The following is a 72,089-nucleotide window of genomic DNA, read 5'->3' as shown; positions in this document are numbered from 1 at the left end:
TATTGGGACTTCTGCTTGCTCTATTGATGGTCAAGTTATCTACTGCTGCTTAAAAATTCCCCCCAAACTTAGTGGCTTAAAACAATTATAATTTTATTATATTGGATGATTTTTATAATCATAAATTCAAGTAGGGATTGGCTAGGAGACTTGTCTGCTCCATATAGCTTTGACCAGGCAGCCATTTGGTGGTAGTCAGCTGATTGTTGAGCGGAGTTGGAGAGTCAAAGACAGTGTAACTCACTCGTTTTGTCTTAATGTGGATGTCTAGAAGTCTAGGCTTAGGTGAATCCTTTCCCATGTAGTTTCTCCTGCAGAGTAACCAAACTTATTACATGGCTGTTCAGGAGGCCCAGACAGAAAGAAGCCCCTGAGCTTTTAATGACTTAGCCTCAGAAGTTCTAGAAGGTCACTTCTACCATATCCCATTGATTAAGGAAGTCACTAAGTCCACTGATTCAAGAAGTGAGCAGTTCAACTCCACCTCTCAAAGACAGGAATGTCAAAGAATTTGCAGCCATCGTCAATCCACCATGGGTGAGTTCCGCTTGCTATGTCAACTGACGACCCTGTCTAACTCACACTAACCTCTAGAATTTAGTTTCCCCAAAAATCATGTGTGGCTAGATATCTTTTTGAGTTTCAGTTTCCTAATTTTTGCTGTAAACATTTTTAAAACTTAATCACCTGAACTGGGAAAATAGGATTCTGAACTTCCTACCCAGGTTGCAGTTAATCTCTTAGTAAATGATGACTTAATTTAATTTCATACTCCATCACTACCCCCAATCTGGCTTGCACTGATTTATTTAAATTTTGCTTTTTATCGGCCTCTCCAGTCACAATTTAAAAATCATTGTATTGGGGTGCCTGGGTGGCTCAGTTGGTTAAGCGACTGCCTTCGGCTCAGGTCATGATCCTGGAGTCCTGGGATCGAGTCCTGCATCGGGCTCCCTGCTCAGCAGGGAGTCTGCTTCTCCCTCTGACCCTCCCCACTCTCATGCTCTCTCTATCTCATTCTCTCTCTCAAATAAATAAATAAAATCTTTAAAAAAAAAATCATTGTATTACATCCTTTATTGGGAAAGGTCAGAGGTTGCGATCCCAGAGTGTCAGTGCCAGGTATACGAGAAGACATCAGCAGACATGCAGGGAGAGGACTGGAGGCACAGGACCTACTAACCAGCAGAAGACTCCTATTCCCCAAACAGGCAGCAGAGCTGCTGGATCTAAAGGATGGGTCATGGGCTGGGCAGTGGTTATTTCAGTAGTAAACAGAATGAGCCAATAACTTAAATCTAGTTTTCTGGAAGGGTCTCTGTGGTAGTAGCTTTTGTACAATTCTGGGGGGAGAAAGTTTGGGGGCCCAATAATGATTGAGAATGAATTACTCTCCAGATTTGTTAATTTGAGGCTCAGAGTTAAATTTAAATTGGCTTAAAAAAATAGTGTGGTATTTTCTGCAGACCTGAGTTAGTGGATAAAGATTCACACTGGCCTCAGCTAGAGTGCTAATAGTAATTGCCAACTGCCAATCCTTTTACTATTCCTTGGTGAAAATTCCCTCTCTCACTCCACCTACCATCTCAAGTAGCTATCATAAACTTCTGCCATTCTCCTCAGGGCCAACTCTGACATTCTCAACCGATGGCCTTGTTTCCTTCTTCACAGATTTCTTGTTCATGTGTCTCCGAAACTGTGCCAAATGCATTCTTCCCTCCAGCGTCAGAGGAAGAAGTGTTCCTATGTTAGGAGGAGTAAGCTACTCTTCTTTAAAGGTAATTACCCTTCTGCCTTCTTTAGCACCTACACTATCTGTACTGTCAATTTCTCTGACATGTTAGCTTCACCTATAAACTGGTGAAATCTTTTCTAGTCTTAATAAAAATTGTTCAGTCCTAAGTTCCCCTCTAGCTAGTCTGCTTCACCTCTCTCGTTTTCATTGTCAAGTTTCCAAAAATACTTCTAAACTATTCCACATCTTTAATGTAGTCTCCAGCCCACTGTAACCTGGCTTTGACTCCCGTACTCATGCTAAAATTTCTCTTGCAAAGATAGCAAAGGCCCAGGCCCCAACTTTGGATTCCTTTTAACAGTTTTCAGCATTGCTTTCTACACTGTAAACTATACCTTCCTTAAAGATCTCCCCTTCCTCACCTGTCTTAAGGAATTCCTCTCTCTCTGACCATTCATTGTCCAGTTCCATCACTGAATTCTCTCCCTGGAAATAATTCTTGTATGTTCTCCTGGGTTCTGATCTTGGCCAACACTGTTTCCACTTATCCAACACTGACTGTTTCCTTGGGCCATCTTATATGCCACCATATACTTAAATCCTAATTAGCATATGCCTTCTCCTTTGAGGCCCAGATCAATATATTCAAGTTAAACTCCGCAAGAGGCTCGGATAAGCATAATGGGAGGACGACAACCTACCTTAAATCATGAAGTCAGGGAAGACTTCTTTAGAGAAGTGTAAGTTGCAACCTGAAAAAATTAAGAGCTAGGCAACTCTGCTGCCTGTTTGGGGAATAGGAGTCTTCTGCTGGTTAGTAGGTCCTGTGCCTCCAGTCCTGTCTCCCTGCATGTCTGCTGATGTCTTCTCGTATACCTGGCACTGACACTCTGGGATCTGGCAACCTCTGACCTTTCCCAATAAAGGATGTAATACAATGATTTTTAAATTGTGACTGGAGAGGCCAATAAAAAGCAAGATTTAAATAAATCAGTACAAACCAGATTGGGGGTAGTGATGGAGTATGAAATTAAATTAAATTAATTAAACTAATTAATTAAATAAAATTAAATATTATTTTATTAAATAAAATTAAATTTTATTTTATTAAATAAAATAAAAAGAAGAGCAGGGGAAAAAAAAAAAAAGTGAACCAGGCAAAGAAAGGCCAAGAGCAGGAAGGTACCAAGAGTTGGGTTGTTCTAGGAAATCAAAGACCTGTATGGCTGAAACAGTATGGGCAAAAGAGAAAACAGAAATGAGCTCCCTCATACTGAACCCACTCACCCAGCACAGCACAGCGCTGGGCCAGACCAGGCCTCTTCCTTCTTTGTACAGGGCAGAGCCTGCCTGTAGAGGGGCACAGGGGAACATGGGCTCTTTGTAGGCAGGTTTGTCACGCAGGAGACGAGGGAAGAGTTGAGCTGAGCGTGTCCTGTATATTCTTCACAAATTTTCCAATCAGACAAGTTTCTCTACCTCTCCAGGCACAGTGAATGAAGAAGCAAAGATAGGTATTATCAAAGGAACCATCATAATAATCGCCCATAGAATTTAAGCCAGATAAAAAGGTAGAGGGAAGAGGGGATTGAATGATAATGAAAATGGGTGGGGTCAGGGTACTGGGAGTCTCAATTGAACTGACACATTGTGGCTGTGGGAGTTCTACAGAAAGAGTGGAAAGGATAAAAGGATAATGGCCCAAAGCCAGATAGATATCTGCAGCCCAGATTTCAGTAGTACCAAACTTTGGTTCTGACAGATTCGAGAAATGGCGGGCTTGTGCAGCTGCGATAGAATGGAGGAACGGGTGTTGGAGGTGAGAAGATCCAGGAATGGGGAAAGCAGGTGGAGAGCGAATTACCCACATAAATGACACAGTTCTAAGGATGACATAGAAGGAGGTGAAGAGAGAGACCCAACCAAAAGCTAAAGTCTTCAGTGGTTGAGATGGGAAGGAGGACATGAAACACTGGTGATGAGGGGAAGAAGTGGGGATGAGTTTTGAAGAAAGAGAAGAAGGGCGTGAAGTGGTCGGAAAGAAGCTATAGATGCAAAGCCACCTACTCTACCTCTTAGCCCCGAGGTGCTTTGGGTGTGACAGAAAAACAAAAAAAAAACCCAGCTTCCCACATGGGTGGGCTGCAAGAACAGCAAGGACATCAGAGCTGAGGCAGCTTTCAGTTAACGCAAGGAACCATTCAAACAAGAGGTTGAGGCGTTGCTGATCACACAGTAAGACATGCTGGAGGGCGTTTCAAAGATCACAGCGAAAGGATTTGGGAATTAAGGAAGGGGTGAGCAAGGCATCATTCACCTTGTACCCTATGTTCTATTCGTACAGAATACAATGTAAATTGTACTCCCAGAGTTTTGCATCCTGAGAGGCCTGGAGATAGTAACTGGAGCAATATGAGGGTGGGCATTTGGGGGAAGCTTGGCTCAAATAGAGATAAACAGAGGTAAACAGGGATGTGAGACATAATAGAACTATTTTTTGTAGTCTACCTTCCCCCCTCCCCAAAGATTCTATTTATTTATTTGGGACACAGAGAGAAAGAGAGAGCATGAGTGGGGGCGGGGGGGGTGCAGAAGGAGAAGCAAAAGCAGACTCTCAGCTAGGCAGGGAGTCCGACTCGGGGCTTGATCCCAAGACCCCAAGATCATGACCTGAGCTGAAGGCAGACGCTTAACCGACTGAGCCACCTAGGTGCCCCGAGTATATTTAGGTTTTAATTATTCATCCACGATATCACCACCTTGACTCTGCTGCTCCTTGTAGACACTTTATTGTTTTCTGTCAGATTTTCCCACTAATGTGAGTTGCAAAAGCATCTCTTTATTTTTCTGCTTGTCCAGCTGCAGCTGTCAAGACTGCGCATACAACAAAAACAAAAAAATACAACCCTAAGGAAGAAAGGAAGTATTTTCCCAATATTTCATAATTTGTCAAGGCTAATGTGTGAAAGAGAAGCCTAATTTTAGAAATAACTACTTGTTTCGGCCGATTTGACATTTTAGATAAAGGCCACCTTCTTTGTCAGGCTGTGACCTGTAGGTGGTGTCTTTGTTCCTCCAGGCACATATATTAAGTCCAGAAGGATAGAGAGTTCTAATCTTTGAATGATGACACTTGGCGAATCTGATGAAAGGTATATACACCGCCCGCCCCCCCCCCCAGGAAAAACAAACGCACATTGTCATTTTTTGCTTTAGTGTCAGAGGTTCACAGATCTTCTGAAGCCCAACCATGGACCACGTTTTGAAATTCCACTTTAAAATAGCAGTTATTAGAGATAGTTTAAAGGTTTCCTTTTTGGGGGCGCCTGGGTGGCTCAGTCGTTAAGTGTCTGCCTTCGGCTCGGGTCATGATCTCAGGGTCCTGGGATCGAGCCCCGCGTTAGGCTCGCTGCTCTGCGGGAAGCCTGCTTCTCCCTCTCCCACTCCCCCTGCTTGTGTTCCCTCTCTCCCTATGTCTCTCTCTGTCAAATAAATAAATAAAATCTTTAAAAAAAAAAAGGTTTCCTTTTTTGATCTTCATTTTCTAACTTTCCTAAAATTGAAAATGGGTTATTTGTGTTAAAATAAATGTTTTCTAAAAAAACTACCCCATGCTACAGGTATACTTAAAAGATCTTGCAAAATAAATTCATTATACAATGAACTTGTCCAAGACTGACAGACTTTGAGTTCTAAGTGGCTGCCATAGGAGGCACTCAGTTTTCCCATCTGTAAAATGGAGTAATTAATATTAATCAGTCATTATGTTGCATAGATTAATACTTGCAAAATCCTAATGACTGTGATTTTTTCTAAGCTCCCTCTGGGTCATCTGTTATTTAGGTTGTACTTTTCTTCTCTAGACTGAAGCAGATATAATGCCACAGCTGCTTCTTCAGCTATTCTGTTTTGTTGTTGTTGCTTTTTTTTTTTTGTGAAGGAACACCTGCCTAGAATGTACCTAAGGAGTTATTTCTTTGTTTTTTGATAATTAAAGCACTGCTATGGTGATGGCTGACATCTGGATTCACTTTTAAAGACTTCACTCTGTTTTTCTGGCTCCTGGGAGATTCATGAACTATAATGCATTAGATGGAAATGTGGTGATGTGCTTCCTTTTGCAACAGCAATTTTACTCTTGCTTTGTTATTTCCCCACTGCAATGAGTAAGAGCTGCCACTCTTGTTACTGCTGCTAAGAGATTAAGGGAACTGAGATGAGCTCCAGAAATTTAATATGCCATATAATGCCTGATTTATTTTGATTCTGGCTTTGACTTGAATTGATAAACTCACTTGGGACTGCTCTGCAGAATCAACACCTAGGGATTAAATTTTTTTTTTTTTATAAACTGGTTCTGAAATAATTTCTTTTTGGGGGGGGTGAGCATGAAAATCTAGTTCTCTTACCTATTTCCAATAGTAACAGGGAAAGTAAAACTTGGCAAAAGTATTCTAATATTATGATTTCCCCAAAAGTTATATTCCTCCATCTCCACTCAATTATAGCTCATGAAATTTTTCTAAGATCTGCTTTCCAGAACTATGTACTTTTGTTTAAGGCGATTATAAATTACACCATTAACTGTCTCTACCTTGACCCTCTTCTTGGCCGGTCCCTCACAGGTAGTCACACCAGTGGAGACATGTAGATCGGTCGGGGCTCCCAGTTGCAGAGGACGTAAGCCAATTCTGGCTGAATGAGCAGAAAAGAAGTTTAAGAGGAGATGGAAAGACTCAGAGAACCGCTGGGAGGCCGAAGGACCGGGAGCAACGCGGACAAGCCCCCGGGGGCAGGGGCCCTACAAGGTCACGCCCACTACTAACTGCCGCCCCCACAAACACTAAAGGCGACCGCTGCCAATTCCACTGCCCAGCCCGGCCGCTTCTGCGCTCACAATTTAACCTTGCAAGCACTTCTCCCACCAAATGTCAGGTGCCTTTGCCAGCAAATTGGTTTCCAAGCAGAATCTTTCCTTCCTCAAGCTCCTCACTTCCAGTCAAAGTCTTAACGCAGGTGGGCTGAATGTGGAAGGCCAGGTCCTATGTCTGCCGCCTAGCTGGGAGAGTCTGGAAATCTCCTTTTCAGAGCTCACCTAGGGGAAGCAGTACTTAACTTAAGATTGGGAAATCCCTAAACGTAGCAAGTATATTCAAAACAACCTGGGCAGCCAGAAAATTTGAGAATGATTTCTACAGGAGATAATTAATATTTTGAGGATATATGCTAAGGGCCAGGTGCTTTAAATAGATTACATTATTTAATCTTCAACAAAGTAGATATTTTAAGCCTGTTTTATTTTTTACTTTTTAATTTTTTAAAAGACTTTAGTTATTTATTATGTCAGAGAGAGAGAGAGCACAAGCAGGGGGAGCGGCAGGCAGAGCGAGAAGCAGGCTCCCTGCTGAGCAAGGAGCCCCATGCAGGACTCTATTCCAGGACCCTGAGATCATGACCTGAGCCGAAGGCAGACACTTAACTGACTGAGCCACCAGGTGTCCCTTTAACCGTATTTTAATGATGGGAACACTGAGGCTCAGAGAAGTTATTATTAGCTCGAGGTCATTTTGTTGGCAAAATGGAGAACATAGATTCATGTCTAGGCTTTTTTCCTTCAGAACTTTTCTTGTCTTACAACATACCTCTAATTTCCATTTCCCAACTGCTGACTCATATATAACAGCAGTGGGCCAACCAGTGGGGCAGAAGGGAGCCTGGAGCTCTAGGAGCAGGCAAGGAGGGGTGCATTAATTGCAAGAAAATTTAAAGACAATAATAAAACAGACTAAAAATAGGTCTACTTTATTATTATTATTATTGAAGATTTTATTTATTTATTTGAGAGAGAGCGAGAGAGCAAGAGAGTGAGAGAGAGGGAGAGGGAGAAGCAGACTCCCCACTGAGCAGGGAGCCCAATGTGGGACTTGATCCTGGGATCAGGACCTGAGCCAAAGGCAGACACTTAACCGACTGAGCCACCCAGGTGCCCTACTTTATTATTATCATCATGTAACAGCAAGTCCAAAAAATGTCAGCAATAAAATATTCCTTCTTGCTGAGGTGAACTCTTCCCTACTCCTTGGTACACCAGTATATATAAAAAGCCCCCAACTTAATTTCCAAGGTTTAAAAAAAGAAGGTTGTTTAGAAATTGTCATTGAAGTGCCTTAAACAGCTATATCTTCCTAGAATAGACCATAAAGAAAAAAAAAATAGACCATTTAACACATGACATACCTGAGTACCTATCTTTTAATGTTATTTCTAAGAAAAAATGAGTTCTAATTTTCATTTTAGAAGTACATCTCTCCTCCCTTACTCCCTCCCACCAAAAAAGAAGTACATCTCTCTCAAGTTTGGCAGTGTGAGCAGAGGCTCTTTTACCTTCTAGTAGCACCAGAAGCTCTGATAATAAGGCAGAGCCTCCTTGGAGAGCCCCTTTGGTAGCTGTCTTGGCAAGGTGGTTTCTTGGTGGTAAGAAAGGAAGAAGGAGAGGCATCCCAGTAATTTATACAATGGAATCAGAAGAAGTGCCTCTTGAAGTTGGCATGAGGAAGACGTTGTTTAAATGAATCCCCAGGTACAGAGAATTTGAGATCTTAAAAGAATTACTTTACCCCATCACCAAGTCTTATAAATTCTGTCTCTTAAATATCGCTCAAATAAGTTCTCTCTTCACCTTGGCCTATTCAGATGCTGATATTATTTGATCTAGACTACTGCAGCGTTCTGCTAGCTGCTCTTCCTTCCTGTCATTAGTCTCAGCTCATTCCAATCTATTATCCACATAACTGTCAGAGTGATCCATCTAAGCATGAGTGAGATCACAAAATTTCCTTGTTTAAAACCTTTCCATGACTTCCATGTCCTTCAGGAGATGCCACACACACTCCTTTGCAAGACTCAGAAATGTATTTAAGATAGAGCCCTTCCTTGCTTGCTTGGCTTCATCCTTTGTCGTTCTTTAACTCAAACGCTGTAGTACAGCTAATCCGCACTGCCTGCACTCTAAGTGTGATGCTGTCTTAGGCCTCCTGCTTTGGCATATGTTGTTCATTCAGCAGCCTACCTCCTCCTGTTCGTTGACCTCCGGTAAGTCTTCTCTCTCTTTTCCAGATTCCAACTATGTTCAGTACTCCATACTCTGTGCTCCATCCCGCAGTACTGGAGGTTTACTTTCATATTAGAATGTAAATTACAGAAAAATAATTGCATTCTGATCTGGCTTCTCCTACTAGACTCTACTTTTTTTTTTTTTTAAAGCAGTGGCTATGTCTTTTATCTTTGCCACCCCCCTGTTTAGTGAAGTTTTTGGTACAGATACTATATACTCAATAAAATTTTTAAAAAATACATGCCAGCTACCCAGTATGCAAGCTGTCAAGGTGGTGGCAGTCTAGTAGTTAGGACAGGTCAAATTCATATAACTAAAACACAAGGCAGATGTGCCACAACCGAAGTTTAAATGAAATGCTTTGGTTACTTTAAGGAGAGAGCGAGCTCCCAGTTCCAGTTTTGGGGTGAGGTGGGGGTACAACAGAATTGAGAAGGATCAGGGGAGGAGATGGCATTTGAGATGGACTCTGACGAGGAATTTTAATACTTGGAGCTGCAGCAAGTATAAGGAATAGGTTAGGTCACATACTGATATAGTAAAGCAGAGGGTGTAACACAAGATCATAGAGTAGTCCCACTGAGCATGTAAGAGAATATGGGAAAAAAGCTGGAGAAGTAGTTTAGGCTTTAAATGCTGGCTAAGGAGTCACCTTTTAATTTAGAAGGCAACCGTAGTGTAATTAAAGGCAGTAATTAGCAGAAGAAAACTATTAGAGCAACTGTAATAGTCTGATGAGGAGTTACAAGGTCATCTTTGACAGGTAGTATAGTATAGACAAGCAGACAGACCTGGGTCACTTATTGGTGACATGATCTTGAACGTGTTATTTAAATTCACAAACCCCAAATTTCCTCATTTATTTCAAAAGAATGTTGTGATTAAATTTATGTAAAGAGATTAGCATAGTGCTTGGCATGTACCAAGTGCTTGAATTAATCAGTGATAGTTCAGCTGCAACTGATAAAAATTCAACTCAAATCAGCACAAGCAAATAAGGGAAATTATTAAAAGGCTACTGACAAGATCAATGGAACAGAATAGAGAGCTCAGAAACAGAACCACACGTAGATAATCAAATGATCTTTGATGAAGGAGCAAAGGCAATACAATGGAGCAAAGATAGTCTTTTCAACAAAAGGTGCTGGAACAAGTGTACATCCATATGCAAAAAAAGAAAAAGAAAAAGAAATGTAGACATAGATTTTATACCCTACACAAAAATTAACTCAAAACGTAGCATAGACCTAAAAGTAAAATGCAAAACTAAAAAACTTCTAGAAGATAACATATGAGAAAATCTAGGTGGCTTTGGGTTTGGTGATGACTTTGTAGATCCAATACCCAAAGCTCAATCCATGAAAGAAAAAATTGAAAAGTGGGATGTCATAAATATTAGAAATTTCTGCTTTGTGAAAAACACTGTTAAGAGAATGAAAAGACAACCCACAGGCTGGGAGAAAATCTTTGCAAAACACTTACCTGGTAAAGGATTGGTATCTGAAATCTGTATAGAACTCTTAAAACTCAGCAATAAGAAAGCAAACAGTCTAATTGGAAAAGGAAAAAGATTTGAGCAGACACCTCACCAGAAATGACAAATAAACATATGAAAAAATACTCAACATCACATGTCATCAGAAAATTACAGAATAAAACAATGAGATACCATTGCGCCTCTCTTAGAATGGCTGAAAGCCGAAACACTGACAACACCAAGTGCTGGCAAGGATATGGGGCAGCGAGAACTCTCATTTGTTGCTAGTAGGAATGCAAAATGGTACAGCCACTTTGGAAGACAGTTTGGCATTTTCTTACCAAACTGAACATCCTCTTACCATACGATCCAGGAATTACACTTCTTACTATTCACCTAAATGACCTGAAAACTTACGTTCACATACAAAAACCAGCGCACAAGTGTTTATAGCTTTATTTATGATTGCCAAAACTTGGAAGCCACCAAGATGTCCTTCAATAGGTGAAAGGATAAACAAACTGTGGTACATGGATACAATGGAACATAATTCAGCAGTAAAGAGAAATGAGCTTTTATATCATGAAAAGACATGAAGGAAACTCAAGGGCATACTGCTAAGTGAAAGAGGTCAATCTGAAGAGCCTATATGCTGTATGATTTCAACTATATGACCTCTGAAAAAGGCAAAACTCGAGATAGTAAAAAGACTGGAGATTGCTAGGGGTTCAGTGGGAGGAAAGGGGGAGGGATGAATAAGTGGAGCCCAGGAGATATTTAGGGCAGGGCAACCATTCAGTATGATACTGTAATGGTTAATATATGACATTATACAGTTGATAAAATCCATAAAATGTAAAACACAAAAAATGAGTCCTAATGTAAATAAGCTATAAACTGTAGTTAATAATAATGTAAGAATACTGACTTTTAATTGTAACAAAAGTACCACACTAATGGAAGATGTTAGGAGCAGGGAAACTAAGGTGGGGAGATAGAAGGAATATGGGAATTCTTTGTACTTTCCATTCAATTTTTTCTATAAACCTGAAACTCCTCTGAAAATAAAGTTATAAATTTAAAAATTCACTAAGCAATATATATAAAATTCATGCACTTTAACAAAAAATGAAAAAGTTGTGCTTTAAAAAAAAATGCTACTCAGGTAATTCCCAGAAACAAAGACAGCCCAGAGCTTTAGGGACTAAATCTGGGAATTTGATTTCTCTTTTCTTTTGTTTTCATTCTCTGATAGGTAAGCAGGTTTTCTTTACCTGCTTTAGGTATAGCTTTAGGAATAATGATGTTCCCCACTCCCTCCACCCAGAAAGCCTTAGACTGATATCTGAGGCTGGTGACAGTGTGGGGAATCTGGGATACTAAGTCAACTGAGAAATCATAGTGAAGCCTTGAACAATGGTGACCTGTGTAACATGATAGCAAACAACGGGCACTACTGTTGCCTACAGTAAGAAGATGAAAAAGGAGCCTAATGAAATTTTTAAAAACTGAGTTTAGGGGAGCCTGGGTGGCTCAATCAGTTAAGTGTCTGCCTTCGGCTTCAGTCGTGATCCCAGGGTCCCAGGATCAAGTACCACATTGGGCTCCCTGCTCAGCAGGGAGCCTGCTTCTCCCTTTCTCACTCCCTCTGCTTGTGCTCTCTCTCTCTCTCTCTCAAATAAATAAATAAAATCTTAAAAAAAACAAAAAACAAAAACCTGAACTTATTTTCAAATTATAGATTCATGTGACTTTATTCCTGAGATATTTTCACTGGGTATAGGATTCTGGGTTGACAGTTCTTTTCTTTCAATACTTGAAAAACATTGTTATTTCCTTCTGACCTCCACGTTTCTGAGAAATTTGAAATTTGCTGTCATTTCCATTGTTTTTTTCCTATAGGTGAAGTGTGTTGATGTCAAATGAACAAACCTTTTAGAATCTCTAGAAGTAAGAGAGTTTTATTTGAGCCCAAGTTAGGACTGCTGTGGGGGATACACAAACTTCACAAAGAAGAGAGTGTTCCTGCAAAGGAACATTTGGTGTAGGGTTATATACATTTATTTTTTTACATTAAAAAGTTACAAATTATTAGACAAAGGACATTTCAGAAAGTTGCAGACCTTATCTTAAGTTTCTAGTATATGCAGGGCTGTATGACTTTATGGGAATCAGGGAAGTTTCTTTCTTTTTCTTATCTTTTGTGTTCAGAATGCTCCTTTTCGGTTATTTTAACAAAGCAGATGTACAATGTGTGCTTGGAGCAGAAACAGACCCCATGCTTTGAGGTTTTGTCAAGTTACTTTGACCTTGGGAGCCCAGCAGCAGGGTCCACAAACATTAAAAGTTGAAAATTTCCTTTATCAGGTGTCAGTTCTTTCTGGATGCTGTCAAGATTTTTCCTTTGTCTTCAGTTTCCACAAGTTTAACTATGATGTAAATTGGCATAGATTCTTTTTATTTTATCCTGTTTGGGGTTCATTCAGATTCTTAAGTCTATACGTTATGCCTCTTGAAATTTGGGAAATTTTTAGCCATTATTTCTTTAAGTACTTTTTCAACCCTACTCTCTTTCTCCTCTCCCCCCAAACTCTAATGACACGAATGTTAGATCTTTTGTGAAAGTCTCACAATCCCCTATGGCTGTTTATTTTTTTTATTTTTTTTTTTTTAAAAGATTTTATTTGTTTGACAGAGAGAGACTCAGTGAGAGAGGGAACACAAGCAGGGGGAGTGGGAGAGGGAGAAGCAGGCTTCCCACCAAGCAGGGAGCCCGATGCGGGGCTCGATCCCAGGACCCTGGGATCATGACCTGAGCCGAAGGCAGACGCTTAATGACTGAGCCACCCAGGCGCCCCTGGCTGTTTATTTTTTTAATATTTTTTCAGTCTATTTTCTCTTTGTTGTTCAGATTGGGTAATTTCTATCACTTTATCTCCAGGTTCACTGACTCTTTCCTCTATTTCCTACACTGCTTTTGAGCCCACCCACTATGGTTGTTATGTAGGTTCTTTTTTTTTTTAATTGCATTTCTATTGCATTGTTGAGACTTTCTCTTTGTTGACGCTTTCTATTTTTAAATTTTTTTTCAAGTGTGTTTGTAATTGCTTGGTGCAGCATTTTTATCATTGCTGCTTTAAAATCTTCACCAGAGAATTCTAACACCTCTGACATTTCACTGTTGGTATCTATTATTTGTCTTCTTTCATTCAGTTTGAGATTTACCTCATTCTTGGTATGGCAAGTGGTTTTCAAACGAAACCTGGAATTTTTCATATTATATGATTCTGTATCTTATTTAAACCCTTGGTTTTAAATGTTGTCTAACACCCCTCCAGCAGGGGAGAAGGGTTGTTACCCTGTTACTGCCATGTAGTGGTAGAAATCCAGATTCCCTGCTTGGCCTGCTCTGACAATCAATGGGAGGGAAGAACTCCTCATTACTACTGGGTATAGACAGATGTTCCAGCTTTCCACATGGTCTGTAATGACACTGTGATAGGTTTGGACTCATTATTGCTGGGCAATGGTGAAAGTCCTCCATATGGTTTCCACTGACAATGTGGGGGAAGGAGAAGGCTTGTTACTGGTGATGGAAATGAAAGTCCAGGCTCTCTACGTGGGCTTCTCTGATACCACCCAAGCAGGGGTGTCGAGGCACCTCCTTCAACCTGAGGGTAGAAGTCTAGGCTCCCCACTCAGCCTTTGCTTCTTGGGTGGCCCACAGCTTTTTCTGAGATATTTTGCTGGAGGAGAGCAGTTATTTTCTCAAAGTTTTTGATCTTGCCAGGCTTCCCCTTCCCTCCTGCTTTGTCTAGCAACAAAAGCCTTTTCTTGAAATGTTTGTTGTTTGTGCCTATCGGAGTTTCTGAGTTGCTAGATTCTTTAACTGTAATTCTGTAATATATGAGGCAAAAAGAAAATCCGGTGTACTTACCGTCTTGTTATTCCTTGAGTCCCAAGGTCCCTATCCTGTCTGCCTTTTTTTTTTTATCTTTCAGAGTCATCTTATATTTGATAGATAATGGCTTAGCCAAGTCTTCTTCACCTTTTATTTTATTCCCTTTGTGCTTAAGTTCAAAGATCTCTGAATCCTAATATACCTAGAGTAGAATCTGGGTATGGTTGTTTTAAAATATGTCCACGAGACTTCATGATGTATCACAAAGCTGTAATCATCAACACGATATGGTACTGGCACAAAAACAGACACATAGGTCAGTGGAACAAAATAGAGGACCCAGAAATGGACCTTAAACTCTATGGTCAACAAATCTTCAACAAAGTAGGAAAGAATATCCAATGGAAAAAAGACAGTCTCTTCAACAAAGAGTGTTGGGAAAATTAGACAGCCATAGGCAGAAGAATGAAACTGGACCACTTTCTTACACCATACACAAAAATAAACTCAAAATGGATGAAAGACCTAAATGTGGGACAGGAATCCATCAAAATCCTAGAGGAGAACAAAGGCAGCAATCTCTTTGACCTCAGCCGCAGCTACTTCTTGCTAGGCATGTCTCCAAAGGCAAGAGAAACAAAAGCAAAAATGAACTATTGGGACTTCATCAAGATAAAAAGCTTTTGCACAACAAAGGAAACAGTCAACAAAACTAAAAGGTAACCTACGGAATGGGAGAAGATAGTTGCAAATGTCTTATCAAATAAAGGGCCAGTATCCAAAATCTATAAAGAACATATCAAACTCTACACCTGGGGTGCCTGGGTGGCTCAGTTGGTTAGGTGTCTGCCTTTGACTCAGTCATGATCCCAGGGAACTGGGATTGAGCCCCATGGTTGGCTCCCTGCTCAGCAGGGAGTCTGCTTCTCCCTCTTCCTCTACCCCTCCCCCCACCCCGCTCATGCATGCCCTCTCTCTTTCTCAAATAAAAAATTAAAAAAAAAAAAAACCCAAAACAAAAAAACTCAACACCCAAAAAACAAAAAATCCAGTCAAGAAATGGGCAGAAGACATGAACAGACATTTCTGCAAAGAAGACGTGCAAATGGCCAACAGACACATGAAAAAATGCTCAACATCACTCAGCATCAGGGAAATACAAATCAAAACCACAATAAGATACCATCTCACACTGGTCAGAATGGCTCAATTACCAACTCAGGAAACAACAGATGTTGGTGAGGATGTGGAGAAAGGGGAACCCTCTTACACTGTTGGTGGGAATGCAAACTGGTGCAGCCCCTCTGGAAAACAGTATGGAGGTTCTTCAAAAAGTTAAAAATAGAACTACCCTACAATCCAGCAATTGCACTACTAGGTATTTATCCAAAGGAAAAAACATAGTGATTTGAAGGGGCACATGCACCCCAATGTTTATAACAGCAATGTCCACAATAGCCAAACTATTGAAAGAGCCCAGATGTCCATTGACAGATGAATGGATAAAGATGTGGTATATATACAATGGAATATTACTCAGCCATCAAAAAGAATGAATTCTTTCCACTTGCAAGGACGTGGATGGAACTAGAGGGTATTATGATAAGTGAAATAAGTCAGAGAAAGACAAATACTGTATAATTTCACTCATATTTGGAATTTTAGAAACAAAACAGTTGGACATAAGGGAAAGGAAGGGAAAATAAAATAAGATGAAAACAGAGAGGGAGGCAAACCATATCTCTTAACTCCAGGAAACTGAGGGTTGCTGGAGGAGAGGTTGGTGGGGGGCACGGGGTAACTGGGTGATGGGCATTAAGGAGGGCATGTGATATAATGAGCAATGGGTGTTATATGCAACTGATGAATCACTGGATCCTACCCTAAAACTAATAATACAGTATATGTTACCTAAATTGAATTTTTTAAAAAATTAAATAAATAAATAAATAAATAAATAAATAAATAAATAAAATATGTCCACAAGAGTTTTGACACTCTTCCCTTCAAGAAATAGAGCCTAATTCTCCTTCCCTTAATTGTGGGCTAGACTTAGTGAGTAGTTTTTAACTAGTCTCCCTCCTCCCCAGCTCTATGCAATCACTAATCTAATTCTGTGCTATAGATGTGCTATTTCCAGACACCTCATATAAATGGACTCATACAATATTTGGTCTTTTGTAACTAGCATTTGCCACTTAGCATAATGTTGTCAAGTTTAATCGATGTTGTAGCGTGTATCAGCACTTCATTCCTTTTTATTACTGAATAGTATTTCATTGTACGGATATATCATGTTTTTTATTCATTCATCAGTTAATGGACATTTTGGTGTTTCCATTTTTTAGCTGTTATGGGTAATGCTACTATGGACATTTGTAAACAAGTTACTATGAGGATATGTTTTCATTTCTCTTGAGGATACCTAGGAGTGAAATTTCTGGGCCACATGGCAAATCTATGTTTAACATTTTGAAAAACTGTCAAACTGTTTTCTAAAGCAGCTTCACCATTTCTACAGCAATGCATGACAGTTCCAACTTGTCCCCATCAGTACCAACACTAGTTATTATCTGTATTTTTTATTATAGCCATCCTGGTGGGTGTAAAGTGCTATCTCTTGTGCTTTTGATCTGCATTTCCCTCATGGCTAATTATGTTGAGTATTTTTCATGTCCTTATTGCCCATTTGTATATCTTCTATGAAATATCTATTCAGATCCTTTGCCCATTTAAAAAATTGGGTTATTTGTCTTTTATTTTTAAAGACTTTATTTATTTATTTGAGAGAAAGAGAAAGAGAGAGAATAAGGGGGGAAGGGGCAGAGGGAGAGGGAGTAACAGACTCCCTGCTGAGCAGGAAGCCCGATACGGGTCCTGATCCTAGGACCCCGAGATCATGACCTGAGATGAAGGCAGATGCTTAACTGACTGAGCCACCCAGGTGCCCCATTATTTGTCTTTTTATTGCTAAGTGGTAAATATTCTTTATATGTTATTATTTATTTCTTTATATTTTATTTTAAAGATTTTATTTGTCAGAGAGAGAACACAAGCAGGGGGAGCCACTGGCAGAGGGAGAAGCAGGCTCCCCACTGAGCAAGGAGCCCCATGTGGGACTCGATCCCAGGACCCTGGGATCATGACCCAAGCCATAGGCAGACGCTTAACCTACTGAGCCACCCAGACATCCTATTATTCTTTATATTTTAGATGCAAGATGCAAGTTCCTTATCAGGTATATGATTTCCAAATATTTTCTCACATTCTGTGGGTTGTTTTTTCACTTTCTCCTGGTATCCTTTGAGCCACCGAAAGTTTTTTATTTACATGAAGTTCAACTTATCTATTTTTTTTACTCTGGTGCTTTTGATGTCCTATCTAAGAAGGCTTTGGCTAATAAAAGGTCATGATTTACTCCTATTTTTTCTCCTAAGAGTTTTATAGTCTCAGTGCATACATTTAGGTCTATGATCCATTTTCAGTTAGTTTTTATGTGTGGTGTAAGAAAGGGGACCAGTTTCATTATTTTGCATGTGGCTGTCCAGTTGCCCCAGCACCACCTGCTGAAAGATTTCTTTCTCCATTGAATTTTCTTGGCACCCTTCTTGAAAATCAATTAACTATAAAATTAAGGTTTATTTCTGGACTGTCAATTCTATTCCATTGGTCCATATATCTATTCTTATGCCAGTACAACATTGTCTTGATTATTGTGCCTTTGTAGGAAGTTTTGAAATGGGGGAATTATGAGCTTTCCAACTTTGATCATCTTTTTTCAAGACTGTTTTGGCTATTCTGGGTCCCTTGCATTTTCATATGCATTTTAGGATCAGCTTGTACATTTATGCAAAAAAAAAATGCAGCTGGGATTTTGATAGGGATTACACTGAATCTGTAAATCAACTTTGAGAGAATTGCCATCTTAACAAGATTTTCTGATCCACCAACATGAGATGTCTTTCCATTTATTTAGGTCTTCTTTAATTTCTTTCGATAATGTTTTGTAGCTTTTAGTATATAAGTTCTTCATCTTTTTCATTAAATTTATTCCTAAGTATTTATTCTTTTTGATGCTATTGTAAATGGAATTTTCTTAATTTCACTTTTAGATTGGTCATTGCTAGTGTACAGAAGTACAATTGATTGTTGTATATTGGTCTTGTATCCTACAACCTTGTTGAACTTGTTTATTATTTCTAATAGTTTTTAGTGGATTCCTTAGGATTTTCTATATACAAGATCATGTCATCTGCATGGTTTTACTCCTTCCTTTCCAATCTGGATGTTTTTTATTTCTTTTTCTTGCCTAACTGCCCTGGCTAGAACCTCCAGTACAGTGTTGATTGGAAGTGGCAAGAATAGACATCTTTATCTTGTTCCTGTTCTTAGGGAGCAAACATTCAGTCTTTCACCACTAATAATGTTAGCTGTGGGCTTTTCATAGATGTCCTTTATTAGGTTGATTTGGATTACAGATTTTGCTGAAACATGTATTTAAATCATATGCTACAAGAGCAGTGTAGAGTGTCACTTAACTAGTGATACTAGCCAAAAAATAAGCTTTCAAATCCCCACATACCTTTATTTTCTAATCTTATTTTATTAGGCATTTTGGGGGCAAAATTATATGATAGAGTTACATACCTCATCTGAAGCCTGGTCCTTTCAGTATCCAAGTTTGGTACAGAGGCTTATGAAAACACATAAAATATCTGTCCAAAGCCAAGAAAAATTGAAAAGAATTAAAACATCATTGGAATCTCTCAAAGAATATCAAATGGGATCCAATTCAAATTCTAAGAAAAAACTTTAAAAATCTCTCTTTATTCATTCCTTTCCCATTCAGTCTCCCACAGGAACCCACAATCAAGATCTCCTTCCCCCCGGCCATTCTCTGCTTTTCTGTATCTATTTATTATACCTTTAAGAGAGAAATTGCACATTTGCGACCCATACGCCAAATTTAGTCTATGCCTGCATTTAATTTGATAAAACATTTTAAACATAAATTTAATTACTTGGTAAGATTTATAAATTAGGAAATGACACATAAAAATCAATGTATCTGATTGACCTTGAAAAACTTGAGTTTGGGAAAAAAAAAGAAAAAGAAAAATTTTAATTTGGCAAAATGTGGCCTGCATTGTACTACTGACGGGTAGTGAATCGTGACTGCTTCCTTCAAATATGACACGTCCTCTAATTTGCTGCAGTCTTTACTACTCCCTATTGTATTACAAATGGCCAATTTTACTATTTATGATACAGGCTTAGCCTCTGTAGGGATTGGAATTTATGACCTTTTAACGATATCCTTTCCAATGTATATTAATTACACTCTCTCAGATTCCTTCCAACTTTGCAACTTTTTCTATTTATTATACTGGATAGTATAACAAAATTTCTGAAAGTCCCACAGGATCCTTTGAGCATTGTCTAAAGTCCAGGGATAAGCTGTGGCCTTTTGGGCCCTGTAAGCATATTAAAATTCCTGTGGAGACCTTTACCTGATAGAAAGGAGGGGTAAACTCAAACAACTTGTTACACTAACTTTGCATATGTGAGACCTCTTTCAGGGAAGAAAAGCCCATCTCAGAGAGAGAATAAAGGGGGAAAGAGCTGGGCAGTCTGTGCCTATGATTATTTGAAAAGTAGTGATTTACAATATTGGTCTTTCTGGAAAAAGGAAGAGGGGATGGAGAAAGAAAACAGCTATTACAGTAACATCAATAGGACCTATGAAAAGCAATTACAATGGCAATGACTTAACATAAATGACATACATACTTCAACTGATGAATTAAGAGCTATTATTTTTTCTGGAAGTGGCTACTGTTGGTTTATGTAAATCCTTGACTGTGGGGGGAAAAAAACCTTGTGCTTACTTCAATCTGTTTCTTTACTCTGCCCTTTAAATCTTTATTTCTATTTCTTAAAGACCTCAATTATCTTAGAACAACTGGGACAACTTTGTAGTATTTAATGTTTACTACAATTAATCTTTTTTCTAAAATACAAGAACTCCCCAATATCTTCAATAGTGACAGATTCCATTAAAAGGTCAACCTAAAAACAAGACTACAAAAATCAAAAGCTGCATTTGGGGGGCGCCTGGGTGGCTCAGTTGGTTAAGCGACTGCCTTCGGCTCAGGTCATGATCCTGGAGTCCCTGGATCGAGTCCCTGGATCGAGTCCCTGGATCGAGTCCCGCATTGGGCTCCCTGCTTGGCAGGGAGCCTGCTTCTCCCTCTGACCCTCCGCTCTGATGTGCTCTCTCTCCCTCTCTCATTCTGTCTCAAATAAGTAAATAAAATCTTAAAAAAAAAAAAGCTGCATTTGGAATACACGTATATGTTTGGGTTTTTGGATTACATTTCAGTAATCCTCTACCTAACAAGAGAATGTAACAATATGTATATGATTGATTCACAAAATAGAGTGAGAGCTGGTTTCCTAAATGTGGTTATATATTCATTATTATATAATTGGCCTCGGTTTCTTTTAACCAGTAATTGTTAAAAAGCAGATCTATTTAGTAATAGTAATTAATTTTTAATTGGTTACACTATTATGATGTCAGATGGAACCCAATAATTTGGACCACAGTAGGTTTAGTATATTATACCTCTACGAATTCACTAAATATATATAAGAAAATTATATTTTATCATTTGTTCATTTGTGTTCTTACTTCAAGACTACTTGCTGTTGTTTTTTTAAGATTATTTATTTATTTATTTGAGAGAGAAAGAGAGAGAAGTACAAATGGCAGAGGCAGAGGGACAAGCAGACTCCTGGATGAACGCAGAGCTCGACATGGGGCTTGATTCCAGGATCCCAGATCATGACCTGAGCCGAAATCAGATGCTTAACCAATTGAGCCACCCAGGCACTCCCAAGCTTATTTGTTAGTATTTGATATGTGGAGCAAAGAAAACTGTGTGTGTACTTAAACACATACATATATAGATTCAGAACAGTTAATAATGTGAAGTGCTTAGTTTGTCAACACAAAATGAATAGTCTTTTAGAATTTCTTTAAGAAAGAAAGAGTTTTATTCCATCCCAAATTAGGACAGCTGCCCAGATGCACAATCATCATAAAGAGAGTGCTCCAGGGAAAGAACATTTGGTGTAGGATTATATACATTGTTTACATAAAAAATTACAAATCATTAGATAAAAGACAATGCAGAAAGAAACAGACTTTATCTTAAGCTTAGTACATGTAGGGCGCATGACCTTAATCTTATAGGAATCAGGGAGGTGTTTTGTTTTTGTGTTCTTTTAACTCTTTTCTTTATGTATGAAAAGCTCTTTTTTAGGTTATTTATAAACAAAGCAGATGTACAATATGTGCTCAGGGCAGAAATAGAGCCCATGCTTTGAGATTTTTGCTGACTCGTAAATGTTAATGCATGCTTTCCCTGAGAGCTCATAAGCCTCTTTATTAGGCATAAGCAGGCCCACAAACATTAAAAGTTGAAAATTCCTTTTCTTTATGGAGTTCAATTCCTGATCTATATAGTAAGGCATCAATAAATGTTGGCCATAATATTTTTTTCTTAAAGATTTATTTATTTGACAGAGAGACACAGCGAGAGAGGGAACAAGCAGGGGGAGTGGGAGAGGGAGAAGCAGGCTTCCCGTGGAGCAGGGAGCCCGATGCGGGGCTCGATCCTAGGACCCTGGGATCATGACCTGAGCCGAAGGCAGACGCTTAACGACTGAGCCAGGCAGATGCTTAACGACTGAGCCAGCCAGGCGCCCCAATGTTGGCCATAATTTTTATAATTCTCACTAATATTGTCTCCTATAAGACTCCTTATAGTGCCTTGCCTCACAAACAGCTTGAGATTTAGAATACTGAACCCTTCCTCCCCCCTCCCTGTCTTTAGCATACATTTGGCTAAATCTTACTCCTACACAACTGGCCACCAACACTGGTTTTTGAAAACCCTAAAATAGCAAATCCCGTTGGCTGCAAACACCAGGGACAACAAATGTGTAACAGGTAATGCCTTGCCCCATTTTTCCTGTCCCAGTCCATGTGCCCTGTTCCCCACGACCAATCAGAGGTGCATCAGGTTTCGTATCTAACAATAAATTCCCATGAACCTAGAAATCCTCTATATCTACAAAGAAAACTCCAGCTTGTGAGAAAAGGGAGACTCCTTTCATTCAGGGCTCAAAGAACTATAAAAAGTCTCACCTGAATGGTGAGCCTACCGAAACGGGAGCATAGTATACTCAAAACTCTACCCAGTCACCGGACAACGACCTTCGGGCCACTCCTGCTGCTGTGCTTATGCTACAACTGCCGCCCTTCTTTCGGAGTCCTTAGCTCATTCCCTCTTTCTTTGCTCTCCCCCAGCTCTTTACCAGACTTCCGTTCGAACTTCCCGCGCAGCAGAACCCACCAATCACAAACGTCTTTCCTCGGGCCACGCCCCCATCTCCAGCTCCGGGAGCCGAGTCCAATTTCGCGCACACCCCGCCCTTCCTTTACGCACGCTGCGCACCGACGTCGGCCTCTGACGCCGTCATCGCCCCCTCGCCGAGTCCCGCCCGTGCCGCTCCCGTGGACCGTTGGGCGGCGGGCCGAAGTCCCTCCCTCAGGACCTCCCCCCACCCCTGAACCGCTCTCGCGGCAGCGACCCATGTGGGAGTTCAGGCTCCTCCGGTCGCCGCCGCCGCTGCTGCTCCTCCTGCCGCAGCTCAGCCTCGGAATCGCCGCGTCCCGCTCGCAGGCCGAAACCATGAACCGGGGCGGCGGCAGCGGTGCGCGGTGCTCCCCCTTGGCGGAGGGGCGCCGGCCGCAGTGCCTGCAGCTGTCCACGGTGCCGGGAGCTGACCCGCAGCGCAGCAACGAGTTGCTCCTGCTGGTGGCGGAGACGGCGGGGGAGGGACCGGAACGGCGGGCCCTCTCTGGGGACCGGGCGAAGGAGGAGCCGCAGTCAGCGCCCCAGCATCACGTTCTCTATTTCCCTGGGGATGTGCAGGTAACCTGGGGCCTGCCTGGACACCTGTTCCTTCCTCGTGTGCATGTGCGAATTCCCTCAATTTCCCCCTCGTACTAGTGCCGGGTTCCTTGCTTCTCCGGAACACACCCACACATGCACTCGCGGCGTGGCTCTTGCGTTACTCCACGAAATCCAAAACCGCCCCTGCCACACACCTGACCGCCTGCTTTTGGAGCCCCAGAGGGAAGGTGTCCTTGGAGGGTTACGACCGACTCGGAAGAGCCAGCTGTTAGTCCAGGCTTCGAGGGGGTGGATTTTGAGACAGAAGGAATGAGGCACATAATGTATATTCATTCTAACTTGGTTTTTCAGAGGTGCGCGCGCGCGCGTGTGTGTGTTAGGAGACAGGGATGGCTTTTAAATTAACTTAGCACCTAGTGTTCCGAAAACGCTGGCAGTAATTAAAAAGAAAACAATTAAAAAAAATTATAAGGGCATGACATTTTTAGTTACCCTAGAAAAGGAGGGTAGGTGGAAGAAAAGGGACAGTAATTGCTAAGCATGTCAGTATTTTGTGCTCACCTAAATTCTCTACTTTTGTATGAGATTTTATCTTTATTATTAATTTTTTTAAGATTTTATTTATTTATTCATAAGAGACAGACAGAGAGAGGCAGAGGGAAAGCAGGCTCCCCGCTGAGCGGGAAGCCCGATGTGGGACTCAATCCCAGGACCCTGGGATCATGACCTGAGCCGAAGGCAGACGCTTAACCATCTGAGCCACCCAGGAGCCCTATCTTTATTACTCATTTTATATCTTCAGACAAATATTCGTGGATGTATTGTCCTGGAAAGCTGGGTCTTAATTGGATCTTACTCCAGAACTATGTTGTCTTATACGGTAGCCATTAGTTGTATGTGGCTATTTAATTTAAATTAAATAAAAAATCCAGTTCCTCAGTCGCACTAGGTGCATTTCAAGTGCTCAGGAGCACCTAAGGTCTGTGTGTACCCTAATGGACAGCGCAAATACAGGGTATGTCCACGGACCATTTCCGTCATCACGGAAAGTTCTGTTGGGTAGTGCTGGTGTAGACAGGTAAAGCTAAAATATGGCTAGATGTGTTTCTTATACCATGAAACAGTATTATTGATTGTTTTTGAAATGGATGCTTTAAAATGATATAGTTACAAACTTTGTGCCCTGTGTCAAATTATGATTAAGATATATGTAGTTTTTTTCTCTTGTTCTTAAAATAATTAACTGGTCTAATTAACTGCTAATAACAACTATGAAAAAACTAGTATTTAGATTTAAGAGAAGATACTCGGTTAATGCTCTGTTGCTCAGTTTGGGAAAACAGCATGACATTACTGATAGCGACTTGCAGAGATTTAAGGAAAAGCTACTGTGTGCATCTATAATGATGATGATGATGATGATAGTAATGATAATGAACCTTTATTGAGCACCTACTAAATGTTTATAAAGTGTGACAGCCAGAATACAATACAGGTCTAAAAAGTGCTAAAAACACTTGGAGTAATACCTCCTTTTGTTTTGACATCATCCATTTCCTTATGTAGCCTGAAATTCCATTAGCTTTTTGGACAGTGATATAGTGTTGATTTATGCAGAGCATGAAGTGCTTTAAAAACCCAGGTCCTTGGGGTGCCTGGGTGGCTCAGTCGTTAAGCGCCTGCCTTCGGCTCAGGTCATGATCCCAGCGTCCTGGGATTGAGCCCTGCATGGGGCTCCTTGCTTAGCAGGAAGCCTGCTTCTCCCTCTCCCACTCCCCCTGCTTGTGTTCCTGCTCTCGCTCTCTCTCTTTTTCTCTCTCTGTCAAATAAATAAATAAAATCTTAAAAAAAAACCAAAAAAACAAAACCCAGGTCCCTTAGAGAAGAAGATAATGCATCAAAAGGCTTTGAGGCCAGATTGCCTAGGTTTGAACCCTGATTCTGCACTTTTAACCATGAAATTTCTGGCCAATTGCGGTTACCTCAACTATAAAATAGGAATAATAATTTATAGGATACCAGTGAGGACTAAATACGCGAATACCTAATGAGTAACAGTTCCTTCTCATCTTTCTGATGACCTTTTTTATTATTGGGCTCAGTTTGTGGACTTTTCTCCTCTACCTTTACTCACTCCCTTAGTGATCTCTTTGAGTCTTGTAGTTTTACATTCTACCTGTACTCTGATGACCTTCAACATTTGTGTATCTAGCCTAATAGATTCCCGGAACTTTAGACTTACCTATTACATGAACACTATTTTCTTTTGGATATTTAATAGATATCTCAAACATAAAATCTCTGAATCTTTCATTTTAAATCTGTTTTTCCTTCAGTCTTCCTCTTCTTAGTTAATGGAAATCCTTTTTTAGTTGCTCAAGTTAGAAATCTTGAAGTTATCTTTTAGTAACCTCTCTTTCACACCTCATACCTCCATCAACAGATAAAGTTGCTTCCCCTTCTAAATCTTTCTGGAGGCGATCAGATGGATCAGTTTAAAAGTAAGTCCAGTTATGCCACACCGCTGCTCAAAACTCTCCAGTAGCTTCCCATGTCACTCAGAGTAGAAACCAGAGAATTCTTGATGGTTTGAAGGGCTCTTCACTATCTTCACCTTTTCCCACTCTGTTGCTTTTCTGACTGTCTCCTTTTTCTGTTTTACTCTGCCCTAGCAGTGTTCTTCATATTTCTCATGGTAGACACACTTAACCTCAGAAGTTTTGCGCATACCGCTTGGAACAATCTTCCTGCAGATGTCTATGGGATTCATTACCTCACCTGTTTTGAGTCTGCTCAAAAGTTGCCTTCACAGTGAGGCCTTTTCTGACCAACCTATTTAGTAATCACATGTATCCACAGGATCCCTGTTAGCTTTTCTCTTCTTTTTACCCATTTTACTGTATTATTCATTTGGTTTTTTGTCTGTCTTCCAGCACTACAATGTAAGCTTCATATCTGTTTTTTTCACTAATATATCTATGACGCTTAGTGACTGGCATGTAATAGGTGTTCAGTAGGTAACTTGTTGAGTGAATGAATGAGTATATGTAAGTTGCTTTGAGCAGTGCACGAAGTGCTTGATAAATCTTGGCTATTAGTTATTTTTTTTTTTTTTAAAGATTTTGTTTATTTATTTGACAGAGAGAGATACACAGCGAGAGAGAGAACACAAGCAGGGGGAGTGGGAGAGGGAGAAGCAGGCTTCCCACAGAGCAGGGAGCCCGATGTGGGGCTCGATCCCAGGACCCTGGGATCATGACCTGAGCCGAAGGCAGACGCCTAACGACTGAGCCACCCAGGCGCCACCAATCTTGGCTATTATTATATGAAATACTTTTGGCTCAGATTTCTTCATCTCTATCTTTGTACTTGATTTTTATGAGCCTCGTGTTTATCCATGTGAAATTTACCCTGTTAAATACAGCTCATCTTATTCATGTATCAGTTCTTTTATAGAACCATTATTCGGGTTTATATCATATATAGATTAAATAAGCATACTTTCTATATCTTTATTCTTAATTTGGATAAATACTGAACAGAATTGGGCCAACAACTTTGTAAGGTACCATTAGAAGCTTTACCTCATGTTAACACTGAATTAACTGGTATCAATTAGATCTGGTTGTCCATGTAATTTTAAATTTTAATTACCATTACTTTCTTGATGTTCCTTTTGCAATCATTTTGTTGTTGTTGTGTATCCTTTTTTTATTCTATATTGTTATTTTCTCATTTGAATTAATAGGCGAGCTGAGAACATAGTAATATTTCTTTAGGTACTTTGATGTTTTTTTAATCCATCAGTAATGATTTTGGAGAGGGGAATCAGGATTGGTTTTAAATAGGCGCTTTCCAATTTTCTTGAGTTATCTTGCTTTTAAAAGCCTCAGGTTATAAAATTATACTTATTTCTCTTTTTTTAAAGTATAAGCTTACAATCTGATGAATTTTGACAAATGTTACAATTATGTAACCAATGCCACAATCATGTTATACAACATCTCCATCACCCTAAAAAGTACCCTTGTGCCCCACTTCTGTCAGTCTCTTTTCTCAGCCCCAGGCAACCACTGATCTGCTTCTTTTCACTGTAGTTTTACTGTTTCTAGATTTTCATTAATTTGGAATCGTAGTATGTAGTCTTGTGTCCGGCTTCTTTCACTTAGTATATAATGCTTTTGAAATTCATTCTTACTGTTGCCTGTGTCAATAGTATGTTCCTTTTTATTACTGAGTAGTTTTCTGTATATGGATATACAATTTGTTTACTCATTTAGCACTTGGTGAACATTTGGGTCATTTCCAATTTTACCGTTAAAAAAATTTTGTTTTCCTAAAGGCTAGGATATATAGATGACTGTGCCCTAAGTGTATGTCCTGGTGAGTAAAGACTCACTTCTCCTGTGTCATGCCTTTAATACTCACAGTACTGCCATACTCACAACACTCCTGAAACCTGATATGTGGGTTTTTTCCCTATACCAGGTGATGCTGTGCAACACCAGCTGGGTATCCTAGCACTCAATTCTGCCAGTATCTACTTGGGGTTATTGTCACATTTTACAAGTTAAGGGCTCAGTCCCACAAGACTGCACCCCCCACTTCAGATGCCAATCGCAAGTCCCAGGTTGTCACTTGTGCTGCTGCTGACTGGCTATAAATTGGGGTTGCCATGATACCCTCCTTAGGTTCAGTTAATCTGCAAGAGTGGCTCATAGAACTTAGGGAAACGGTGTACTTACTGTTTTCCTGCTTATTATGAAAAGATATGATAAAGGATTCAGATGAACATCTAGATGGAAGAGATGCATAGGGTATGTGGGAAGAGGTGTGGAGCTTCCAAAGCCCTCTCACAATACACCACTCCCCTAGCACCTCCATGTGTTCACCAACCTAGAAGTTACCTGAACCCATACTTTGGGGATGTTTTATGGAGGCTTCATTGCATAGTCAACGATCAATCATTAGCTTCCATTTCCAGCCTCTCTTTGGAGAATGGAGAGTGGGACCGAAAATTTCAAACTTCTGATCATGTCTTGGTCTTTCTGGTTGACGAGTTCCTATCCAGGAGCCCACCAAGAGTCACCTCATTAGAACAAAGATGTTTTTGTCAACCAAGGAAATTCCAAGGGTTTTAGGAGCTCTGTGTCAGGAACCAGGGGCAGATACAAATATATGTATTCTATTATTTCACACTTGATCTTGTGCCCTGGGGCTTCCTATGCTCTTGTCAGGCAGCCTTCTTAGGCTAGATGCTGTTATGGTCCTTGTAGCTTGCTTACTTGGGATGTCTACTTTATGCTCAGCAAAGATGCCCCCTTCCCCCCCGTTTTTGATGGAAGTACAGCTCATATCCAATATAGTTATCCTTGCTCTGCTGTAAGACTAATCCGCCTAGCTTGAAACTTAATCATGAATGTCTCCAAACTGGTGGAGAACAGATGTCAAGTTTTCCTAAGAATCTTTTGTACCTTTACTTTAGTAGCAGTATGGGGTGGGCCTGTAAGTTTTTGCAGGCCAGCAAGCATCTACCTGTGGAATAAGCACCCCTTAATCTCTCCAAGAGATTCTTTTGCTATTTGCCTCACTGGTGATGAGGAGAAGCATCATGCCCCCTACAAGCATTCCCCCTACAAGGCAAATAAGTGGGTTACATTCCCAATTGGGATGAAAATTCTCAAAAGAAAACACTCTCTTTTTATAGTCTTCCCCATTTCTGTAGATTGGCCCTGGGTAATAGCCGGAGTTGCAGAACCAGTTTTGGCTACATGTTATCAAGTCCTATGGGGATGTCTTGTGTCTTTTTTTAGAATATGGGAATATTTATCCACTGTTTTGAGAACTGGGTTTTGATACAACAGTAATAATACTATTTTTATATTTTAGTGCACACAGTTCCTTAGTATAAGCATTTTTCCCTTCTGATCATGTAACCTGGGGCTCATCAAAGAAAATACCAAGTTTTTAGATTACCTCCTATGTGGTAGAAACTAAACTGAGAATTGTAGAATCTTGAATTCATTTTGGCTCATTAACCAAATAACTGTAATAGAAATAATACTTAGTTTCTAGGACCTCAGTTTCCTTAGCTATAAAAAGGATTTAGATGAGCGCTTTGAGATCTAAGTTCCTATTTTATTTTATATCACAAATCTGAATGTGCAAAGGGCAGTAGCAGAATCCATAAAAGTTAAATGATAGCCTTCTGGGAATAAATATTTTTTAACATATATGACACTGTTAACATTAATGAGATTATGAACTGTTAAGAAGGACTTGAGTATCCAGTTGGGAAAATTATTAAAGGACATGAACAGAGAATTAACAAAAGGAAAAAATGAGAATTGTTAATAAACAGAAAAATATTCAACCAGCTTAGGAATCAAAACATGCAAATTAAATCAGAAGTGAGGTGTTTTATCATAGTAGTGAAGATTTTTTAAAAAATCAATGCTAATAGCCGGTGTGGGTAATGTGGGTAAATTCTTGTATACTTCCAGTGAGAGTGGAAATTGATATTAATCTTTTTGATGGAAAGTCTAAAAATTAAGATGCAAATCTATATTTACTGATATGGAACCATGCCTGTAATATATTATTAAGTGAAAACTGTATGTATAAGCTTGTTGAGGGAGAGGTAAGAATGCTGTCTTCTATACATGTTTACAAATGTGTATGTATACTAAAGAAAACTAGAATGCTAGACTCCAAAATTTTAGTAATGATTATTTCTAATTGGTGGTTTTATGGATGGTTTTTCTGTCTTCCTTATACCTTTGTATATAGACTAAATTTTTGTAGTATTACTTTTATTAGTTTTAGATTTTCAATAGAAAAATATGTGTGTATTGTTAAAAATTGTTTATTTAAGGTTCTACATTGAAAAGTAAGTCTCCTTTTCATCCCAACCTCTCCAGTCTCCTATTTCTCTTCCCAAGGCTACCACTGTTGCTGATTTATGTGTTCTTCCAGAGACATTCTATGCTGATGAAAACTTTTTTTTTTTAAGATTTATTTCTTTATTTGAAAGATTGAGAGAGCGCGCACATGTGAGAATGTGCACGTACAGGCGTGCCCGCTTGGGGGGGTGGGTGTGCAGAGGGAGACGGTGGAGCCTGACTCGGGACTGATCTCAGGACCCGGAGATCATAACCTGAGTGGAATCAAGAGTCAGACCGTCAACTGACTGAGCCACCACGGTGCCCTGCAAACTTTTTTTTTTTTTTTTTAAACACAAATGGTAGCATAGCTTACAGGAGTTTTTTAGCCCTTATTTTACAGTGCATATGAGTACTCATAGAGCTGCTTTATTCTCCTGAAACAGAAATAACCTTATACATGCTTATTTATTTATGCATATATGCAAGTATATCACTGAGATAAATTCATAGAAGTGCAATCACTAGGTCAAAAGAGAAGTACATTTAAAATTGTTCAACATAGTATATGGATGTTAGAATAAAGGAAAATCACAACTGTGTTTGTTTCTCTCACACCCTGTATCCAGTCAATCAACAAATGCTGTTGACTCTACTTTCAAAATCTATTCAGTCTGACCACTTCTTACCACCTTCATTTCTGCTACCACTCTTGTTCAAGCCACTTTCTCTCGGCAGGGTTATACTTCAGGAACCGCCTACTGGTCTCCCTCTTTCAACTCCTGACTCTTCAACATAGGAGCAAGAGTAATCCTTTCAAAACATGTTATATCAGCCCTCTGCTCCGAGCAAAGGCCAAAGTCCTTACCCCTCCCCTTCTCCCCAACAATCTCTCTGATCTTGGCGATCACTTTCTTTCTTTCTTTCTTTTTTTTTAAGATTTTATTTATTAGAGAGAGAGAGAGAGAGCGCGCGCATGCACAAGCAGGGGGGGAGAGGGAGAGGGAGAAGCAGGCTCCCCGCTCAACAGAGAGCCCAATGTGGGGCTCCATCCCAGGACCTGGGATCATGACCTGAGCTGAAGGCGGACGCCCAACCGAGCCACCCGGGCACCCCCACTTTCTTTTTGTTCACACCATGGGAGCTACTGTAGCCTCACTGCTGTATCTTGGCTATATTAGACATGCTTCCGCTTCAGGGCTGTTTGCAGTTGCAGTTCCTTATGCCTGAAATATGAATCACTCCCTTGGTTCCTTTAGATACTTCTCAACTATCATCTTACTGGAGACCACCTTGGGTTTCAAATAATAATCTTCCATCCTCTCCAAAACCTTGTATTCCTTTTGCCCTGCTTTTTAAAAATTATATTCCATTGCACTTAACCACCATCTTAATATTGTGCTGACTACTAGCCACTTGTGGCTATTGACCACTTGAAATGCTAGTCTAATCAAGGAATTAAATTTTTAATTATATTTAACTTTAAATTTAAATCTAAAAACTGAGAGTTCAGTTCCTAGAAAACTTTTAAGTATATTTGAACAACTTGGATATGTGAATCTACTTTTTCAACTGTAGAATTTATGAAATCTAAATTCAGATCCAGTATTTCCAATGAAAATTTAGCATCCAAATTGAGATGTGCTATAAGTGTAAACACACACTGGATTTCAAAGACTTAGCAAGAAAAAGAAATGTAATAATCTCTCATTGGTTTTTTATATTGGTTACATGTTTAAATTACAGTATTTTAGATATATTGGGCTCAATAAAATATATTATTCAAGGTAGTTTCACCTGTTAACTTCCTACGTTTTTAAATGTAGCTACTAGAAAATTTTATGTATGGATCATGTTATATTGCTGTTGGACAGTGTTGCTCTGTTTACTTATGGGGTTGTTTATTGTGTGTCTCTGTACTAGAATGTAAGCTCCATGGGGGCAGGGGTTTAGTCTCTTCTGATCCATACCCAATAGGCAGGTCCAATAAATCTCAGAATAAATGAATAAATTTGAATGAATTCCCCCCTTTTAAAAATAGCTACTGTGAATAAAAATAAAAAGGAAAACAAAATTTATATGCATATCCTAGAATCTATGCAAAAAGTTATTTATATAGAATGCTTATAAATAAGTAAGATCCAAATAAAAAAAGGCCAAAGTTACGAACAGACACAAATAGAAGTCCAGGTGGGTAATAAATATGTAAACAAAATTACAACTTCATTCAAATTTTCAGTAAGTCCAAATTAGAATAAGCTATCCTTTGTGTAAGAAATTGAGTGAAGATAAAAGAATTATACATACCTCTCTGGAAGATAGCATTGTAGTCTGTATAACTAATCTTAAATTATGAGTATTCTTTGACCCACTTTTTCCATATCCAGGAATTTATTTTTATTTATTTATTTTTAAAAGATGTTATTTATTTAGAGAGAGCTGGGAGAGGGCCAGAGGGAGAGAATCTCAAGCAGGCTCCACGCCCAGCATAGAGCCTGTGCAGGGCTTGATCTCATGACCCTGAGATCATGACCTGAACTGAAATCAAGAGTCAGACGCTTAATCAACTGAGCCACCCAGGCACCCCATATCCAATAATTTATTTTTATTGATGAAATCAGAGATGTATAAAAAAATTTTTCTACAACGTTCATTGCAGCTTTGCACAGTTGACCCTTGAACAATGCAGGGTTTAGGGGCACTGACTCCCACACAGATGAAAATCTACATATAACTTTTGATTTCCCAAAAACTTAACTACTAATAGCTTATTGTTTACTGGAAGCCTTTCTGATAATGTAAACAGTGATTAACACATATTTTGTATGTTATATTATCATATACTATATTCTTACAATAAAGTAACATTTTTCTTCAGAAAATGTTATTATGGGGGCACCTGGCTGGCTCAGTTTGGTGGAGCATGGGACTCTTGATCTCAGGGTTGTGGGTTCGAGCCCTACGTTGGGTGTAAAGATTACTTAAAAAGAAAATCTTTAAAAAGAAAAGTAAATGTTATTAAGAACATCATAAGAGATAATACATTTACAGTATTATGCTGTATTTATAGGAAAGAACTCACTTGTAAGTGACTTGCACAGTTCAAACCCATGTTGTTCAAGGGTCAACTGTAATACTAAAATTAAAATCAAACTTAGCATTCAGGTTGTTAGAGTAATCCATAAAGGGAGGGTTCAGGATGGGAAAATATTTTAAAGTTCTGGGTTGGTCAGAAAGTCTGTTTAATAAACCAATTTTTATTTTCAGTTAATGTGTTAGGAATAGGAGATTGTGTGTATATTAAATAAAATTTATTTTAAAATATCCTTTTAAAGTAAGTTTTATTTTTAAAATTTCTACTATGCTATTTAGCTATATCTCATAACTCTGTCTTTTGATGGATTTTAGGTTTAAACTAAAATTATTTGTTTAAAATCTTATGATCAGAAAGTAATGACGGATTTATAGTTTTCATTTCTAGTACATTAACCACTGGTCATATAACATCCCAATTTCCTCCACAATAAAAATGGGAAGGTATTTTGTGGAAATAATTTTATATAAATGTGTACTTAATGCTTGTTTCATCTTTCTTACCTTTCAGAATTACCATGAAATTATGACTCGTCATCCTGAGAATTATCAGTGGGAAAACTGGAGTCTAGAAAATGTTGCCACCATTTTAGCTCACCGGTTCCCCAATAGTTATATTTGGGTGATAAAGTGTTCCCGAATGCATTTGCACAAATTCAGCTGCTATGACAATTTTGTGAAAAGTAATATGTTTGGTGCTCCAGAACACAATACTGACTTTGGAGCTTTTAAGCACCTTTATATGTTATTAGTTAATGCTTTTAACTTAAGTCAGAACAGTTTGTTATCAAAGAAGAATGTGAAAGATTTGAATAAGGACTCCAAAGCATCTAATTGTAGATCCAGTTCTTCTCACACTACTAATGGTTGCCAGGGAGAAAAAGAGAGGACCTGTGAAAAATTTGGTGAGTCCACCATGAGTTTTTACCCACCATCACTGAATGGTGCTTCTTTTACTTTGATTGGATTCAGTAAAGGTTGTGTTGTTTTGAATCAATTGCTTTTTGAATTAAAAGAAGCCAAGAAAGACAAGAACATAGATGCTTTTATCAAAAGCATAAGAACAATGTACTGGCTGGATGGCGGTCATTCTGGAGGAAGCAATACTTGGGTTACTTATCCAGAGGTCTTGAAAGAATTTGCACAAACAGGGATTATTGTTCATACCCATGTAACACCTTACCAAGTATGTGATCCAATGAGATCTTGGATTGGAAAGGAGCACAAGAAATTTGTTCAGATTCTTGGAGATTTTGGTATGCAGGTGACTAGCCAAATTCATTTTGCAAAGGAAGCTCCTTCCATAGAGAATCACTTCAGGGTTCATGAAGTATTTTGAGACTACAAGAATATTAATGTACTTATTCAGTGGAAGAGCAGAAGCACTTTGAGTGTTATAAATTCAGATAATGAGATATAATTCATAGATGCATTGTCAGTTTTGGGGGGGCGGGGGGAGGAAGCACACATTCCTAAAATGAGTGTAATGTGCAATAGTATTCCTTGCTTGTGAATGTGAAGTTTTTACTTTGGATGGGGTTAGAATTAGTTCAGTTGAAAAGTAAAAGATGGTTTGTGATAATCCTACAAGGAGATACAAGACCCTTAAGAATGAAAGTTATGATATAGTCCTTATAAAAGGTAACAAAAATTGTTATTGTTGGAAATAGTTTATTTTCTGAGTATTGTTTGGAACTAATTTTGGTGACACTAACAGTAATGAGCTATTTGGCACTCAAAACTCCATTTCTCTTCAAATAAAGCAAAGGCACACTGATGTTTTCCGTAATTTTGGAATAACTGTACCCTGCCTCTCATGTTTTGTAAATTCATAGTCATTCTTTAATGGGCCACCAAGTGTTTTTTTCTTAATAGTCAAAATATATTTGTTTCCAAATTTCCAAGAACATGCAGTAGTGTGCAGTTGGTTTTTAAAATCATTACACTTAAGTACTATGGCTTAATTTTTAATTGATGACTTTTAGATATTTTGGAGTTTCTTGACTCTTGGCCAAAAACCAGATCTTTTAGAAAGTTGTTTTAAATTGAACGTAATTAAGTATATTGGGTAAAAATATGCTACAGATTTTCATCATATTGGTCTTTTGAAAGAGATCAACTTAGGTGAAATAAATGTGTAACACTCTATTTGTTACTACTCTATCGAAAAGGAGACAGATTCTATAGATCTAAGTCAGTGTTTCTCCAGAAGCATGATTTTGTCTGCCAAAAGAAAGCAGCTCTCTTTGGCCAAAATGCAAAATTATATTGCTATAAGAAAAGTTACAGGGAAAGTTTGAAGACACAAATGATTTAATTTTGGCTCAAAAACTGAATTTACTTAACACTGCTACATAATTTGGGTGAGGTTTCCTTCTGCTTGTTTTTCTTGACCTAGATAAATACATTTTGAGAAACCAAGATCTAATGAATGTCAACCAACATTGATAGCTGTGTGATTACAATAAAAGGTGAAGTCACTTTTTTATTGTTTATTAATAATTAGCTTTTGCAGGTCATGAAATAATTAAGCAGGGAAGTAATATTGCTGCTTTCAGACTGAAAAAAAAAAAGAAGACACTGAAGCTTAATATCTTAATAACCCAGAGGACCTAAATTTATAAAATATAGAATTAAAATGTTAATCTCTTGGTTTCTTCCCAGAATTACATTTTAATGACTTTATAATACATTCCACATATTCAGACTTAAAGGAATTCTTACTCACAAAATGCTTAAAAATAACATCCCTTAATTCTATAAAGTACAGAAGAGTATCTCTCATTTTTAAGGACAAGTTAGTTTATATTGCTTCAGTTTCTTTAAATACCTGTTTCTTTTGAGACCAAAAATTCCCAACAAGGAGACAAGTTCCGATTCTAGCATTTTATTACCTAATCTTGAAGTATTATGATTGGATGGCTTCTTTCAATGTTTAATAATCCTTGGTTAAATTCATGTGTATCTAATGTTAAGTAGTGAAGGTAGTGAATGCACTAATGAGGGGGGAAGAAAAGGCACTTATTTTTACAAGATTAACTAAAATGGAAAAAGGACTTTTTGTGGAAGGATTCATTTAAAAAATGAGATATTTAAAAATCTGGGTTCTTTATCTAGTCATGTGACTGCTTACCTTGTAATTGTTGTATGTTCAATGTATATTAAAAATAACTCATGGGACACCTGGGAACTGCCACTGCAGCAAAGTGAGAGTGTTGAAAGTAGAAATATTTTCTTGAATGAAAATATATTCCAGTTGATCCATATTCAAATAGTTTAAGACTTCAAATTTGTCTTCTCTACATTTGTTTAAGACTATTGTAAATGTTAGTGTATCCTTTTGGACTGTGCCTTTGTGTTTGTCATGAGAGTCAACTGAGAAGTCATACAGATAATGTGAAAGTTGTTACCGCCACAGCATGAATGTACAATTGTATTAAATTTAATCCAGAGAAGTCTGTTTGGATGTGCTTTATGTTACCAGATTTGTTAAAACTTCAGATTGTTACTTGGGAGGAAGCTATTTCTTTTCACTTTGCTAGTTTAGGTTTCTATATGTTTTCATTAACTCTCCATGTTTCTTCATATGAGCAACTTTGAATCTTTCCTTGTAAAAATACATTTCTTTTTCATTTACATTTCACCTTTAAATTGCCCCACAAAAATTTGCTTTATTTCCATTTCTTCTGTTAAATTTCTTGGAGAAAAAAAATCGCTCAAAAATAAGTTTTTCCTTTTATGTGCTAATCATTTCAGGTATCTGTATTCCTTTTGCTGTCATTAAGAGACTTAGAATATGGTGTGATCTGTTTTTCATTTCATTCATATAATATCTAAGCACCCATCAAGGGCAGGAAAGATCTAGGCAGAGACAAAACAGTCCCAAGCATTTGAGTACAGAAATGTATAACAGACCAAGGCTTAAAAGTGAAAATATGAAACAAAAGGTAGTATTCTTAAAAGAACTATTCTGTTAGACTCCATTAAGGGCCTTTAAGAGAAACATGTTTTAGAGGATAAGATATATATGTAGATAGACCCCATCTGTAAATCAGGTTGGTCTTTACAAAGGCAGAGAGGCTGAGCAGCTCTTAGTGGTAGAGACAGGCACTCACTCAGGATGGTCATTTTAGTATCCCATTTAATGGAACTTAAAAAAAAATAGAATACAACTTAGGTGTATTTAAAACACCCCAATAGTCGTGGTCTGTATGCTTGAAACAAGACTTGAAGGTAATAGGAGGGATATGTGGGAGACTGCCAATTTGCATTAGCTCCTCCTCACTACATGTGTTTCTTAGCACTGGAGGAAGGAGTCACAGCAGAACAGCTCCAACTCCATCCAGACCTGCACTCCAGCTTCCTGTGGGGGGGTTTGTTTTGTTTCTTGTCAACTTCTTAGATGTCTGTTGGCAACTTTAGATAGGTGAGAGAAAAGCCTCCCTACTAAGGTTCTTCCAAATCTTCACATTGCTGCTGTTCAAAATAATAAGCCTTGTTGACTTTATTTCCCTTTTAAAAAATATTTTATGATTATATATATATAATAATATATATTTTATGAGTGACAAGTTTTAATTACTGAATAAATAGAATTCCAATGTAATTATGTGCCAAGACAAACAGTGTTAATGTTCACGAAAAACTAGTATTTATAGTCTACACATGTATTTTAAAAAGTTATTTTGAAAGAGTGATACATAGAGGGGCAAAAAAAAAAGTCAAATAATACACAACTGCAGATTCCAGTCTGCCCACCTAACTTGTCTAGCGTCTCAGAGGCAATCACTATCACTGGTTTCTTGTGTATCCCAGCAGAGAGAATTCTATGCATATACAAATGTTTACTTACAGAATACCTTTGTTTTACACAAATGGCAGCATACTACACCCATAGTTTCCAGCCCTTTGCTCATTTAATTACCTTGGAAAAATTTCTTGCCAGTACTACAGTACCTCTGTCTCAATTCTTGTGCTGCATAGTATTCCATTTTTATATTACCCTCTGCTGTCTACTTGTTCATTAATCTTATTTTGTATCCCTTTGTCTTACTCTGTATCTTTTGTCCATGTGGTACAGTGAGTTGTTTTGCTGACAGAGGAAAAAAATTCCTTTGTCAATCAGGTCAAGCCCCCAAACTGTAGCCAAAGAACAACAAAGAGACGAGCTGCACCTAAGGGAGAAAGCATGGAGAATGACTGATCTGGTCACAACTGTTAATTCCAGTTCTATCACCCAGCTGTGTAAGCCTTAGGACAAATCACTTAAGCAATCTGGATTGATAAAATGATTTCTAAGATCCCTTTCGGCAATAAAGTTCGAAGATTTGCAACTTCTGAGAAGTTGCAGCTAACACATACTGTTTAATATTTTATACATTCAGAACATCTCATTTGGTCTCAATTAGGTCAGCAAAAAAGATAAAAATATTTTGCATTTAAAGTAAACACTCTAACATTAAAGATTATGACCAAGGAAATAATTTGAAAACTTCCCAAAGGGTTCACTTCTAGTTTTCTAGATACTATAATACTGCAACAAGAGCCATCTCAAATCTGAAAGCTAGCATCAGCCATCAACTGCCCCTGCCCTGAATTATCTCTTTGTATTTTTGCAGCAACCCTAAAAAAATACAAGCTTAAAGATGAGGAAAATAAGCTTCATAAAGATTAACTCACCTAAGGTCATCCAGTTTGCTTCCCAAATAAACTGAACTAAAATGAATATTCATGGGAAGATTATAATCTCAGTTTTACTTCCAAGTTTTCTACATGACTCTGGATATATACTTTGCACTGATTCTCTCACTGGGTTTTAAAAAAAGAAACAAAACCAAGGAAGGTTTATTTAAAAGCTGACTATAAGTACTGTTCAAACTAACAGTTTTTGTCTTATTTTTCTTCCCAAAGGAAAAGGAATCATTGAAGAATTTCTTTGCTTAATCTAAGAAGTAACCAAAGATGAAAAAAAAAATCTAATAATTAAATCTGGCTAATGTAACAATTCCTTTTCTAACAGACCATCTTTTCACTTTTGTTGACCTGAGTAACCAATATCTCTTCCTAAAGACACCTAGGAAGTTCAGAATAATTTTTTATATATTTTCCTTTCTTATTTATTATAATCTGCTTTTTATACCTGAAACTAATCCAACTCCAAACACAGGATATGAATGGATAAATTATTTTAACAGAGAGAATTATTTTCTCCATAATTAAAATGCACCAACTTGATGCACTCAGATTACTTTAGATGAGCACATTTGTGTTCAGCAAATATATCTGGTCTTTCTTCAATGACATTGCAATAGAATTACTAGGTGCAAAACAAAGAATGGCACAGATCCACACACAATGGCTCATTGTCTTCAATGATGACAACATTGGGATCTCTCCTGTATTTGTTCTTAAAAAAATAATTTTTCTCTCTAAAAAAGGGACAGGTGGAAAAGCATTTAGTGGGGAAAACTAATTGGGTTGAAGTTTAGCTGTAGGTGTAAATTAAAGCTAAAACAGATTTGAATATTTTCTGACATTGAAAAACTGAAAAAAGAGGCAGACCTGACTTATATTGAGTGCCAAGAAAAACCAGGATCAGATTAAACATGTTTTGGATGAATCACAAAACTAATAATCCAAATTACTATCATCTGGTCCAACTGTTCTCAATCCTGATTATACATCAAAACAACCTATGAGGTTTACCAAATATATTGTACCAAACCCCAAACATACTAAATCAAAATCTACGAAGTTGGGGCCTAGACATGTGTTTTAAAAAGCTCAAAAGGAGGGGGGGGGGCGCCTGGGTGGCTCAGTTGGTTAAGCGACTGCCTTGGGCTCAGGTCATGATCCTGGAGTCCCTGGATCGAGTCCCGCATCGGGCTCCCTGCTTGGCAGGGAGCCTGCTTCTCCCTCTGACCCTCCCCACTCTCATGTGCTCTCTCTCTCTCTCATTCTGTCTCAAATAAATAGATAAAATCTTTAAAAAAAAAAAAAGCTCAAAAGGGGGTGCCTGGGTGGCTCAGTCAGTTAGGTGTCTGACTTCGGCTCAGGTCATGATCCCAGGGTCCTGGGATGGAGCCCCATGTCAGGCTCTCTGCTCAGCGGGGAGCCTGCTTCTCCCTCTGCCTGCCGCTCCCCCTGCTTGTGCTAGCTCTCTCTCCATCAAATAAATGAATAAAATCTTTAAAAATAAAAAGCTCAAAAGATAAATGTAGTAGATATTGTTGGTTGCTCACCATTTTTCCTAATCTGAATCCTGATTTTAAAAAATTATCCATGCTGTCCCCATATATACCCAATGTGCCTCAGAGGAAGAGGATTCTAAACTCCAGGAGACCCAACTGGCCTAAGGGTTATTCCATACCCTTTCCCAGTGACTGCCTCAGGGACGGACAGGTCTAAGCTACTTTAAATCAATGAGACCCAAGGATTTGGTGGCAAATCCTGGGAAAGCTTTTGCATATTAAGAGAAGGCCCTTGGAATCCAGCCTGACTCCTCCACTGCATGTAAATGAAGATGCACATGGCTCAAACCGCTATTGGCAAACATCCCATGACCACGAGGGTAGCCAGCCTTAGGATGATGCCAATGCCGCAGTTGAAAATGGGAGAAAAAAACCCTAGAGCCTCTTGGTGACACTACTGAATCACTGGATCAGAAATACTAAAGCCTGTTCTATCAGCAGACTTCATGATAATGATTCAATACATTTTATTAAGTCCTTTTAAGTTGGATTTTTAGTTATTTGCATCTGAAAGCTAGAGTGGTCCCACCCAGTACAGCAGTCTTTCAACCATAACAATCTGTATTAAATAGAAACCATATAAACACCAATTCATATTTATTTAATCTATAAATCTGAGGTTTTCTTTCCTATTTTAACAAAGAATGAATCTTTTAAAAAATAATTTATATGTGGTTATATTTTTCCAGTATTTGAGCTGAATTGTATTTAAAAGTTTATATTCATTGCATTCACTTCATTATTTACTCAAAGTTTTTGCTATAGGCTTTATCTTGAATGTGTAAGACCATTCGCCGTGCATAGAAGTCCCTGTATTCCTCTGGTAATTCAGCCAGTGTTTTTAAAGCTCTGTCCAAAATTTGTGCAGCTCTTGATGCTGCTGTAGGATCTTTGTTTCCATAGGTATCTGTTTTATCATAGCATTCAGATGGAAGGTGCTTCCAAAAGATATTCACTCCCACTCCAAACTCTTCAGAAATTACGTTATGGAACCATAAAGCTGGAGAAAGTTTAAGGAAAAAAAAAAGTTAAAAATAAAACCTAGAGTAAAAAAAAAAAACCAAAATGTCAGTGAAATATCACAAATTGCATATAGCCAGTGTAAGAAATTCTTGTAACTAGATCCCTTCGTTAGCACACTCCCAGCTTTTAACAGAATCATTTTAACTTTTATGAATTGCCAACCAATTTAAAGTGTCAGTAACACAACCCTACTTTTAAAACCTTTGGAAATAGCAATTTTCCCTTTTAACTTGAAAGACATAATAAAGTTATATTTGTTTTGTAGTTCTGTAATTTGGGGCTATGTTTTCTGTTACTTGTTTACACTTTCTGAGTCATACAACCACATTAAAAGTGTTTATTTTTTATACACAGAACATTTCAATCATTTGAGGAGTATCTCTGACCTTTTCTGCCTCAGCACAGTACTTTTGTTCTCAAAGACTTCCTATTCAAGCTGCATTTGGTTTTCTAACTTGCTTAAATTTGCATTCATTGTAGCCTGCTTAGTTTTATACTTCTTTTTGTAATGCATTTATAAATGTCTTATATTTCTTTCAGCTCCTGTACAATAAGTATATAAAACTAAAGCAAATATTTTGGTGGTAGAGAAGATGAATAAACTTTATCATATGATATAGCTAATTAATTTTTCACTTCCTCTAGAACGTTTCTTTGTTTTCAGTTGAGTCTGAATGTTTTCAAACTATAGGTGCTATAGGAATATGAAAGCAACATCACAATATAACCAAGACGAAATACTAGTCATGTAAATGGTGCACCTGGGTCGTTCAGTCGGTTAAGCGTCTGGTCTGCCTTCAGCTCAAGTCATGATCTCAGGGTCCTGGGATGGAGCCCCGAGTGGGACTCCCTGCTCAGCGGGGAGTCTGCTTCTCCCCCTCTGCTCCTCCCCCACCCCTGCCACTACTCTCTCTCAAATAAATAAAATCTTAAAAAAAAAAAAATACTAGTCACGTCAAAAAATGTTTAATCTTGTGAATGGGAGAAAGTAAGATTTACAAGATGCTAAATTTTAGAAACAAACTGATTCTAAGAGTGCTCTAGGAAAAACAAAAGCTTAAAATATTTTGATTTGCAAAACTAGTTTCAAACATGGATTTAATCTTAACTACTCTTTCTTTCAGAATCTTTTTCCTTATTCAATATAACAGGAAAAAAGCTAACCATTCTGTTAAATTTAAATGCAAAGATGGGGGTTTTGCTTTTATTTCAAAATATATGCAAATGTTAAGTATTTCTGGCTCGCTTTTTTTTTTCCTTAAGTTGTATACAGAATAAGAGAAAACTGCATAGCTCTTAACCAGTCTCAAAGATACAAAACCAAAAAATTTAAATAATAGCAATGGATTTAAACACTAGTGTGCTGGTTGTTTACAAAGAACATAAGAAGTTAATGTATCAAATTTTTATAGATAATCAATTATGTTAAGGACATTGTATCAGGCCCCTTGGGGAATACAAAGATTGCCAAAACATGGTTCCTTATCCTCAAGCGATTTATAATGTAGCCCCAAATAAGATCATCATATTTTTATTAATACTTTTTTACTTAATTCTGTCACTGAAAAAGAGGTATTTTTTTTTTAAAGATTTTATTTATTCATTTGAGAGACAGAGCACAAGCAGCGGGGGAGAGGCCGAGGGAGAGGGAGAAGCAGACTCCCCACTGAGCTGGGAGGCCAACAGATCCCAGGACTCTGAGATCATGACCTAAGCTGGAGGCAGATGCTTAACCATCTGAGCCACCCAGGTGCCCCCAAAAAGAGGTATTAATGATTAAAAATATATTAACTTAAATATGAAAAATAAACTATACAAACAGAATTTGTTAATGCACTCCTTTAATCTTAATTATGATTTTTATAATCTTAAGGTATTCACTTCTGAATAATTACAGATGTTAAATGTATCACTAATTACTAACAACTAATGCCCTATTTATTGTACAAAGAAATTAAGTGACACTAATTCAGACCATAGAAAATAATGCACACGGGGCGCCTGGGTGGCTCAGTCATTAAGCGTCTGCCTTCGGCTCAGGTCATGATCTCAGGATCCTGGGATCGAGCCCCGCATCGGGCTCCCTGCTCAGTGGGAAGCCTGCTTCTCCCTCTCCCACTCCCCATGCTTGTGTTCCCTCTATCGCTGTGTCTCTCTCTGTCAAATAAATAAAAATCTTAAAAAAAAAAAAAAAGAAAAAAAGAATGCACACAAAAGACATCACAGGTGTTGAGATTATAACAATTTGATATTTAATAAAATCTCTGATCTGTTTTGACTTTGAAATATATTTACCATTTCTTGGTAAATACTTAAGTGACATAGTTCTAAAATATGCAGTATTTTTTTTTTTTTTTTAAAGATTTACGTATTTTAGAGAGACGGGGGTGGGGGAGGGACAGAGAGAGAGGGAGAGAGTCTTAAGCAGACTCTGCGCTGAGTGCAGAGCCTGACATGGGGCTCCATCTTACAACCCTGAGATCAGGACCTGAGCCAAACAGAGTCGGATGCTTAGCCCACGGTGCCACCCAGGTGTCCCAATATGCAAATATTTTAGAAAGGGTTAAAAAGAACCAGGTATAATCTTTTCCCAGATACAAAGTATCTTGTTTGATGTCATTTAATAAAATAAGAGTATAATGTTATATAGATTGCCTTTGAAAAGCAAGATCGTTAATTTTATAAGAATTTGCTTAAGCATACTTTAAACACACATACACAGTTGTATAAAAATCAACTTGTATAGGACAGAATACATATAACAAACATACATTTGTACTAAAAAAATCACATAATGGATGAGTGACAGAGTACAGATTTTATAAACAGGAAATGACTGAGGTCTAGAAATCTTACCAGGAATGAATAATACATCTCCAGCTTTAAGGGAACATTCATACCTTCTAGCCTTGGAAAACAGTGGATATTTAGCTAAGTCTGGGTTATCTATATCCAGTACTTCTGATTTAGTACCTGAAAAGTTCCAAAAAAGGATAATATAGATTAAGCAAAGTTAGCATTTCTTAAAAGGTAATCACAAATATAAACTTGAAAATTTTTCTTTTCTGTACCATTATTTATTATATCCACACTGTAAGAACAATTACTATTCTCCTGAAACCTAAGACAATTTTCAATGATCCACCCTTTATGACTATTGACATCCATGTAATATAATTAAGAAAATCTGAAAATTTCATTGTTCATATAGCCTATCATTACATATATACATGTGGAGAACACAAATACATCATAATTAGAAAGAGGCCCTAAGATGTTTTTCTATGAAAATAAAGAGGTTTCCTAAGAAGAGTAACTGAATAGACTAGACTTTTGAAATATAAACTTAAAAAAAAAAAAAAGTACCTGATAAATATAAATACTGGGCATCTCGAGGACTGAATAGTACAACACGCTTTTTTCCTGTCACTTGTATTAAGAAGTTATCCATTACCTGAAGGCCAATAAGAACTTATGGATAAGCAATATCTAAAATTTAAATGAACAGAACCAATGGTATATTCCAAACAGTTAAATGTAAATCCTATCCTTTAGTAAGACTTGACTCACATTATCTAAAACATTTATAGTAATATGCTAACAGTGCAAACATTTGTATTGTAAATGAAACTGTGCCTTTATTAAAGACATTCCTGAAGGACTGGCAAGCCATTAGGAAATCGGAGAACTATCTGCCCTTGCCCCACCAGTATGACAGGGAGGGTAGTTATACTTATTTGAGGCTCTCCTTGTTAGTACTTCCTTATCTGTCATGGAATGCTGTATGGCCAACATTAGGCAGCAGATTGAAAGCACTTAGAAGAATTAAGTGCTGGGAAAACACAAGGTACTGCTGTAATCAACCATCACTAAACTCTTTTAATATATACGGCCAACCATAATTTAGTTACAGGCATCTTGATTTCCAAATTCTTTCTTTCCAGATTTTCTTAAATGTACTTATTAATGGAGTAATCTTGACTACTACTGCATACACAAGGGTACACTTTGCGGAAAATGTTAAAAGGCAGAGCTACGTAATTCTCAGCCAAGGAATTAAAATCTATACTAAGCAAGATATATTCATAATTATTTACATATCGCTTCTACCTAAGCATTCTTCCTTTCATTACTAACCCTTTTCTTATGTAAACCTTAACTATGTAACAGGCATTCCTTTGACTTATTTTTAATGTAAGAAAAGCTGTTGGAATTCTATTCTAAATCTAGATAGTGATACTAGTTAAAATTTAAAATAGTCACATAATACAATTAAAAATATATTTAAGTCACCACATCATTTTTTCACCATATCATTTATGCAAAACTTTTAAAAAATATACTAAGAATTTATGTCTATCTCATTTAATTAGAGTTATGATGTTAAAATCCTCCCAAGCGGCCCTCAGCTGAATTATAACACACTTATAAAACTTAATATAGCTTGATTTAGAGCTTTTTAAAAAATTATCTTTAGAAACCTATTAGGTATTGCTTTAGCATCCTAAATTTCTCCACCCAACACCAAACCATATACAATACTCTTAATGTGTTTAAAATATTTATATGCATATATTTAAGCAAGTAAAATTGTAATACCATAGAGTAAATGATCAGGGACAATATTCTATACATCTTGGTGCTCAACAAATACAGTGGACATTTCACATTCTCAAGGGATGTATAATCTAAGACCTTCAGAAATCCCCAAATTCTTATAACTGGAAATGGCTCTCCACAAACTTCTGCCTTTCTCTTGAATAACAGTTCCATCTAGTCATGTGTATCATTTCCACATCCTCATTGTCACAACCTTATTGCTTTTTCCACTTGTACAACTTTCCCCCTCATCTGGTGGCCATTTTTCACATATTAAAAACCACTTCATAAAACTTCACACACACACACACACACACACACACACACACACACACAATATAACGAATCAAGAACACCACCACAGAGAAATGCAAATGTGAGAAACTAACTAGGCTATAGCATTAGTTAAATAATTTATTCCCGTATCACCAACTTGCAGAGCACCCTGTTTTCAAATCTCACGTTTCAGCAAATTATGTCTCCAAGATCTTTAGGGTAGTCTACAGAAAGTTGAAACTGTAAATGTTATGTCTATAAATGCTAAATATTTACTGTAGCTTCAGATTTCTCATTTATGTAGCATACATCATAGTGGGTCCAAAGTTGTAATCCTGGTGAGCTAATTCGAAAAACACTGGAAAAGAACTGCTCCTCTTTGAAAAATTTTGGAAACTTAATATCTCCTTCCAGTAAAGGAAACTGCTTTCTGATATCTGCAACATCCTGCATTGAGAGAAACATGGTAAGAGTTTTAATAATGCAATATTTGTATAATGCTTGTTTTACCTCAGGCTGCCATCAGAGCCCATGATATTAAGGAGGAATGGGGTAAAACTGTTCATTGCTTTAAAATACTACTAAGTGATGACAGTCAACACATGAGCTTTCAAATGAAGGAATAACAGACTATGTAACAGACTGCAGATTCAACAATATCAGTACGGTTAAGCTTAATATGCTTCATTAATAGGTTCTTCCTATTTAGACAACAATCATACAATTGCCATCTACTCCAATAGTAAGTATTTAAAATTTAGGAGTCAACAATTTGACCATTATCAACTATGTAAAACCTATGGGTTTTACTGAGGGAAGAGACTAAAAGAAGTCAAAGAACTAAATGGGGACAGAAAAGGAAAAAACAGAATCTTTATCATTTTAGGGACCATTCCTTAACAATGCAGCCATACTAATTTGACTCTGAATACATGTCAAAGCTTGTATTAGTGAATTATTCAGTATTTTAATAATTATTTTAGATTATATTTTATGAGCTGAATGGCCATCTGTAAAATATAGTAGAAAGGATTTTTTAATTGTGTAGAGATTAGAGGAGTGACTTTAAACACTAAGATACTATGGTCCTACTTAAAAACTAATCAACTTTTAATAATTTTACTTCTTTTTTTCTTTTAAAGATTCATTTATTTATTGTAGAGAGAGAGAGCATGTGCATGCAAGCAGGGGAGGGGCAGAGGGAGAGAGAGAAAATCCTCAAGCAGACTCCCTGCTTGAGTGCAGAGCCTGACTCGGGGCTTGATCCCAGGACCCTGAGATCATAACCTGAGCCGAAATCAAGAGTGGCCACTTAGCCGACTGAGCCACCCAGGCACCCCTAATAATTTTACTTCTTATTCAAGGGCAGAAATCATTGAGAAAAGAATGGGAAAAAGATGAAACAGGTCATATGTCAGGCAATAAGTATAAAAACTACAGTGCCAATTTAAAATATATACATCCATTAGGTTTTAAGCCTTTGTTTTACATTCAGAATTCTTACCTTTCTAGGGTCTTCCCCAAGTGACCGTAAGTAGTACTTCTCATCCTTAAACACCCCAAAGAAAAGTAACATAAATATTCATGTAAAAATAATAGAAAAGAAAGATGGAAGGAAATGAGTTGTAAAATCTAACTCAGTTGTTTTTGAAACAGTTCCGTTTTCTTACCCTTTCTACTAATGCTCTCTGGTGGCCATATGAAGAAATGTCTTTATTAGGCTGCTTGTAATAATGACTGGATCCACAAAATATTATATAAATATGAAAGGCAACACATATCTACTCTATCTAAAACACAATGCTTAATTCAGACTTTAAGTTATTTAGACTCTTAACAATAAGACTTAAAAGAATTCTCATTTGTATAACACACATGATCTCAAGGTATTGTTGAGGCCAATAACAAACTTAATATAATGCAAATGTAGAATAGGAGATAAATATGATAATTAAAATTTCAGTAATACATTTTTTAAAAATCTGGAACACTGCATTTTATCAAGTTAAGCCTACCACTGGTCATATAAATTCTCAAGCCAAATCCTTTAAAGTCAGCTCATGTATGAGTTAGAAATATGTCATTTCAAAAAAAAAAAAAATGTCATTTTAGAGTAGTAAATTCATGTTGATACTTAAAAAAAACTGCCAATTACCCTTCACTGAGTAGCTATAAGAGAGAACTGTTTGAACTATAAAACACTACTGTTGCCTGCATTTCCTCTAAGAATTAGAGAACTGAGATACTGGGTCAAGCACAAGGGCAATCCAACTCAGGAATTCTGCCTCTTTTATACCTACACTGACCACTGTAACACAAAATTCAAAAATCCATGTTATTTACCTTAACAACGTATTATAAATCTATGACCAAAAATTTAACTCTACTCTCAGATCCAGTGTTTTTACATTTTTAAGTAATACCAGATAATTTCTATAAATTTATTATTGGCTAAATAGGTTTCAAAGTATGCTCTTCAAAATTCTAAGAGTTTTCTACCAGTTCTAATGTTTCAGGATTGGAAAAAAAATTCATGGGCAGACACAGAGGTGCACCGCTCAGAACCCCTTTAAGAAAGAATTCATTGCTAGTTGCATAGAGTGCGATTAACTTATGGCTGCCAGCCATTAATTCTTTCAGGTCTACCTCAGCCTTTCAAGGTCATGCTCTTCTTGGGGTAGCCCCAACCAATGACTGAGCAAGACAGTAAAAGGCTCAGACATTGCCAACCCACACAGGACTCCTCTAACAGGCAGTCTTTGCTCAGGAGTTCCACAGTGAGCTGGCAGAGTCCGTCAGATCTAGGTCACTGTCTGATGGCTTCCCCCTACTCAATCCTTCTCTTTCCTTTCAGGGGTATTACTCCCCAGTAAACCTATTTGTACTCCTAATTCCATCTTAGCACCTGCTTCCTGAAAGACTGAAACACTTTCCATAATTTTAAGATGTAAATATACATGTATAGTCAGTTGCCCTTTGAAACTTTCCTGTCCAAGGGTAATGAGCAGCACAAATGTAAATAGCCATGAAATGTCAAGTGAAGTAAAAGAAATAGAGACAACATAAAGGATTTACGTCTAAAGATTATGGAAAGTATATAAATAAGATGAATATACACTGTTAGTTCAGGTATAGTTAATGGAATCAGTTTTAGTAGACAATCTTATCACACCACAGAATCACAGACCTGCAGAGTTTGGAGGGATCCTGGTGGTAATGTGATGTGACCACTACCTGTTGAAACAACTGTGAGCAGGCAGCACTTGTCACTACCAAACTGGCCACCAGCCTGGCTGGCTCAAATGCAGACAACAGCTTTATTCAAAGCTTAAAAAGCAGTTTATTTTTAAAATGTGCTTTTGAGATAACCGTGAATTTTAAAAAAATGTATTTATATATAAGCCTCAATGCTTTATCTCAAGATATTTAAATTGAATTAAAACTGAATTATAATGTAAATAAGTAGAATTCTTCTGCATTTAATCCTGAACAAATGTTATAGCAAATACAACAGAAATCACATTGATAATAACAATAATAAAATATAGAAATAGTCTAACAGTCAATAAGATATGAAAATAAAGTTCTCCTTCAGCATTTGAACTGAATATCAGACCAAAGCATTTTCTTTTCTTTTTTTTTTTTTTTTTTTGAGAGAGAGCGAGCACAAGCAGGGGGAGCAGCTGAGGGAGAGGGAGAAGCAGGCTCCCCACCGAGCAGGGAGCCAGATGCGGGGCTCGATCCCAGGACCCTGGGATCATGACCTGAGCTGAAGGCAGCCGTTTAACCGACTGAGCCACCCAGGCGCCCCAGACCAAAGCATTTTCAAAGAAAGTTATCATTAATCGCTAACATTTAGTAAGTAGTTTCCACATGTCAGGCATTGTGCTAAGTACTCTACAGATTTTATTTAGTTAACTGTCACAAAAACCTTATCAAACAGGTACTGTTATTGTTCCTATTTTATAGATGAGTAGACTGAGGTACAGAAAAATAATTTGGCCAAGGTTTGAGATCTAATAAATAGCAAAACTAGATCTACTGGCACACACAACCAAACCTTAAAAACAGCTATCAGAGAAGACCACAGCTCTTGTATATCTAATATTCTTGTATAAGAAAATTCACCTAGTATATACATATTAATGCTTTCTAAAGAAAATATGTTCAAAGCAGTTACCTCTGAAATAAAGAATTCTTCATGCTTTTCTTCAGCTGCCCTCTGAACCAACTTATCAAAAGGTAAAGTTCTGAAATAAAGACAAAGAAGCCTTGGACTCAATAAGTCAACTAGTAATACCCTTATCACTATATATAGGCTTGTTGGAGTTGTATATGCTCTTCTGTTTTACGATAGCCATAATTTTATTATAATCTATTATGTGGAATTTTAAATTTTCAAAATTCATTTAGCAGTATGCTTATTTGACCTAGATTGTCTAAAATTATAATTTCAAAAATTAAAGACTTCTAAATCTATGGGACAGATGAATCCTTCTTATGTCAATACCCTCCTATTCCAAGTTACTGTTCGAAAAATGTTTCTATGGTATCTGGTTACCTCTGGATATACACAAACTTTCAAATGTGCTACTTCAAGTGTCATGGCAAAACAAGTCTTGTGACTGAGAAATGGGACAAACTACTAAGTGCTACTTTGGAAGAGATAGTAGGTAAATGGTCCAGTAAGATCAAGTCCTTCACTCTCTCACTGATCTTCCTGCCTTCTGGAACTACCACAGAAAATAGAAGCCCACAACACTGCTCTCAATCTCCTTCACCACTCTGTCATTTTAAGGCTTCTGAGGAATACCTCAAGGAGAATTCAGGGAAGTGACCAAGTTTTATTCTTCTTCAACATTTCTGTTCAAATGGCTATCTCCTTCCCTTGTGGTAAAAGGGCTGAACATCACAAAAGCAGTTCGTTTCCTTTTATCTCACTATTGAGCCTGGAGGGCTACCATTTCTCTGGGTCCCATCCTGTCCCTTCACCAGTCTAGAAGCAAAAGTACTGATCCCTACATGAAGATGATAACAGTAACATCAAGACAATGAAGTCCTCAAAAGCATCTGGGTCAAAGCCTCTCCACCCAACCCCCATTGCACTCCAGCCTCCAAACCTCTGATTAAGAGTAGTAGTCTTTTCTCCCCTTTTTTTCTTTTAGTCTTTTCACTCTTACCACCAAATATCTTTCCACTTTAAATCTGTACTGAGGAAATGGGGAGAAAGGGTTAGCAAAAACCCTTTCTCCTTCTCTATAAGATGACCTTGGGCTTACCTTTTCCTAGCAGTGCTTTTGTAGAAACCTACTGGGTAAAGATAAATGTGGAAGGTCACCTGTGATATCAGTTAACATTGTTTATTGTAAAAAATGACCCCTAATTGATGAACTATGTCTGGACTGAAAGGCTGATGAGTGGATTATAAATATTTGTTAAGAAGCAAAAGATATGGCTTCCCTGTGTGTGGTGTAACTCTTGTAATTGAGTTTGCCCCTTGGAGGAACCTAGATGCTAAATTCATGGGCCATTTCATGTCACTGGTTTCTGTGGACTATGTGGCTTCATTTAGCTAAGGTGTTTCTGTACCCATCTTTATAGTCTTTCTTGTTCCCTTGCAATTAAGCTGTCACTTGGTGAACCAAAAAATGGCTCCTGGATTGGTACAAGGACTCCCACTGATACTATACTGCTAGAATGTGGTTTCCTGCCTTGTATCCTTTTGTAAAGCTAAGTGAATCTGATGCCAGATTATGGACTAATAGGTCCTGTGGGCATGAATGTCAATCTGAACTTGAGGACATTGCTGATGATTATGTATAAGAGTGAGCACTGCAAGAGAGAAGAAAGGAGTCTGCCATCTGCTCAGACCAATTTGCTACTACAGTTTCTAGTTAATTATATCAACAAATTTACTTGGCATCCTCCTATGCAATGTTTTCCATCTCTGACCTCACCATAGACCCTTCATTCCTACCAAAGCAACTTTGAAGAGTTTGGGGAAAATATGGAAGCCTCTCAGGTACAGAGCTACCCCTGTAATTGGTGCAGTTGCCTAGGCTTATCTTTTTACTAGGGAAAACTCAGAAGTGTTTCAAGACCTTTATAAGAACAGAGCAAATAGCAAACTCAATCCAGAGAAGCAGAACTTGGGTGCTCTCAGCAATCTTTTTCCTTAGATAGTGGTGCCTGTCAGAGCTTCTGAGAGAGGGGGGAACAAGGTGTGAATTAGGAAGTTCCTTAGACTCAAGGTTTTCATCTATCCCATGCATGTTTCAAAAAGAAGGACATCTGCTATTTAAGTTCCATCAGTCTGGACTGGTAACAGACCAGTAAGGGAGGTAGTATCAAAGAGGGGTTAGGATCATGGGTTCTGTGGAGTCAGGCAAATTTGGATATAAATTTGGTTCCATTATTTCAAGCTATATGTTCTTGGGTAAGTTACTTAATGTATTTAAGCCTCCATTTTCTCAATTGTATAATTATTGAAAACAAAACAAAACAAAACTACCTCACAGGCTTTCTAAATTAAATCTAGGATGCATGGCACAGTACTTGATATATAGTAAGTGCTCAGTAAAGGACAAATGGTGGGGTTAACAACAATGATAATGTACCCTTCAGCAGCATGAAAGTGGTTACCAACATTAAAAAAAAGAAAAAATAATCTTCAGTGTCCTGCTTCCCATTTGCAAAAGCTGCTTTGCAAAATCAAGATCAAGATTAATAAAAGTATAATAAATAGTAAGAGCAGGATGATGAAAGGAATTAGATGATGTGATAGACAGAAGCAGTTAAATAAAGCTATATTAAGAGTCAGACTGATTTACTTCTTTAAATCTATGACCAGAAGAATACCAACAGTATTCTTCCACCACACAATACTCCTCTCACTCATAGTACCCTGATTCTGGAAGAACACTGAGAGCCACCAAGAAGAAAGAAGTAAAAGCTAAGACCTGGAAATGTATTGCTCTTCAAATATTTAATAAGCAGAAATGCAACCTTAAACTAAAGTGATGACAATGATATATGTGTGTAGGATTTCTTCCTTTCTAGACTCTTTCTGACCTAGATGCCTCCCTTCTTTCCTGCTCCCTGGTAACTGCCAAAAATGACTACATCTATTTTTTTCTTGCACTAAGAAAATAATCTTGCAACTCTTTAGTAGCTCTCGTGAAAGGCCTGGAGAAAGCTGGGATAGGAACTATTACATAATGTATGTGATTCAAAAACAAGTTTTGAGAAGTTTATGGAACATGACAAAACAGCAAACCAATTCAAGATGAAGTTTCAATACCCATTTGTTATGGCTTTGGACTCTCTGGAAAATAAACATCATTAACTGCCGGCTTAAAAACGTTCATCATTCCAGCACTTTCATCCACCTTTTTGATTTAATAAAAAATGAAAAGTTCTTACACTTAGAAAAACTTGTGGCAATTAAACTCAATTCACGGCCTATTAAAAACCAAAACTATAATGGTGAATATTCAAAGGATCAAAAACTGAGAAATGCTTTGGCAAGCTGCTATATGAGCTTGGAAAACTCTAATGAGAAAGGAATGGCTCTGGACATTAGAAGCTCTGTTTAACTCATCTCTAAACTCTGGAAGGAACAGTGAGAACCATCTTTCTTTAAAAATCAGTCTTTTGTGAACTACATGGTTTTTTAATAGACTGAGTTTGCTGGAAACTGCACGTGCAGAATATAAATATTTGTTTTTTAACATTTTTAGTGAAACATGGGAATAAATAACATATTACATCTATAAGATTACAACATTTAAAACTTTCAAGTTTGGACACTCAACAGCTTTTAACTATCTTACTTACTTTTAAGATATCCCAAAGCATAAAGTGACAACCACAAGGGAAATTAAAAGTATTTAAGGTTATTTTGTCAAAAGAGAAAATTTAGTATGATTTTTTTAAAGCTATCCAAGTTGATGAAAAACTATACCAAACATAGCAACTACCTGTCCTTTATTTCTGGAGAGAGCAGAAAAAGAAAACATGGCCTTACGCTTCTGTCACAATAATTACAAATTAGAAAATCTTCTAAAAATAAGAGCATTAAAAATCAAAATAGGTTATGAAGGAAAACTTCAGAATTCATTACTCTAGATAACAATTACTGATGAGGTAGGATCAACTAATTAATGAAGCACTGAATGAGTATAGCACACCCAACGTTAGAGGTACTCTAACTCCAGTTACAGAAATCCAGTTCCTTCCATAGCTCCAGAAGGTATCAGGCATATACCTTATTTGAAAAAAATGGTCTTCGCAAATGTTTTTATATAACTGTGTACACTCAGAATTCTTGTCTTTTAAAAGCTATTCTTTAAAAATTAGCAAGCTATTCCATGGCTGTATCAAAGTAGCCAAAAGATCAAATGCCATATGGTCTTTGTATAATAACACAAAAATATTTTCAAGGCTTAAAGTAAGTTATTTGTAGTTCCAGAGTAAACCTCAGAAGAAAATACCTATATACAAAGTTCTTACTAATGAAGTCCATCTGGGCAACTGCAGCAACATGAATCTTCACTTCTCTCCTCCCTCCAACTTGGCTCAGGTAATCCACTGTCCATTTGCTTGTGCATGCCCCCAAATCAATTCCTTCCAACACTAGGGGTTTTCTCTGTACGTGGGGAAAAATATACAACAAAAAATTAGGGAAAATGAACAATATATCTGGACTTATATTTGGCAATAGAAGGACAAAAACAATTAAGAAATGATTCTTGATCCTAAGATGCTCAAACTCAAACCTTTGACAATTCATGCTATAAAGCAGGAAGAGCATCAATGTAATAGAACAAAATTTTAACATTAGGAAAATAAACCAAATGAAACAGCAGTACCACTACTAGCTGAGAACAAGAAATCTGAACATTATTTAAAGCATTTTCAGGGTGCCTGGGTGGCTCAGTTGGTTGAGCATCCGACTCGTGATTTCAGCTCAGGTCATGAGCTCGTGGGTCATGGGATTGAGCCCCACATCTGGGCTCCAGCACTCAGCGGGAAGTCTGCACAAGACTCTCTCTCTCCTTTTGCCCTCCTCACCCTCACACTTGCGCTCTCTCACAAATAAATCTTTAAAAAAAGGCATTTTCACAAGTGTTATTTATGATAAAAATATAAATGATTAAAATTTGTATTTTATAGTCAAATATTGTTTGTAACTTTTTATTTTGATACTATTTCAAACTTGTGGAAAAGCTGCAAGAACAAAGAACTCCCATATACCCTTTACTCTGATTCACCAACTGTTAATTTAACATTTGTCTCATTTACTTTATCATTTGTTCTCACTCTATGTTGTGTATAGAGAGGAACATATTATTAAAAATAATTAAATTTTTTCTTCTTAACTACTTCAAGGTATTGCTGACATCATACTCCTTTATCTCCAAAAACTGGAGTATATTTCCTGAGAACAAAGACATTTTCTTACATAGTCACAGAATAATTATCAAAATTACATTTAACACTGATATAATACTACGACTTCACAGTCCATATCCAAATTTTGCTAACTGTCCTAATAATATCCCTTATAGTTGCTTTTTGTTTTGTTTTGTTTTGTTTTCCCATTTCTGAGATGCCACATTGCATTTAGTTGCCATGTCTCTTAATCTGGAACAGTTCCTCAGCCTTTTTCTTCCATGATCTCGATGTTTTTGAAAAGTACAGGCCAGTTATTTTGTAGGAAGCCTTTCAATTTCAGTTTATCTGATGTTTCTTCATGATTAGATTCAGGTTATGCATTTTTAGAAGGAATGTACCAAAGAAGCAATGTTGTGTCCTTCTCAGTGCAACGCATCAGGTAGCACATGATATTTTGCCCTATTATTTGTGATGTTAATTTTGATCAACTGGTAATTCCTCCCTGAATTAAGTATTGCTATGATGAACGCAAAAATTATGATTTTTAAAAACTCCATCATCTTCTACATTAGTTGGCTTTCTGATGTCAAAATGAGCTAATTTATTTATTTATCTCCATTAACTTTATTCACTTGGTTATAATCTACTGATATAATTTTGATGTTCAAATTATCTTAGATTTGGCCAGTAGGATCCAAATCAAGCTGGCTCTTGTGACTTTTTACCTGAACACTTCCTTACTTCATAGCAAAGAAAACACAATCCAGAATCCTTTTATACTCTTTCCATCCCAGCCCTACAGTCATTTCTTCAAGCAGCTCTGGTTTCTTTTAAAGGGTATGTTACTTAAAACCATGATCTGGGTGTTAGGTGTGTTCATTGCTATTGGGGTATCATTACTTCTAGGCCTTCTTAGTGGACAGGGCTAGGAAATATGTGGAAGTCTGTGTATACTTATTCCCCCTTTTCCCAAATACGCGTGTGTGCATGCGCACACACACCCCCACCCCACATATGTATATACCATATCTATTTATCTCTCTCTCCAAGCATATGTATATACTATACACATACATACACACACACACACACACACACACACACACACGCACTTAATGGATGTATCTATGAACGAACCATAATACCTCTAATACTGATACCTCAATTCTGATCTTATACCACAAGACTCATTTTAATTTTTGTTTATATATTTGTAACTCCTTTCTCCTAACAATGAGAAACCTCGTTCCTATTATCCTCAATGTTTAATCAATTGAATAAATTCAAAGTAAGTACTTTCACAATTGCTAAGTCACATCACTATAAAAAGCAAGTCTATTAACTAGAGTTCAGTATTTGTTTATAGTTGTTTTTGTCTTTAGACTGAGGATATACAATATGTACTGTGTTCAAAAGTGACTTGGGTTACTTATCTTCCTCCCCCTTACTTACTATTTTTTTATATTTTATATTTGAGTTTTGGGTTTTTTAATCATCCTCATCCTTATTAATTTTATTATTACTATTACTTTAGAATGTAAAACATTAATGTGATCCCCAAAGTCAAAACTATACAAAAAGGTCACCCCAGCCACATTCTTTCACCTCATACTCACTCATCCCCTATAGATAACCAGTCTCATTTCTGGCTTATCATTCCTTTTTTCCACCCCCCCCCCAAAGAGACCAAAAACATATATACTTCTTTATTTCCCCTTCTTTTTTTCACAAAAAGGTGGCATGTTATGTATTTTCTTTTGTAATTTGATTTTTTTTTTAATTTCAAAACATATCCTGGAAATCACTGCTATCAGTTCAGGTTATCTTCCTCATTCTTTTTTGTTGTTGTTGTTTTTTAAAGATTTTATTTATTTATTTGACAGAGAGAGACACAGTGAGAGAGGGAACACAAGCAGGGGGAGTGGGAGAGGGAGAAGCAGGCTTCCCCCTGAGCAGGGAGCCCGATGTGGGGCCCGATGTGGGGCTCGATCCCAGGACCCTGAGATCATGACCTGAGCCGAAGGCAGACCCTTAACGACTAAGCCACCCAGGCGCCCCTCTCATTCTTTTTTACAGCTTTGTACACCACAGTGTAAATGAGCAATTTAATCAATCACTCTCCTATGCATAGTTTTTTTTTTAAATGTGTTGAACTTCATGGACTCTACACACTGTCTTTTTTTTTTTTTTTAAGATTTTATTTATTTATTTGAGAGAGAGAATGAGATAGAGAGAGAGAGCATGAGACGGGGGAGGGTCAGAGGGAGAAGCAGACTCCCTGCCGAGCAGGGAGCCCGATGCGGGACTCGATCCTGGGACTCCAGGATCATGACCTGAGCCGAAGGCAGTCGCTTAACCAACTGAGCCACCCAGGCGCCCATAGTTTTTTTTTTTTTTTTTTAGGTTATTTGCACTAATCCTCAAAGTAAACTCCTAAAAGTGGGACTGCTGGATCATAAAGTAAACATATATACAGTTTCATTAGATATACCAAATTCCCCCCCACAAGAGTTGTACCATTTGGCATAAAGTGTGAGAGTGCCAGTCCCTTCACAGCCTCACCAACAGTAGTATTTTTAAAAATCAGCTTTCTGATTTTTTGCCAATGATAGATAAGAAATGGAATATCAGTTTGGCTTGAGGTTCTCTTATGAGTAAAGTTGAACACCATTTCATGTTTAGAGGTCATTTTATCTTTTTTTTTTTTTTTTTTGGTCAACTGCTCACATTTTATCAGACTTTCGGCCTTTCACACCCCACCCCTTTAATTTTTAAAAGTTCTTAAATACATGGGCTTCTATGGCCCTTTTATGAAACATGTTGCCAATATTTTTTTCCCAGCTTGTATTTTATGTATTCAAATTTTAATCTTTTACTACACCTGAATTTTCAGTCATAGTTAGAAAGCCCTTCCACAGACCTACATTATAGAGGAATTTACCTATGTTTTCTTCTAGTACTGTGTAGTTTCACTTTATATTTGCGTCTCTGATCCATTTAGAGATTACTCTTGTGTATGGTGTCAGATATAAATCTAATTTTATCATTTTTTAAATGACTATCCAATTGCCCCAGCACCATTTATTTAAAAGAAAATGTGGTGTGTATATATATATACACACACACACATACATATATACAATGGAATATTATGCAGCCATCAAAAAGAATGAAATCTTGCCATTTGCAACGACGTGGATGGAACTGGAGGGTATTATGCTGAGCGAAATAAGTCAATCAGAGAAAGACATGTATCATATGACCTCACTGATATGAGGAATTCTTAATCTCAGGAAACAAACTGAGGGTTGCTGGAGTGGTGGGAGGTGGGAGGGATGGGGTAGCTGGGTGATAGACATTGGGGAGGGTATGTGCTATGGTGAGCGCTGTGAAGTGTGCAAGACTGTTGAATCACAGATCTGTACCTCTGAAGCAAATAATACATTATATGTTAAAAAAAAAAAAAGAAGAAGAAGAAGATAGCAGGAGGGGAAGAATGAATGGGGGGAATCAGAGGGGGAGACGTATCATGAGAGATGATGGACTCTGAGAAACAAACTGAGGGTTCTAGAGGGGAGGGGGGTGGGAGGATGGGTTAGCCTGGTGATGGGTATTAAAGAGGGCACGTACTGAATGGAGCACTGGGTGTTATACGCAAACAATGAATCATGGAACACTACATCAAAAACTAATGATGTAATGTATGGTGATTAACATAACATCATAATAATAAAAAAAAAGTTCCTTTGCCCCAGTGATTCTTAACATACCGTGTTTATCACATACTAAATCTCCATATAAATGGAAATTTACTTCTGAATATATGTAGATCTCCAGACTTTTGGTTCTATTTCTCTGGTCTATCTATTCATGCACCTATATCACACTGTTAACTATTAAAACATGTTAAAAATATGAATCCTATGCCCCCTCATAGATTTTCTTTAGTGTTTCCAAAGAAAGATCTTGTTTTCCAATTTCATTAATTTCTAATTTTATTACATTGTGACCAGAGTGTTGTTTGCAATTTTCCAGTTTATGAAACTTAGTGATGCTTTCTCTGTGACATATTATATATCTTGCCTGGGAAGATTACATTACAAAATACCCTCTGCCATGCATCTTACAAAGCATTTCCACATACAACATTGGATCTCCACAGTGGTGCTCTGCAAACATCTTATATTAACACATACTGAGGTGGGGGTGGGGAGTGCAACAACAAACCAACCAGCACTAGACCCACAAATAAATGAAGGCTCAGATCCTCTCTGTAGGTTGCTAATTCCCAAAAGAAAAAACTTCATTCCTGCTTCTTTAATACTGAGAACTGTAGCTCTATGATCACCTTGTAAATATCAAGTGAAATTGCGGGGAGAGAGGAGTTGAACCATAAGCATACTAACTATAACCTTGTCCGTTATTTTTTTCTTTAACTATCTGCTGGGCTCTTAGTCTCAGTTTCTCTGAAGTATGGGTTCCCCTACAAAGCACTGCAAGTAAAAATACTTCTCTTTAATATTTTCCTCTTGAGTTTTTCTCTTAAAGAACTAAGGTTCGAATTACACATATAAGAGCTTCCAACGTCTGAATTAGAACCCAGGTTAGTTAGAATCCAAGACCGGTGGAAGTTTCCTGAGGGATTCCCATCGCTTCCCCTTTGGCTCAGTGCAGTGAAAAATTGCTCTTCTGAATCCAGTAACTCGAGTAGACTAACAGGCACCTTTTGCGCCACCAGCGGGGCGGTGAAACCTCCTCTAAACTTTAGGAAACCCGATGCAAGATGGGGTGGCAGTGGGAAATCTCCCTTCGTTGCCACAGTCACGGAAGGAGACAGCGTAATAGAGTCCCAGAAAGGCCACTCTTCGCAGCGAGCAGTGCTTACTAGGCAAGCCGTTTCTCGCACTCAGCTCTCCGCTGTCACCCTGCTCCCCAGAAACGTGGAGCTGTTCTCTCTGGAAAACTTAACAGATGATCCATTCGACATCCCCCATGCGCCCTCTCCCCTAGCCACAGAGCCAGCCAACCAACCATCTTCAGCCGCCCGCTGCCTCCCCCCCATAACCTGGGTCTCGAGAAACCAGTTCGGAGCCGCCCAAGTGGTAGGGAGGCCCTCACCTGCGGGTAGAGATGCTGCATGAACTGTTCCTGCGAAACGCCCTCAAGCCGAGGTACCGGGAGACTCTGCCAGGCCATGGTTGCTCACGCCCGCCCTCTTCCAAGTCCTGGAAACCGTGGCCTGACACGTCCCTCAGCATGCCATCCGCCCGGAAACACCAGCCGGAGAGAAAAGGTCCGCGGGACCGACGGACTCGCAGGCGCGGCGGGTCGGAGAGCTGGGCCCGGGGCGAAAAGGCCTCTACTTGAGTTGCGTGCTGGAGAGCCGGAATGGGGCTGACTCACCAGAGGTGGCAGCAGCCCGTCACCTTTACTCACTAGTCTCTCTCCGGATGCCGCTCTGCCGGTTTCCCACCGACTTTCATTGGACACAGCACAGACAGGGACTGGGGTGAGAAGTCGTAAAAATGGCGCTGGCCGTTCGTCTTTTGCCCCGCTTGCTGCTCTCTCCGCCGCTGTCCGGCGGGGCCGCTCGACCCCGGACTCCCGGTGGAGCCGAGGGGAGGCCACCGTTGGCTGGACTTTGCTGCTTCTGCCGCCGCCGCCTCGGCTCCGGAGCGGCCCCATTTCCTCGAGTCACCTGGGCCTCGGCGCTGCTCGCTCGGGGCCCGCAGCGTCCCCTGCTCAGCCCTCCGGGACTCCCCGCCGCCCTCTCTGCTTTCCCTGTCTACCCTCGGCGCCGCTACAGCGCCGAGGAGCAGCCCCAGCAGCGCCAGAAAACCAAGATGATCATTCTGGGATTCTCCAACCCCATCAACTGGGTTCGGACTCGAATTTACGCCTTCCTAATCTGGGCCTATTTCGACCAAGAGTTCAGCATCGCAGAATTCTCTGAGGGAGCGAAGCAGGTTTGTTTATTTTACGTGGGGTTGACCACTTAGCCTCTCATGCATTCAGCTGTTACGCGCGAAGTGTTTAGCGGTGAGTTTTCCTCCCTGCGTCCCAAGTTATCCAAAGTGGGTACTGACCCAGACACAGAGCCCTCTGGCTACGTCTTGACTTAAAGTAAGTTTTTGCTTGTGTTTGCATGGTCGCCGAGGAGGAGGGGTCCGATTGAGACACCAGGGTGAAGTCCCCTAATTTCTTTTTCCGCTCTACAGGTTTTGAATCCGGTAGAAATGGATTCGATTCAAAGCCCATTTCTGCCACTTAAAAGCTGCATGGCTTTATCTTTTCTGAATGGGGTTTTCTGCAAAATTAAGAAGACACTGCCTGGCACGCAGTAGGCACTACACAAATGTTTGTTGAATAAATGAATGAGTAGATAAGATTGTTTTGAAGAGTAAATAAGATAGTATTTTCATAGGGCAATAATGTAATTTTGGTAGAAAAACAAAACTTCCTGCTAGCTATTTGGTAGAGCTTCCTTGCCCATCTCCCTACTCCCCAATCCTTCCCCATCATACTCTTTAAAGAATAACCTAGAGATAAGCAGTTTTCCCCTTTCAAAGAATTTGCTGAGACAGCTTGGTCGCTGATAAGTGCACAGCACCCTGCGCCTAGAGAAATAGCCTTTGGTGATTCATAGCCCTGACCTCCTGCCTATTCTGTCTCTTTCCGAGTGACTGGTAATACCCTGCCTTACCCTTGCCACACAATGGTCACTTTGGGTCCTGAGATTATTTACGGATTTTGTGTGTACATGCATTTTTCTAGGATGAAAGCCCATCTATAAATTTCTTTTGAATCCCTTCAAGAGTTTATCATTCCCAAACGTTTCAGAACTGTTGATAAATAGAAGTCATAGTTTATTTCCCAGTTCATACTGCCATATACCTTAAACTTATGCTATTAGTGTAATCATTTCACAATACTGATTGTATACTGATATTGATATGTCTATTCCTAGTTTATTTCAGATTATTTCTGTAAACACAGCCATTTATATTTATTTGTGTGACCCGTCAGTCATAAATTGTTTCCAGCTTTATATAATCAATGTCAATATTGATTGACATTGGACACTGGTAGGAACCAGTGTCCAGTGTCCTGCTTCCCTGAGTCAACTCTTGACTGCTTTATGTGTTTATAAAAAAATTAAAAAGAAAAGGGCAAGCTTGACTTATAGCATTGTAAGAGGTAAACCTCTGCTCATGTCAGTTCTCAAAATCTTTTGTCCATACAGAGGTAAATTGGCATGATTTTACTATCCACAATGCTCACTCATGATATGCGAGTTTGTCTACCTCATAACATTATATGACTGTACCAGCTCATTTTATGTCAATAAGGAATGAAATCCTCTCCCCTCCATGGGCAGGAATCAGGCCTTAGGCCCCGTTTCCTCTGAACACAGAGGAGCATGGAACACTTTTTCCACTCTCTGATCCTTTCTCTAGCTGTTAGCTGTTTTAGCCCTCCCCCTTGCTATTAAGTAATATCTCCACCCCTTAATCAGAGAGTCTGTATACAGTTTTTGCCTAATCTAAGTCAGTTTTTGTGCATTTAACCACTGTGATTTTCAAAAGGAATGTTGGGTCATCCATGGCAAATATTTATCTATTCCCTAAAACCATTGGTTACTTAACGTACCTTTTATATCAAGCAAATCAGTTCTTCAAGACCTAAGATTTAAAAGAACATGGCCAAAAAACCTTCTCCCTACTGGGTCTCTTAATGCAACTGTATCTTTTTTTGCATGGGTATAATTCTAGGGTTTAGGAATAATCTGGTGTGGAAACATTAGCTAGTTTATCTACTCTCATGGGCTTCACTTGCCCTTTCTCCTTAAGCTAACCTCCAAGCAATAAAATGTTATCTTGGGTTATGAATATCAAGTTATCATTAGATCATGTTCATTCAGATTTTTTTCTAATCAGAGAACATGAAAGCAAAAAGGCATCTTAAGGATCATCATTCTAGTCTAACTCCTTTACAGATGATAAAACAGTTGGCTCAAGGATGCATTGTGAGCACTGTCCTGTGACCCAGTCTACAAGCAGTCTTGGTCCTCTAGTCACTAGAAATTGAGATGGTTAAGTACAATCTAGTCAAGCTTTTATGCATCACATGAGCCGGGTGAATAGGTGGTCCAATGCTAAGCTTTATTAGCGCCACAGACCCTGCTTTCCATTAATGTGTACATAAAACATATAATATGATATCTTCCCTATTACTGCCATTAAACCACATTCTTCATATACTGTATGTTTTCTTACATACCTTGTTTGCAAGTTTTAGCCTTTTCTATGAACAAGAGGGCTATTTTCTAGAAGCCTCTCTAGGTTAGACACTCCTATGTCATCAAGGCCTCATCAGGGCATCCTACAACAGTTCTGACACTAACTCTCTGGAGTTAATGCAGACCCCACAGGTTAGGGCTCAGTCCCAGATGACTGCCTCCACTTCCTAATCACAAGTCAGGGCCTCCATTTGACTGGCCAGTTATACATTAGGGGTTTCCACATCTCCTTTCTCAAGTTCGATAATTTGCTAGAACAGCTCATAGAACTTAGGAATGCACTTTACTTGGTATTTCCAGTTTATTAAAAAGGATACAATTCAGGAACAGCCAAATGGAAAAGATGTATAGGGCAAAGGATGTGGGAAGGGTGTGGAGCCTCCATGCTTTCTGGGCACTCCATTTTCCCAGCACCTCCACATGTTCACCAGCCTGGAAGCTCTCCTAGTCCCTTTGTTTAGGGTTTTTATGTAGGCATGATGGATCAAATCATTGGCCATTGATGATTAATTCAATCCCCATCCCCCCCTACCCTCCCTGAAGTCTAGAGGGTGGAGCTGAAAATTCCAACCCTCTAATCACATGGTTGGTTCTTCTGACAGCAGTCACCTCATTAGCCTAAACTCAGGTATGGTTGAACGGGGCCAGGAATCAGAATGAAGAACAAATGTATATTTTCTTCTATCACAGTATCGCACTATTGATATGTGCATAGATCTATCTTCCCTGTTAACTGCCATCAAACCACATTAATCATACAGTGTTTATTTTCCTGTATCCTGCTTGCATGTTTTAGAGGGCTATTTCCTAGAAGCCTCTTTGGGTTAGACAATCCTGTATTATCAAAACCTTGTCAGAGCAGCCTCCTAATGGTTCGTTATTATCTTATCAGATAATTTGCTCAGGTGGGATCTTTGTTTGGCCCCCCAAACATCACACCTTGTTCATACAAACTAGAATGTAATGGTTGGGTTTCACCATGATCACTGTGGTCTTTGTTTCTTCTTACCTAAACACCACCCATCTTCCTCACATGAAGGCTTATTAATATATATAATGTCTCTGAACCCTCGGGCCCCTAAAGTGTTTGCAAGGGGTCCTTGAATCCGTTTGGATATATGCATTTTCTCAAAATTCAACTCTATTATTGTCTAGTTCGCCAGAGCTGGCATAACAAAATACCACAGTCTGGGTTACTGAAGCCACAGAACTTTATTTTCTCACAGTTTTGGAGGATGGAAGTCCAAGATCCAGGTATTGGCAGGTTTGGTTTCTTCTGAGGCCTCTCTTCTTTGCTTGCAAATGGCTGTCTTTTGTGTCCTCATGTGGGTTCTTTTCCTCTGTGTGTATGTACCCCTGGTGCTTTGTGTGTCAGAATTTCCTCTTACAAAGACACTAGTCAGATTGGATTAAGGCCCACCCTCATCTTACTTAATCACCTTTTTAAAGACCCTGTCTCCAAATATAGTCACCTTCTGAGGTACTGGGAGTTAGGGCTTCAGCATATGAATTTGGGGGAAACACTGTTAATCCCATAACATCCCATTCCAAACAGTAATTGTCTGACATGCCTGTGCATCCTCCTTGTCCTGCCAGTTCTTCAGACTTCATCTTAGATGTCACTTCCTTTAAGAGGACCTCCCTGGTGCTCCCAGTTGGGCTTCAGTGGCTCTTCTGCTCAGGTCATCCTGTTCCTACCCCTGTTATAATTCTTGAACTTGTCAGTTTACTTGCCTCCCTTCTCAAGTAGCCTGAAAGCTCCTTGAAGACAGGTGGAGTCTTCTAACAGTTTCATTTCTCACTGCTAAGAATATGGAGTGCAGAGTGCAGTTGGTTGCCCCCTACTTTACAGTGGGATCTCATACTTCAAAGTTGGCATCCACTTAGACTGTCAACTCGTTATCTTTTCTCCCACTTCTCCAAACATGCCTTACCAATCTTAATGAGGTTCAGATTGCAACCCAAATCTCCAGACTCCCAGTACAATCTAGATTGCACTGCTTCTCAAATTCTTTGTGTTCATGGTTAAGAGGGGGGTGTCATATAATGGTCATTACGGTAATAACAATGATTACTTAATTATTTTAAAAGGAAATCTAAGGAGGATTTTTATTGAGGAGCTGATGTGTGTGTACACTCCATCCTTTCCCCGGTCCTGAGAGTGGGTACATAATTGACAGTCAGCTCACTATTGTCAATGTGGGAAGGCCAGATGAGAAGAGAAAAGCCAACCAACTTTGAAGGAGTCATGCCTAACAGTGATATCATAGTATTTGACATTGTTTATCGCCTTTATCATAAAATAGTCTTTGTGATACTAAGCTATTTAAATATGAGCATTGTACATTGTATGGTATTTTGCATGGTGTTTGAAATAATGATTACCAGCCTCTCTCCACTTTTTTTTTTTTTTTTTAAGGCTTTTGCTCATGTGTCCAAGTTACTGTCACAATGTAAATTTGATCTATTGGAAGAACTTGTGGCCAAAGAGGTAAAGTATACTTTTAATTTTCCTTTAAAAATAGATGTTTTATTCTCCTGCAGTAGAATAATATGTTACCCTTATTCATGCATAAAAGTAGTGTGTGTGCCATCAGCTAAAGTAGAATCCCTGTATCTTTACTTTTGGGTACTTCGGGTCATATAAAAGCATAGAATGACTTGCTACTTAAGGAATAAGTAAGTAAATACGATGTCTCTTTCAGTTGTCTTTATACTGAATGTTCTGTTAGGAATTACCTATTGAATAATTTGATGCCTTTCAGCCTTGCTTTTGAATATGAGTAAATATGGTAGTAAATTTAACAATAGGCAAAGAATTCATCTGCTTTTTGAAAGGCTTTTGAAAATTCAACAGGTGAACTATGGTTTGCTTTTACCATACTTAGGTGCTCCATGTATTGAAGGAAAAGGTTACTTCACTACCTGACAACCATAAAAATGCCCTTGCTGCTGACATAGATGAAATTGTATACACATCAACAGGAGACATCTCCATTTACTATGATGAGAAAGGTAATGCTAGAGCATAGTCAACTTTAAATGATATGTAATTGCCCAGATAAGCTAAACTAGTGGATTATCATGAAATAGTGGAGTTTTGTTGGTACAAGCAGACTTCAGGGAAAATAATACATTCATTCTTTCAAGACCTAACTCTGGGAGAGTTGAGATATGATAATAACTTAAACCCTTCTATCTAGGACCTTCCTCTACTATTATTTCATTCACAAGAGACAGCATCGTCACTTAAGTTGATGAAAATTGTCTAAGGCTGCTATCATGTCTCAAACAGAAAATATTTGTGTTTCAGATTTCATAACTTGAAGGAAACAATTCAGCATTTTAAACGTCCAGCTGTATGTTAAATAGAAGGAGTAAGGAGTAAAAGAAAAAGTAAATAATATCAGTTAAAGACTTTTTTGAAAGTAAGACTAACTGTGGAACTCCCAAATTGGATTTGTTTGGAGACGATGAAAAAGGTTGAAAGGAACTTTAGTGGTTATCTGGTTCTTCTCCTTGTCCCATGCATACATTTTCCCTGTAGCATATCCTAAAAATGTATTGACTCATTTATTTCTTCTACAAATATTCGCAAATGTATTATGTGCCAGGCACACAGGAGATCTGATCTTTGCTTACATACTTTCCAAGGCAGTTCTGATATAGGGCTCTCTAATGGTTAAACATTTTTCATACACATGTTAATTTGAAACATTTCTATAGGTACTTTTAGTGATAAATATTTTCTTCTCCCCTAATATTTCAGATTGCATCTCAGCATCATGGTCACTACCTGATTTTAACATAGGACGTTGTGATAATCACAAGGCACATAGCAAAGTGAATTAGGGTAAATAGTACATGCTCAATAAATCATAACTGTTTTTTCTGAGATGCAGAGAAGGCAAATACCTCATAAACCCTAAGAATTTTTAAAAAATAAAAAGGTATCAATATAAGTATGTTACTAGACTAGACTAAGTATAAAATATGATCTGTCACAACTGTGTAGCTACTGCCAATTTCTAATTTCATTTTGGATATATGGATGATAGATTATTGTGATTTGTATTTGTATGTGTGTGTGTGTTTTTTTTCTCTAAGGAAGGAAGTTTGTTAACATCCTGATGTGCTTTTGGTATCTAACCAGTGCCAACATCCCCAGTGAAACTTTAAGTGGAGCCAGTGTATTCCAGGTTAAGTTGGGGGATCAGAACGTGGAAACTAAACAGCTTCTTAGTGCAAGCTATGAGTAAGTCTAATCTCATTTCATTGTTTCCTTTCTCTAGAAAATGGAAGGTAGTATGAAGGAAGTATGAAGGTATGAAAACTAAAGGGAGCTTTAGGAAGAGAAGGATTGAAATCTGACAAGTTAAATTTAAGAAGAGAGAAAGTCATAAAGACATACTGGACATGAAACAGGAGTGTTCAGGAATTAGAAAGAGGTAATATTGCCAAATTTAATTAAAGGATGTTTGAGCTGTCTATTGCTGCGTTATAAACCACTCCCAAACTCAGTCACTTCAAGCAGTCCTTTTTTTGTCTGCTGTTTTACTGCTCAGGAGTTTTGGAAAGGCTCAGCTGTGGGGTTTTCTTGGTTTCATTTGGCATCAGTGGCAGGGCCTGGAGGATTCATTTCCACAATGGCTTCGTCACTCACACATGCACCCCCTTGGTGCTCCTTGACTTCTCCACCGAACGTCTTATTCTCCAAGGCCTCTCTTCACAGCTTGGGTTTGTGGTGGTCTCAGGCTATTCACATGTTTTATGTGGTCATTGGCTAGATCATTAAAGGGCTTTGCCCAGGAATGGAACATCATTTCCACCCTAGTCTGCCTGTCAAAGCAGTCCTAGGACCTACACAGTTGAATGGCATGGAGAGACTCCACCTTTTTATGGGGCAATAGCAGGGTCACATTGCAGAAGAACAGGTGGGATGGAGCGTATGGTTATAACCATCCTTGGAAAGTAAAATTTGCCACAGTTGGCACAAGGACCATCCACTCTCTAGACATTTATTGATCATTTCCTATTTATCAGGTACTCTGGTAGGGGTTCAGATACAAAATTGAAGGGTTCCTGCCTATAAGGAGCTACTATCTAGTAGGTTAGCAACTTATTTAAAAGAGACACTATCATATATTTTTGTGCTAATAAAATTTGGAACAGTGAACCAATCAAGCAAGTCAGTGGAGACATAATTTAATAGTTATTTAAAAGAAAACACTATTATGTTACCAAAACTATATAAACTTGATTTAAAATAACAAATCCCAAAATGACCTAAGAAAGAAAATATATTCTGTTTCACTAAGGTAAAAGGTATCCTTATTTTTTCACTTTTCTTGAAAAGACTATGCTTTTTTTTTTTAATTTTGCTTTATTTGTATTTATTTATACAAAATCTGAATCATCTCCTTTTAAAGACACCATTTATAATTAAAGAACAATATAATCAGTACTCACCTCTGCTTCTTCTGATATTCCCTATTAAGACCATGGACAGTTCATAAACACTGTTATTTTCAAGATTGATCTAATGTTTATAAACCAAATTCCACTGAAGTCCCTTTCCATCACCATAGTCCAATTTATTTTTCCTCATATTAGGCATTTTTGATAGCTAGTATTTGACAGCAGAATAATATCCAAGTTTCTCTTAAGGACTAGCAGATGTTGGAATATATATCAGTTGATTAAAATACTCATTTTAGGGGCGCCTGGGTGGCTCAGTCGTTAAGCGTCTGCCTTCGGCTCAGGTCATGATCCCAGGGGCCTGGGATCGAGCCCCGCATCGGGCTCCCTGCTCTGCGGGAAGCCTGCTTCTCCCTCTCCCACTCCCCCTGCTTGTGTTCCCTCTCTCGCTGTGTCTCTCTCTGTCAAAAAATAAATAAAATCTTTAATAAAAAAAAAATTGGTTTAAAATAAATAAATAAATAAATAAATAAAATACTCATTTTAGGGGCACCTGGGTGGCTCAGTCGATTGTGGCTGATTCTTGATCTTAGCTTAGTTCTTGATCTCAGAGTCATGAATTCAAGCCCCACGTTGGGCTCCACACTGGGCGTGGAGCCTACCTCAAAAAAAAAAAAAAAAAACTCATTTTAGTGGAAGTATGTTCTAATTTTGTGAGGATATTTTTTGTGATTGAATTGGTAAATTAAACTTTTTTTGTTTTGGTGTTTGTTTATGATTAACCATTAGCTGTTGCTAAAAACTGTCTCTAATGTACACTTGCAAATTATATAGTTACCCAAGAAGTATTTGGACTAATGTTAAGATTCATATTATTTATAATTTTTTCCCCTAGATTTCAGAGGGAGTTTACACAAGGAGTAAAGCCTGACTGGACCATTGCACGGATTGAACACTCAAAGTTATTAGAATGATCTTTCTTGGAAAAATCAGCTTATCGGACTTCTGGCAATTACTACGAAAAATTAAGGAAAGAAATTTTTGGATGAGTTGATCTTCACTTAGTCAAGTGTGTGGCTTACTTTTATATTAATTTGAAATATTTCTTGTAGTATATTGGCATGATACAATAAAGCATTTTCCACAGATTGTTATCACCTTCTATAAAAGAGATCAAAATAAGAAAAACTACAACAGCCCATTGTTGGGGTCATATTCAGTATCATTTCTAATGTTACTTGTACACAAACTAATTTTATAGACAGTAAAAATATTGAAAAAACTATTTACACATTTCTAAATTACTAGCCCTTAAATATTTTGTCATTAATACATTTAAACCAATAATTCAAGTATGTTTAAGATTTATTTTTAAAAATCACTGCTGCTATTTGATTACTTCTGGTCACTAGCTAGATGAGAAGGACTAGATGGAATTGTACCAGATTGGTCACTGCAGAACCAAAAAGATCAGTGAACTTGAAGCTTACTACAGCACCAAAAGAAAAAAAATACAGCAGTGCCTCAGCCACCTATGGGATAATATCAAGTCCTCTAATGTACTTGTATTTGGATTCCTAGAAGTTTGGGTAAGGGAGACAAAGACAATATAAGAAATCATGTCTGAAATTTTCCTAATTGATGAAAACTATAAACTCACAGATCCAAGAAATTCAGTAACAGGGTAACACATAAAGAAAACCTCACTAAGGTATACCCATAATCAAATTGTTGAAAACTAGAGAAAATTGTAAAGCAGCTAGAGAAAAAAAAAACAAAACACATTCCATACAGAGAATGACTGTATATTTCTTTCCTCAAAGTGCAAGTTAGAGACCTTGGTATAACATCTTTAAAGTGTTTAATAAAAAGCCTATTAACCTAGAATTCTATATTCAGCAAAAATATCCTTCAGGAAAGGTGAAAAAAAGGCTTTTTTCAGACAGGGAAAAGATAGTGAGTTTGTTGCCAGTAGACCAGTAGACCTGTTTTATAAGAAATATTAAGGACCAGGACACCTGTGTGGCTCAGCCCGTTAAGTGTCTGCCTTCAGCTCAGGTCATGATCCCAGGGACCTGGAATCGAGCCCCACATCGGGCTCCTTGCTCAGCAGGGAGCCTGCTTCTCCCTCTGCCTGCTGCTCCCCTGCTTGTGCTCTCTCTCTCTGACAAATAAATAAAATCTTAAAAAAAAAAAAATGTTAAGGACCAACGGACAGAATAGAGTTCAGAAATAGATCTATGCCTATTAGACAATAGTTTTTCGACAATGCCAAAGTAATTGAGTGAGGAAAAGGTAGTCTTTTTTTTTTTTTTTTTTTTATTCATCTGAGAGAGAGAGCATGAGAGGGAGGAGGGTCAGAGGGAGAAGCAGACTCCCTGCTGAGCAGGGAGCCCGATGCGGGACTCGATCCCGGGACTCCAGGATCATGACCTGAGCCGAAGGCAGTCGCTTAACCAACTGAGCCACCCAGGCGCCCGAAAAGGTAGTCTTTTTAACAAATGGAATAACTATACATTCAAATGGGAAATAACCTCAGCTTTTGCCTCACACCATAATTTTAGTGTAAAATTTGGATTGCAGAAAGGGTCATAGACTTAAAAACCAAAATTCTAGAAATTGTAGAAAGAAACTTTGAAA

General features: G+C 38.1%; 3 protein-coding genes across 5 annotated transcripts; 2 read left to right on the top strand and 1 right to left on the bottom strand.

Moving 5' to 3' along the window:
* The first annotated feature begins 22,781 nt into the window (after nt 1-22,781).
* CUNH2orf69 (chromosome unknown C2orf69 homolog) lies at nt 22,782-39,988 on the top strand. The gene is made up of 2 exons (XM_032405295.1): nt 22,782-23,232; nt 33,700-39,988. Exons 1-2 carry the CDS (start codon nt 22,891-22,893, stop codon nt 34,525-34,527), a joined length of 1,170 nt encoding a protein of 389 aa, XP_032261186.1. The 5' UTR covers nt 22,782-22,890; the 3' UTR covers nt 34,528-39,988.
* Nucleotides 39,989-40,351: 363 nt separating this feature from the next.
* On the bottom strand, nt 40,352-61,127 carry TYW5 (tRNA-yW synthesizing protein 5). 2 transcript variants are annotated; one of them, XM_032405258.1, is made up of 8 exons: nt 60,851-61,127; nt 54,829-54,983; nt 50,517-50,586; nt 47,841-47,885; nt 46,646-46,783; nt 44,828-44,915; nt 44,318-44,434; nt 40,352-41,438 (listed from the first exon to the last, which is right to left on the bottom strand). In XM_032405258.1, the coding sequence occupies exons 1-8, from the start codon at nt 60,926-60,928 to the stop codon at nt 41,182-41,184; spliced, it is 948 nt and encodes a 315-aa protein (XP_032261149.1). In that variant the 5' UTR covers nt 60,929-61,127; the 3' UTR covers nt 40,352-41,181. The 2 variants fall into 2 exon arrangements, with proteins under 2 accessions (XP_032261149.1, XP_032261157.1); XM_032405266.1 differs by lacking the exon at nt 47,841-47,885.
* Nucleotides 61,128-61,221: 94 nt separating this feature from the next.
* Nucleotides 61,222-70,734, top strand: MAIP1 (matrix AAA peptidase interacting protein 1). Of its 2 annotated transcripts, none has more exons than XR_004299554.1 (5): nt 61,222-61,698; nt 66,451-66,522; nt 66,920-67,046; nt 68,324-68,479; nt 70,345-70,431. XR_004299554.1 is itself a non-coding variant. In XM_032405279.1 (5 exons), the coding sequence occupies exons 1-5, from the start codon at nt 61,258-61,260 to the stop codon at nt 70,421-70,423; spliced, it is 867 nt and encodes a 288-aa protein (XP_032261170.1). In that variant the 5' UTR covers nt 61,222-61,257; the 3' UTR covers nt 70,424-70,734. The 2 variants fall into 2 exon arrangements, 1 of the variants encoding a protein (XP_032261170.1); XM_032405279.1 differs by lacking the exon at nt 68,324-68,479 and adding an exon at nt 68,139-68,286 and having other exon boundaries at nt 70,345-70,734.
* Nucleotides 70,735-72,089: the final 1,355 nt, after the last annotated feature.

Source organism: Phoca vitulina, unplaced genomic scaffold, assembly GCF_004348235.1.
Source record: "Phoca vitulina isolate PV1807 unplaced genomic scaffold, GSC_HSeal_1.0 scaffold1, whole genome shotgun sequence".
Lineage (NCBI taxonomy): Eukaryota > Metazoa > Chordata > Mammalia > Carnivora > Phocidae > Phoca > Phoca vitulina.
The sequence above is the reverse complement of the archived record's forward strand: the minus strand, read 5'-3'. Positions and strand labels throughout refer to the sequence as shown.

Excerpts from the sequence above, each read along its gene's own strand:
- TYW5 (XM_032405258.1), bottom strand. The coding sequence starts at position 60,928 with ATGGCCTGGCAGAGTCTCCCGGTACCTCGGCTTGAGGGCGTTTCGCAG. Across the intron at positions 54,984-60,850 it reads TGCAGCATCTCTACCCGCAG|AGAAAACCCCTAGTGTTGGA; the intron begins GTGAGGGCCTCC and ends CCCCACGTACAG. Across the intron at positions 47,886-50,516 it reads AAGAATTCTTTATTTCAGAG|GATGAGAAGTACTACTTACG; the intron begins GTAACTGCTTTG and ends GGGGTGTTTAAG.
- MAIP1 (XM_032405279.1), top strand. The coding sequence starts at position 61,258 with ATGGCGCTGGCCGTTCGTCTTTTGCCCCGCTTGCTGCTCTCTCCGCCG. Across the intron at positions 66,523-66,919 it reads AAGAACTTGTGGCCAAAGAG|GTGCTCCATGTATTGAAGGA; the intron begins GTAAAGTATACT and ends TACCATACTTAG. Across the intron at positions 68,287-70,344 it reads CTTCTTAGTGCAAGCTATGA|ATTTCAGAGGGAGTTTACAC; the intron begins GTAAGTCTAATC and ends TTTTTCCCCTAG.
- CUNH2orf69 (XM_032405295.1), top strand. The coding sequence starts at position 22,891 with ATGTGGGAGTTCAGGCTCCTCCGGTCGCCGCCGCCGCTGCTGCTCCTC. Across the intron at positions 23,233-33,699 it reads ATTTCCCTGGGGATGTGCAG|AATTACCATGAAATTATGAC; the intron begins GTAACCTGGGGC and ends CTTACCTTTCAG.